General features: G+C 32.4%; 2 protein-coding genes across 2 annotated transcripts; one reads left to right on the top strand and one right to left on the bottom strand.

Moving 5' to 3' along the window:
• The first annotated feature begins 36,253 nt into the window (after nt 1–36,253).
• LOC139891883 (agamous-like MADS-box protein MADS2) lies at nt 36,254–41,626 on the top strand. The gene is made up of 8 exons (XM_071874902.1): nt 36,254–36,518; nt 38,411–38,489; nt 38,637–38,701; nt 39,276–39,375; nt 39,560–39,601; nt 40,135–40,176; nt 40,273–40,436; nt 41,251–41,626. The coding sequence occupies exons 1-8, from the start codon at nt 36,334–36,336 to the stop codon at nt 41,333–41,335; spliced, it is 762 nt and encodes a 253-aa protein (XP_071731003.1). The 5' UTR covers nt 36,254–36,333; the 3' UTR covers nt 41,336–41,626.
• A 12,800-nt stretch (nt 41,627–54,426) lies between these two features.
• On the bottom strand, nt 54,427–54,963 carry LOC139888824 (uncharacterized). The gene has a single exon (XM_071871811.1). It carries the CDS (start codon nt 54,961–54,963, stop codon nt 54,427–54,429), a length of 537 nt encoding a protein of 178 aa, XP_071727912.1.
• Between the last annotated feature and the right edge of the window lie 17,126 nt (nt 54,964–72,089).

Below are 72,089 nucleotides of genomic sequence, written 5' to 3'. Positions count from 1 at the left end.
TAAACTTTCCTCCGGAACCACCAATCATTCAAACAGAGATTGTTGAGGAACGAACCATTAAAACAGAATCATCTAGTGATACCGATTCAACAAATTCAATTATGGAGAATCTGGAACCTTTAAGTATGGAAGACCGAATGAGAGCTAAACGCACTGGCCAAGGTCACGCAATTACTCATCCAGACATTAATGCGCCAGATTATGAAATCAAAGGACAAATTCTACACATGGTGACTAATCAATGCCAATTTAGTGGTGCACCGAAGGAAGATCCAAATGAACATCTACGTACCTTTAACAGAATCTGCACACTATTTAAAATACGAGAAGTGGAGGATGAACAGATATATCTCATGTTATTTCCCTGGACTTTAAAGGGAGAAGCCAAAGATTGGTTGGAATCGTTACCTGAAGGGGCGATTGATACATGGGATGTTTTAGTTGACAAATTTCTTAAACAATTTTTTCCTGCATCTAAAGCCGTAAGACTTCAAGCAGAAATTGTTACGTTCACACAGAAACCAAATGAAACTCTATATGAGGCGTGGACAAGATATGGAAAGTTATTAAGAGGATGTCCGCAACATGGTTTAGACACCTGTCAAATAGTACAAATATTCTACCGAGGATGCGACATCACTACAAGAAAAGACATAGATATAGCAGCTGGTGGTTCTATTATGAAGAAAACCGAAACTGATGCTTACAAAATTATTGATAACACTGCTTCCCACTCACATGAGTGGCACCAAGAAAAAGATATCATTAGATCATCTAAAGCAGCTAGAGCCGATTCTAGCCATGACTTAGATTCCATTTCGGCAAAGATAGATGCTTTCGAGAGACGAATGGAAAAGATGACTAAAGATATTCATGCAATACGAATTAGTTGTGAGCAGTGTGGAGGACCACATTTGACAAAAGATTGTCTCAGTATTGAATTAACAATGGAACAAAGAGAGAATATTTCATACATAAACCAAAGGCCTGGAAATAATTATCAGAATAATTATCAACCGCCAAGACCGATTTACAATCAAAACCAGAATTATAACCGAAATATTCCATACAACAACCAACAAGGTCCTAGCAATCAACAAGTATCCAATAATACTTACAATCAGCAAAGACCTAATTTTCAAAACAAACCACCACAACAAACCGATGATAAAAAGCCGAATTTAGAAGATATGATGACGAAGCTAGTTGAAACTCAAACGCAGTTTTTCACATCTCAAAAACAAACCAATGAACAAAATGCTCAAGCATTTAGAAATCAACAAGCTTCTATTCAAAATCTGGAACAAGAAGTAAGTAACCTAGCAAGGTTAATAGGTGAAAGAAAACCGGGAAGTCTACCTAGTGATACAAATGCTAACCCCCGGAATGAAACAGCTAAAGCCATTACCACAAGAAGTGGTACAACACTTAAACCACCTGAAATACCTGTAACTTCTGATGAAACTATTCCTACTCCACAAGAACCACAACCTGATCAAGATAAGGAAAAAGAACCGGTAGTTGAGAAGGTTAATGAAGATAACACAGTTAAGGATAAACCTTATGTTAAACCATACCAACCACCACTTCCTTACCCGAGTAAAATGAAGAAGGAAAAACTTGAAGCCGAGCAATCCAAATTCTTGGATATGTTTAAACAGATAAATGTAAATCTTCCTTTCATTGATGTGATTTCAGGAATGCCTAGATATGCTAAATTCTTGAAAGATCTAATCACGAATAGAAAGAAAATGGAAGAACTCTCGGCTGTTACTATGAATGTTAATTGTTCAGCAGTGCTGTTGAATAAGATACCAGAAAAATTATCTGATCCAGGAAGTTTCACAATTCCATGTTTTCTGGGTAGTCTTAGTTCAATAGAAGGATTGGCAGACTTAGGTGCTAGTATAAATCTAATGCCGTATTCACTATACGCTAAACTAGACCTTGGAGAATTGAAACCAACCAGAATAAGCATACAACTAGCCGATAGATCAATAAAATATCCTAGAGGGATAATGGAGAACATGCTAGTTAAAGTTGGTACTTTAGTATTTCCAGTAGATTTTGTTGTTTTAGACATGGAAGAAGATTCTCAAGTTCCTCTCATATTAGGAAGACCATTCTTAAACACGGCTAAAGCAATGATAGACGTGTTCGGTAAGAAACTGACCCTAAGTATAGAGGATGAGAGTGTTACCTTTTCAGTTGATAGAGCAATGCAACAACCACAATCTGCAGATGATACATGTTATTATATTCAAACTATAGATGCACATGCAGAATTATTAGAAGAATTTCCAGAATTACAAGGAACAGGAGAATGTTCTTTAGGAGAAGGTAATGAACCAATTGATGAAGCTGAAATGTTAGCTACACTTATAGCTAATGGATATGAACGAACAACAGAAGAAATTCAAATACTAAAAGAAGAAGACAGATATCGATATAAATCATCGATAGAAGAACCTCCGAAATTAGAGTTAAAGCCACTTCCAAACCATTTGGAATACGCTTATTTACATGGTGAATCTGAATTACCTGTAATAATATCGTCTTCTCTTACTGAAAATGAGAAATCACAACTCATTTCTGTGTTGAAAGCTCATAAACCAGCCATTGCATGGAAGATTCATGATATTAAAGGAATAAGTCCTTCGTATTGCACACATAAAATCCTTATGGAAGAAGGTCATAAAACGTATGTGCAACGCCAACGAAGACTAAATCCTAATATGCAAGATGTAGTTAAGAAAGAGATTATTAAACTGCTAGATGCAGGTTTGATATATCCAATTTCTGATAGTCCATGGGTAAGCCCAGTTCAATGCGTACCTAAGAAGGGTGGCATGACTGTTATCACAAATGAGAAAAATGAGCTTATTCCTACTAGGACTGTAACAGGATGGCGTGTATGTATTGATTATAGAAAATTAAATGACGCCACCAGAAAAGATCACTTTCCCTTACCTTTCATTGATCAAATGTTGGAAAGATTAGCCGGAAATAGTTACTATTGTTTTCTAGATGGATTTTCCGGATATTTTCAAATTCCAATAGCACCCGAAGACCAAGAGAAAACCACATTCACGTGCCCTTATGGTACTTTTGCTTACAAACGCATGCCATTTGGACTTTGCAACGCCCCTGCAACCTTTCAAAGGTGTATGATGGCGATTTTTCACGACATGATAGAAGAATGCATGGAAGTATTCATGGATGACTTTTCAGTCTTCGGTGATACATTTAAATCATGTCTAGTTAATCTGGAACGAATGCTAATTAGATGCGAAAAATCAAATCTAGTACTTAATTGGGAGAAATGCCATTTCATGGTTAAAGAAGGCATCGTTCTTGGACATAAAATTTCAAAAGAAGGAATCGAAGTGGATAGAGCTAAAGTAGATGTAATTGCTAAACTTCCACATCCCACCAATGTTAGAGGAGTTAGGAGTTTTCTAGGGCATGCCGGTTTTTACCGACGTTTCATAAAAGATTTTTCTAAAATTGCCACTCCTATGAATAAACTCCTAGAAAAGGATGCGCCATTCATCTTTTCAGATGAGTGTATCAAATCTTTTAATATTCTTAAAGAGAAACTCACTAATGCACCGATCATGATAACACCAAATTGGAATCTACCATTTGAACTAATGTGCGATGCAAGTGATTTTGCAATGGGAGCCGTTTTAGGACAAAGGATTGAAAAACGATTTCAACCTATATATTATGCTAGTAAGACGTTACAAGGAGCACAAACGAACTATACAACTACTGAAAAAGAACTCCTTGCTATTGTCTTTGCTTTTGACAAATTTCGATCATATCTCGTTCTAGCAAAAACGGTGGTCTATACCGACCATTCTGCTCTTAGATACCTATTTTCAAAACAAGATGCTAAACCAAGATTAATCCGTTGGATCTTACTCTTACAAGAGTTTGATATTGAAATCCGAGATAAAAGAGGAGCAGAAAATCTCGCCGCTGATCATCTTTCTCGTCTTGAAAATCCCGAATTAGAAGTTCTAAATGAATCAGCCATACAAGACAACTTTCCTGATGAATATCTATTGAAGATAGATTATAAAGAAATCCCATGGTTTGCAGACTATGCAAACTACTTAGTTTGTGGATTCCTTGAAAAAGGATTATCGTACCAAAGACGAAAGAAATTCTTCAGTGATATAAAACACTATTTTTGGGAAGATCCACATCTGTTTAAAAGTTGTCCCGATGGAATAATACGCCGATGTGTATTTGGAGATGAAGCTAGTAAAATTTTAAACCATTGTCACACAGGACCAACAGGAGGGCATTATGGGCCTCAACTAACAGCAAGAAAAGTTTATGAAACTGGATTCTATTGGCCTACAATTTACAAAGACGCACACCTTCTTTGCAAATCCTGTGATGCATGTCAAAGGGCCGGAAAAATAAGTCAACGTGATGAAATGCCACAAAATGTCATCCAAGTATGTGAAGTATTTGACATTTGGGGTATTGACTTTATGGGTCCATTTCCAAAATCTCATAATAATCTATATATACTCGTAGCCATTGATTATGTATCTAAATGGGCTGAAGCACAAGCTCTCCCAACTAACGATGCACGAGTTGTAGTCAACTTTTTAAAACGTCTTTTTGCAAGGTTTGGAACACCGAAAGCTTTAATAAGTGATCGGGGTACTCATTTCTGTAATAATCAACTTGAGAAAGTTCTTAAAAGATATGGAGTAACTCATAAAATCTCCACCGCATATCATCCACAAACAAGTGGACAAGTTGAAAATACCAACCGAGCTTTAAAACGTATTCTAGAGAAAACCGTAGGATCAAATCCGAAGGAATGGTCCATTAAATTGGAGGATGCACTCTGGGCTTTTAGAACAGCCTACAAAACTCCAATTGGAACCACACCTTTTAGACTTGTTTATGGAAAAGCATGTCATCTTCCAGTAGAAATTGAACACAAAGCATTTTGGGCTTTGAAGACATGTAATCTTGATTTACATGAAGCCGGACGTCTACGATTAAGTCAACTAAACGAATTAGAAGAATTAAGACATGAAGCATACGAAAATTCGTTAATCTATAAAGAAAGAACGAAGAAATGGCATGATAAAAGAATCAGAAGTTCAAAAGAATTTAAAGAAGGAGACAGAGTTCTTCTTTTCAATTCACGATTCAAGCTATTTCCTAGAAAATTGAAATCAAGATGGTCTGGACCATTCATAGTCAAAAGAGTTTTCCCATACGGAACGATAGAATTAATAAATTCAAATGGGATTGAATTTAAAGTTAATGGTCACAGAGTTAAACATTACATACATGGTCCGATGGAAGTCGACAACGAAGTTAATCACAATTTCGATACCACAGCTAACTAAGTGTGGGGAGAATCAAGTCTTTAAAGGATAATATGTATTTCTGTTAGAATTAGATTGTCTGTTTTCGTGTAGTCCTCGAAAATGGAACACGTATGGTCTTTCCCTAGCAGACCCTAAAGAACTAGTCTTCTCCCCCCATTCTGAATTTTTATTTTTTTTAGGTTTTTACAAAATGAAGACTGCCTGTGAACTAAACCATGGTCTAATGCTACACGCTTTGATCACTAAAAGAAATAATGATATACTACCGAGTGAATTAGTATCAGTAATCAGAGAAAGAATGGACGGAGTTAGAAAAGGATCCAGATGCGAAGATAATAAGTTACAATTTGGTAAAGGAAAATCAAAATCCGCAGCGAAAAGAAGAGCACGACACCTAGAACGATGTCACAAATGCGGAAAATGGTCACATGGAGGTAAATGTTCAAATAATCAAACCTATTCAAATACCGAATTTGTTACTTTATGCAGAGACGGACCGTTCATATGTTTAGAAGAAAAGACAATGAATGTTCGAGGTTACGCCTATGCAGCCATGGAAAATCAATTAAACCGACTATCTTATGAATATAATAGATCATATAACTAAGAAATCTATTTCACAGGTATGTCTGTACAGTTTTTATTTTTATTTTTATTTTTAACCTTTTGATAATAAACGCTAATTTGTTCGCTAAAAAGTATTAAATTGGTATTGAATAAAATTAGGTTTGGCGACCGAAATTATTGATATCATTCAAAAATTTATTACATCACTGCGAAATTTAACGTTTATTCTTAAGGTATAAATATCTTTAATCAATCAACCCAAAATATTTCAAAAATTCGTCATGAGTCAAATTAGGTCTTGAAACCGAAATTACTTTACCGAAAAGAGGGGCGCATATTTTTGATAATATTTGATTGATTAAAGTGGGATAAAAAGACAAAAAGATTTTTAATTTTATTTTTTTTACCATGTTTTTAAAATTAATATAAATCTTAAATTAATATTGTAAACTTTGTAAAAACAATATATTTAAAATTGTAAATATTTGAAAAATTAATATAAGTTTGGTGTGAATTTATAATATGAATTTTTAAATTAAGTCTGGTATGAATTTTTAAAAAATATGAATTTTTAATTTTATGCATTTCAAATTTTAAGTTTGGTGTGAATTTTTTTTTTTATATTAATTTTGAATTTTATATTTAAGTTGTGTGAATTTAAAAACAAAAATTTACTTTATCTCATTAAGTTAAAAATATGATTTTTAAAATTCGTCGTAAGTTGAAGACTAGGTCTTTGAACCGAAATTGCTTTACCCCAGGGAGGGACGAGAACTTTTATTATCATTATTTTTAATCTTATTAATTTAAAGTATGCCAAAAAAATTAAAAAATCCAAAAATCTAAGCTTTTAAAACAATTGCTTGAAATTGACAAATTTTAAAATTTTGTCGAGGGACGGACTAGGGCATCGTCCCGAAACGACCTCGTCTTAAAAAGAAACAAAATTTTTAAATTTTATTAAATTTTATGTTTTAAAAGTATAAGGTTTTAAAAAAAAAAAAAAAAAAAAAAAAATATACCTGGAAAATACCCCCATGCGAGTCGCATGGGGATGGGCAGGAAACCATGCGACTCGCATGGCTACAAAAAACTGGACAGGATCAATTTATCCAGCGAATCTGCTTCTGTCTCTCACAATACACACACAAACACATACGAAAACCTCCCAAACTCTCTCAATTTTTCACCAATTTTCACCAAATTTCTTGCAAAAATTTCACAATAATCATGCCTAGATTCAGTAGTCTCAACCCCTTCAGGAGAAAGGTAAAGATTTCACCCCTAATCTCTTTAAATTCGAATTTTTTGTGTTCTTGAGCTAGAAATTTTATATTTTGATTTTGTTAAATTTAGGTGTAATTAGAGCTAAATTGTTGTTATATTATGCATGTATATCCTAGATAGAAGCTATTTAACATGAATTGAAGCTAAAAACTTCAAATTTTTAAGAATCTAGGGTTTGTGTTCTTGAGCAATTTGGGGCTTTTTGATATAAACAGGTTATGGCCGATTTTTGTCATGAATTGTTGCTAAATTAAGTAGTGTAACATGTTTAGGTAGTTAATTGATCCAAACTTTGAGCCTAAACATGATTTTGAGAATTAAAGTAGACTTTTTAAGTCTAAAAATTCATGAACTAGGTTAAATTGATATAAAGGCCATTTGAAACTTGTTTCATTGCTAGTAGTGATTATTTTGGCATGTTATTTGAGATAAATGCTTATGAACTTGATGTACATTTTTCGTATATGCTTATTTGACAAAGTGTAGACTTGACAAAAATATGAAAATGAGCACTAGTTTGATTTGAATGCCATGTAACAAGTGTTTAATTGTTATAATAATTATTGTTGACATGTTTAAGAGTTTAAATGTGATAAAACATTGTACACATTTTCGTATGTAAAAGTGTAGAATTGTTATTGTTAAGAAAATGTGTTATGAATTGAACATGTCATCATAATTGTTTCAAGTTATTATTTTGCTAACACTAATGCATATTTGGATGCACAAATTTTGTGTTTAATGTGTTTTGCAGAGAAATACAGATACGGACGGTGCATCATCGTCCAGACAACCAGAGCCCGAACCGGAAATGTTTCATGAACAAGAACAACATATGCAACAAGAAGAAGAAGAACATGAGGAGCAACATATTCCTTATCACGATCAAGATCAATTATTCATGAATCAGTTTCGTCAATTCGCTCCACATCAAATGATTCTGAGCTTAGACATTAATGAAGATCAGTTACACCCAAATCTAAGATTTGATCGATGTTGGATAGAGTATCCAGATTATCAAAAGAACATGCACATTCTCTACTTTAAGGTTGTTGAAATGCCAAGGGCAATTGACTGGGTACCTTTGGAAACAGTTGACCTTGCCGAACCGATTCGGGAATTATTGGTGCAAAGGTATGGTAATTCTCAGTTTAACGATTGGATGCGCCTATTTTCAATTCGTAGAACCATATATAGGGAATGGTGTATAGAATTACTTAGTACTATTAAGTTAAACAGTGATGTTAGGAGGATAGATGATAGAAACTTTATTAGATTTCTGTTAGGTGGACGCATGTACAGAATGTCCATGATAGATTTAGCCAGGGCCTTACATATTTACACCCCTGCTGAACTTTTGAGCCCCGACTGTAATAGCCTGATTGCCCAAGGAGAAAGGATAGATAGGGAATTTGATATTAACGCCGTCTGGAGGCGTATGTCCCACTTTAATGAATTTCACGCCAGTGGAAATCATACATACTTAGATATAGACAGAGCTGAACTCCGGGTGATTCATAGATTCTTAGCAAACACAATTACACAAAGGGGTAAGAATAAGGAGAAATTGACCGTAAACGATTTGTTCTACCTCAAGTGTATTAGAGACCCGAGGAGTTTCGTTAACATTCCCTATTGTGTTGGTTATTATCTCGCTAATGTAGTTTCGGGGATGAAATCGGGGAGTATTATAGGTGGTGGTATTTTCATTACTCTCATTGGAGAGTATTTAGGTGTGGATAAGCACCAAGGGGGTCCAATGAACGAAATAGAGGACGAAGGTGAAACTATAAGTTCAAACCTTTATCACGGTGCAAGGGTATTATTGATGAGACGTGGTCGGGTATATCGATACGAGGGACCTCAGCGACAGGTAGAAAGAGGTTCGGATGACGAGATGGAGGAGGCGAACAACATTATAGGAGTTGTTCGGGAGACTGCTCTTGATTTAGGCGTTCGTATGGAGGATGAATACATGACGAACTATGATAGGCATATGCAGTACGAGGCATGGCAACGTCGGAATGACTACGAGCATTCCCGGCAATGAGGGCATGGCCGATGGGATTATCATCAGCGCCAAATTATAAGCCAGTTGCAGCCTGGCGAGATGTATTATCCGACCCGACCGGCATACTATCCCGCACATCAGCCAGAAATGAGACCACCCTATGATTCATATGATTATGACGCAGCATACCAGTTCACCTATAATCAGCCATGGAACCCGGACGCGAACATGAATTGGGATCCATATCCTAATTTTCCTCCTAACCCACCTCCTGATCAGTAGAGATAAGTTGGTAATTTTTATTTTTATTTTAAACACTTAACATTTTATTACGTTTATGTAATGTTTGATATTCTTATTATTATTGTGTACTAATATTTTTCTTATAGTTTGAAAGTGGGATGCCAAAGTTCCATTTCAAATTGCATGTATGATTATATTTGTATTGTATGTATTCTCTTTTATGCACAAAACAGGGTAAAACAACGCGTTTTCAAAGACTGGCATTAAGTTCAGCAAAAGCAAGTAATTTTGACGACAATGATGCAAAATGTATGTGAAATAACAACAAGACGGAATGAACAAATGACGTGCACCATTTATCATTCAGCAAACAAACGCCAATATATTTGGAAACTTTGGTAAAAATTTAATCATTTTCACACAAATCACCCTCAATAATTTAAATTGTTACTGATTTCTTGCAAATGAGGGCATTGCAAGATCTTAAGTGTGGGAAGGGGTTAAATTCTTTCGGATTTTAAAATTTTTATATTAAACACTTGGTTACCATTAAAAATACTAGTAAATCAGTAGTTGTATTAGAATCTAGTGCTCTCTGATAAAAAAGAACAGCCCTAGTCTTATATACTAACTACCCAATTCTAGTAAAATTTTTCAAAATTTTCAATTAAATGAACTCAAAATCATGTTTATACATATTTATGAACGATAAAACTAGGTTTTAACACCGAAATTATTGTTACCTCGGAAAGGACATAAATTGAGAAACAAACTAAAATGTTAAAATTCATTTAAAATGGAATAGAGGACGATAAAAAGGAAAATAAAAGCCAAGTGTGGGAAAATTTACCAAGTTATTTTAAACATATTTCACATATATCTGTAACAAATAACTGAAAATACTTTTGCTTTGGACTAAACTAAACTGTTTTACCTGATAAAAGAAAAGAAGAGATGGATCTACACGATGAATCAATTCCATCATTTAAAAGGAAGTAAAGTCTTCCGAAAAAGACACGCGCTTCTTGATTTAGGTCATGAAGTTGTCGTCCAGACCAGCTGTAGGTTGACGAAAAATCTAGAAAAGTCATCACTAAAATCAGCTGGAAATCCACGGACCTCAGCATCAAACAGGGTCGCCAAGTGGTCAGATTTATCCTTACCATGAGAAGGATTTATCTCGTACAATGGGGGGGCACCGTGCAAATTAGCTTGATAAGACTAATGAATCAGATCCCCAGAAAGGATAATCTCCTTAAAGATTAAAAATCAGCTTTTAAGCCTGATATTACTCAATCCTTGAGATTGACCTTAAAGATTGAGAATTCAAACTCATGGAATTCGATGATATCTAAACTCGAGCTTGAACGAGAAAATATTTTGATCAAATTACAAACCGATTTGTTTTCTGAAAACCCATTTTCAATGTGTTCATTACCATTGAACGTAAAATCCTAGGAATTCACCTAGAATTCATTAGGTCACCTGAACCAAATCGGGTGTCAACCGTAAGAACGGTGGTTGCATAGCATGGTCGGAGACAGGACCTTGTGCCAGACCGAAAATTAAAAAGACCATAATCAAATGCATGTCATTAGACATTGCCTTAACAGTTTCTTGTTCATCGCTTTCCTTTACAACTGGACGGTAGTTTACCGAAAGGTAATATACGGAACAAGTAAACTGGATGTGTGCTTCCGATACCGGGATAGCAGTGGATTACACGAACCTAAAAGTTTTAAGCCAAAATATTGATCCACAAATATATTTTGCAACACCGATGATGGATCAAATCAGAAAACTTGTCTAGGGTAAAATCTAGCTTGAATTTTCAAAAGATCAAATGTTTTCATAAAGATCCAATTTCCTTAAAGGATCTAAATTTTTATAGTCATGTGGGACTGTAAACCGCCTTTCAAATGTGCACTTTGCTTTGGAAACCGAAAGTAAATCGGCTATTTGATTGCAAGTGTCGTTGACCTAAACCCAAGGCAACTGTGGATGACACACCCACCTTTAACCATATCGTTACTATCATTGTTTATACCGCCATATCAAAATCACTGATGTATAAAGTGTGAAGAATAAAGAAGTGATTTGTATGTTTGTATTTCAAGACTATATTGCTTGAGGACAAGCAACGCTCAAGTGTGGGGATATTGATAAGGCTAAAAAGGAACATATATTTCATACCATTATCCCCCAGGAAAGACAAGATTTTAGTTGCAATTGTTCCATTTTCAAGTGATATTCGTTTATATTAAATAAGTGCGAAGACAAAAGGCGAAAACGACGAATTAAAGACACAAAGGTCCAAAAAGCTCAAATATACAAGATACAAATAAAAAGGTTCAAATTATTGATGAAGAACGTCTAAAAATGACAAGAGTACAAGTTGCGGAACGCAAAGTACACGATATAAAATAATACGCGAAGACGTCCGAAAATCCGGAACCGGGACCTGAGCCAAGAAGAAACGCCCGACGCAACGGACCAAAAATATCTAGTCTACTATGCACAAGAATATAATATAATATATATATAATTATATATAATTATATATTATATTATATATTATTATTATATTACGTCGGCAAGAAGAAAACAAAGCAATTTGGCTGGATCCAGGGTGGCCATGCGACTCGCATGGCCAGAAGCACAAAATCCATGCGAGTCGCATGGAGTGAAAATGTTGGTCAGGTCCTATATAAAGCCAGTTTTCTGCCGAGTTTTAAAAGACATAATTTTAATCTCTCTCAATATATACGATATATATATATATATAATTTATATTTTAATTTTAATTTTAATTATAATTATAATAATAAGGGTATGTTAGCGAATGTTGTAAGGGTGTAAGTCGAAATTCTGTCCGTGTAACGCTACGCTATTTTTAATCATTGTAAGTTATGTTCAACCTTTTTACATTAATGTCTCGTAGCTAAGTTATTATTATGCTTATTTAAAACGAAGTAATCATGATGTTGGGCTAATTACTAAAATTGGGTAATTGGGCTTTGTACCATAATTGGGGTTTGGACAAAAGAACGACACTTGTGGAAATTAGACTATGGGCTATTAATGGGCTTTATATTTGTTTAACTAAATGAAAGTTTGTTAATGTTAATATAAAGATTTACAATTGGGCGTCCCTATAAATTACCATATACACTCGATCGGACACGATGGGCGGGGTATTTATATGTACGAATAATCGTTCATCTAACCGGACACGGGAATGGATTAATAGCCACTAGAATAATTAAAACAGGGGTGAAATTACATTCAAGGGTAATTGGTGTAATTGTTAACAAAGTAGTAAAACCTTGGCTTACACGCAGTCGATAACCTGGTGTATTCATTAAACAAAGTATTAAAACCTTGTTACAATTCGAATCCCCAATTAGTTGGAATATTTAACTTCGGGTATAATAATAATTTGACAAGGACACTTGCAATTTATATTTATGACTGATGGACTGTTATGGACAAAAACCAGACGGACATATTGAATAATCCAGGACAAAGGACAATTAACCCATGGGCATAAAACTAAAATCAACACGTCAAACATCATGATTACGGAAGTTTAAATAAGCATAATTCTTTTATTTCATATTTAATTTCCTTTATTTTATATTTAATTGCACTTCTAATTATCGCACTTTTATTATTTGTTATTTAATCGCACTTTTAATTATCGTACTTTTTAATTATCGCAATTTTATTTTATCGCATTTTTATTATTCGCAATTTCATTATCGTTATTTACTTTACGCTTTAATTTAAGTCTTGTATTTATTTTATATTTTACATTAGGTTTTAACTGCGACTAAAGTCTTAAAATCGACAAACCGGTCATTAAACGGTAAAAACCCCCCTTTATAATAATAATATTACCTATATATATATTTGTATTTTTATAAAAGTAAACTAATATAGCGTTGAGCTTTGTTTAAAGATTTCCCTGTGGAACGAACCGGACTTACTAAAAACTACACTACTGTACGATTAGGTACACTGCCTATAAGTGTTGTAGCAAGGTTTAAGTATATCCATTCTATAAATAAATAAATATCTTGTGTAAAATTGTATCGTATTTAATAGTTTTTCCTAGTAAAATATAAGCTATTTTATATACACCTCGCTTCACATCATCGACATAATAAATAAATATATAAAATATTTAATTTAAATAATTAATTATATATAATATTAAATTCACATGCATAGTTGATTTGTAATATTAGTTCCGATAAGTCGTACGTCATCACTCAACTTATGTCCCGGTTCCGGTTTTTCGAACGTATTTTCGTACGTTTAGAAAACTTGCATTTTACGTTTCGTGACACGTACCTTTGTCAAAATATAGACTTAAACTATCCATAAACTATGTCACTCAAAGTGTATCTTATACGTTTGAGTGTTTTGGTCATTTAATTCTATAAATCATCGTTTCACTATTTGTTAAAATACATTTTTAAAATAGTGTTTTACTGTAGCAATTCACTGTAGCAAAGTCAATTTTACTATAGCAAATAGTGATTTTCAAAAACACTGTAGCATTTTGGGTACTGTAGAAATTTGAAAATACTTTAGCAAATTAGTGTTTTACTGGTTCATCTTAAACGTTTTAGTTAACTTATCTAAATATCAATTGAATCAATAATCGAATGTTATTATCATTTACTAAATAACTTGAGATCATATATATTCAAATAGATATATAAACCAATAAGTTTAATGTACGGTATCATTTTCATAACACTTTGTTACGTTTTCAAGTTATAGCATATGTATCTATTTACATATAATTGTTCGCGAATCGTTGAGAACAACCGAAGGGTATTTGAATAGTTCAAAATTTTGAGATTCAACTTCATAGGCTTTGCTTATTGTGTTGAAATCATTAATCATTTAAGATTAAGTTTAAATTTAGTCAGAATTTTTCGGGTCATCACAGTACCTACCCGTTAAAGAAATTTCGTCCCGAAATTTGAGTGAGGTCGTCATGACTAACAATAGAAATGTTTTCATGCCGTATATGTGTTGGTAAATAGAATTTTATCACCATTGAATAATACAGATAAAACAATCCGATTACTCGAAGCGTATGAGAGAAGTTATCGTAATAGAGTGAAATGGAGAATAGAGATGCGTCTTATCTCTTGACGTAGTAATGATTGATTTCCGGAATTTAAGGAATAGAAAATCTTCATAATCTAAATAAGATTTGATTCGTCAGAATTTGCGGAAATTAGGATTTTCTTTGATTAAATGTGTAATCTGCCTTGATTGTTATGTCTGATATTTCGCTATAAATTGACCTCTTCCGTTTCATTTATTTTCACCACTCCTACTTTCTTTCCCAATTAATACATTAAAAAGATTGTGAAAATGCTCAATCCAGTTCTGGTTCTTGACCTAATATTGACGTTTGCCACAATCATCCTTCTTTTCCAGCTCCCACCATAAGAATCTGTTTATTTCTATTATGCTCTAGGGATTGTTGTATTTATCATTCTCCCGTGTCTTTATATTGCTATACGCATTGATATACACGGTTTGTAAATTTCGGGGTTGTTATCGGGCTTATATTCTCCATTATATTTCAATGTCCCTACTTCTGTTTTCTATAATCATTGTCATTCACAGATAATACTCCCTCCTATTTGCTGCGATTTATACTCCAATTTCTATTTCGGAGCTTTGTCCCTTCGTTTCTTCTTCTTGCGATTAGGCATCTCTTGTAATGGTCCCGAATTCGTAGGTATACATTTCGGAATGAACATAGTTAATGTTCTAAGAAGGTAATCGTAATGGCACGATCTTTATTTGTCAAATTACCAGAATATCCTGGAAAAGACCGAATCATCAAGAAATATTTTCTTGATATTTTAGAGATTAAGTAGGATACAAGAGTCGTGTAACATGGCACATGATGATGTTATAATCTGTGAATCATCACGTTCCATTAGAAACTCAGCATGACTTACTTTAATATAATCACGTTGATCAAGTGTCATTATATTATACTAACTCATGCTTCAGCTCCCAACACTACTTCAAAAACATTCTTATTTTAAACTCGAAGGTTTCAGAATTTAGAAACTAAAATAGTTTCTTTTATGATGTAACACAGATATCGCAAGGAGAAAATTGATTTCCGATAAGAACGATTATGGAATTATCTCCAGAAATATGGAGGATATTTATAATGAAAGATACGATGATATCTTAGAATTTCTAATATCAGAGGATGATGAAGAATATTTGTTCGTAACGGATTTTGAGTCAGGAGCAAGGTATTCGTTAATGACTTCAGCAGATACTGAATCATTTGTATTCTTCGAAGGCAGGTTTAGTCTTTGTGATTTGTCCACAGCCTCCTTCATGGTCTGCTCAATCCATTTTCCAGTTTCAAACCTTCTCTTTTTCTCAGCTTTACCACCATACTATTCTTTATCATCAAACTTTTGACTGTTAAGGTCGTTTACAGTTTTTGCTGCTTCATCAGCATTGTTCCAATTTCAGAGAACTAGTTTCATAGTTTGGGGTGTTTTTCGGAAACTTCAGATTCGAAGTATGTAAGTCCAGGAGGTAGACGTTATATGTACACATATAACTGTTGGCGTAGAACTGCTGCGAAAATCGAGACGTAATGATTGATGATTCCCGGTGTGTGGTATAACAATTATTGTTACAATGCGATAATGAGTACATAATCAGATTTCAAGGTATATATAGTGATTTCGGAGAGATTCAAATTACAGAGTGACGGAGTCGCTGGTACATTTACTGCTAATATGGTGGGATATAAAAGGTTCCCCGGTAACAACAATAGAAAGGGCAATCGTATATGTCAAGGTTTAATTAAGGTTTATCCAAATGAAAAGTCAAAGTTGACTTGTTGCAGTTGTGACAAAACTGGATACTTGAAAAGGAATTGTAAGGTTATTTTCAATAATAAGAATGCCGAAGGATTTATCACAGATACGTGTTAAAATTTTACTTAGGTTTCGAGAGCTTTCCAGATGTATGATTATAAGTATAAATCTTTCTTCGTGTAGTTGGTTCGTCTTCTCGTTCAATCTTGACTTAGATTTTGATCTGTCGAAATCAGAATATGTAATCGAGTTCGTATGGAAACGGTTGTTCTTGGGTGAATGGATACGTATATCTGTAGGTTTGAGCAGTATAGTTAATGATTGCTGAATCAGATTTGAAGAATGTATAGTGTAACATATTAATGTGAAATTTATATATTTCTAGGGTATTACCTACCCGTTAAAATATTCTCACCATTAACCGTTTGTACAGAATAGTTTTTAATTACAATCTTTATGAAAATATATGTATGTACATTTCGAGTTATTAAACTCATTTGATTTTCGATTGGAATTAGAAACGAATAATCTCTTCTATATTAAAGATTACATAATCGTCGCAGGATATTTCTCCAATGAAGTTATGAATTAATACTTCATCGTTTATGGCTATTAGTATTCTTCGGTGCCTACGGTATGTATGAGGTTGATACTCGTGGGACAGATTGTGAGGTTAAGGTTTACGGTGCGGATGTTGTTGTTGGTGGTACTGGTACTCTTGTTGGTTGTGCTGCTGGTTCTGGTGGTGCTACCGGTGCTGCATGTGATGCCTGCAAATTGTGCATCATATTCTCCAAAGCCACAACTCGAGCGCGAAGCTCGTTAACTTCTTCTATTATTCCGGGATGATCGGTGGTTCGGGACGATCGGATAAATAAGATCTAGAATGTGAGATAGTATATAATCATGATGAGATACTCTAGAAATGAGAGAGAAAATGGTATTACGAATAGGTTCGCCGGTAAGTGCTTCAGGTTCTTCGCCAAGAGGGCAGTGTGGTGGATGGAAGGGATCGCCTTCTTCTTGTCTCCAATGATTAAGTAGACTACGAACCCATCCCCAATTCATCCAGAATTGGTGATGACTGATTGGTTGATTCATTCCGGTTACACTGCTTTCGGAACTCAGGTGAAAATTCATATCGGAATCCGAAGAACTCGAATTACTTGCAGAATTCATCTTACACGGTTAGATAAAGAATTTTCGATGTGAAATGATTTTCGGATATCGAATGATATTCTAATTACATAGAATACCTTTATCTAGTACAAAGGTTCCGCAAATTACGGAGAAACTTTCGGAAACTGTCAAGTAAAGGTAACAGTAATAGATACGTTAAGATATTCATTTTGTCTATACATTAGTCATGCAATCCATGCAATAAGGTGTGTCTAGACTACAAATGATAAGCAGGTAATTTCCCACACAAGGAATGATAAGCAGGTAATTTCTAACAAGAAATTATAAGCAACAACTTTTATCATGCAGACATGGTCAAAGTCCAGACTCACTAATGTATCCTAACAATAACCGGTTAGACACACTAATGCAAATTCTGGTTCGCTAAGACCAACGCTCTGATACCAACTGTAGTGACCCGTCCAAATCCATCTGGACGAATACTTCATTCATTGATTTTATAGCGAGGTTTTGACCTCTATGTGATACGTTTTGTAACATTGCATTCATTTGAAAAGGTATTTCATAAATGAATATATAAATTCCAGGTTTTTAATATCTGATAATTCCTACGTATAGACAATCACCATTTAAATGGTTTACAATAATACATATGTTGATAATACAGTCAAAATAAGGTACATGGTAATGGTTTGGTGAATGCAAGTTTCTTGTATATAGCATGTATGACTCCCAGCACATAACTTGTATCACGTATAAGCAAACAGCGGAAGACTTCTAGAAACCTGAGAATAAACATGCTAACAAGTGTCAACACAAAGGTTGGTGAGTTCATAGTTTTAATATTACACATAATCCGTATATCAATGTGGATTACAAAAGTTCAGTTGTTTTATCCAAAACGTTTATCAGGTTTGTGAGTTAATGTTTCACATCATCTGTATATAAAAGTAAACCATAATGTTCCAGTTGTTTCATCCGAAACGTTTATTAATAGGTTTTACATAAAAGGTGGACCACAAGATTTCAGTTGTTTCATCCAGAAATGTTTATCAATCAGTTCTACAAAGTTGAGCACCCTGGTAACCAAGCCTTAACGTTTATAATAAGTACCCCTCGTTTAACATGCAATCAACATGTACAATACACGCAATCCAACGTGTACTAACTTCAAATAGCATACGTCTGTTTTATAGTTCAGGCTAGAGTTTCTTTCTATACCTGGAACAGACGGGGATGTCAAGCCCTATGGATCCATATACTACTACTCACGCCCACCAGTTCTTATAACTGGCAGTTAACAGTTACCAAAGCTAAGGGATTTTCGGTTCAAACTCAGTGTAGAATTAAGTATGTACTTGTATCCATTGTGTTTAAAATAAAGTGCATGTATTCTCAGCCCAAAAATGTATAGAGAAAAAGGGATCGTATGAAACTCACTGTTTAATATTGATATACAATATTGTAGGAAAGCACGTAGACGCATCGGAGATGATAAACACGAGGTTTGCTTCACAAAAATATCCCCGAACATTACCCATAACCTCCTTGGTAATAACCCATATTTTCCTTAGCTCTAGCTCGCTTGGAAACTCGTTTTGAAAATTACTTGGACAGCACTTCGTCTTAATATTTTATGTACATTATTATTTTTGTATTGCAAAAATAATAACACTAATAATAAAAATAATAAGATTAATAATAATCTTATTAATAATAATAATAATAATAATAATAATAATAATATTAATAATAATAATAATAATAATAATAATAATAATAATAATAATAAATATTATACGGAGTAATATATATTTAAGTATGTGTGTGTGATTTTTCATTCGAGCAAAACACCTGAATTTATAGTACCTGGCCTGGAATTCCCCTCCATGCGATCGCATGATTTTGTAGAAGGATTCCCATGCAATCGCATGGGCTCCTTTTCCAGCTCACAAAACTTTTGTATTTTTGTTTGTTGACATAATAAATAAATATATAAAATATTTAATTTAAATAATTAATTATATATTATATTAAATTCACATGCATAGTTGATTTGTAATTTTAGTTTCGATAAGTCGTACGTCATCACTCGACTTATGTCCCTGTTCCGGTTTTTCGAACGTATTTTCGTACGTTTAGAAAACTTGCATTTTACGTTTCGTGACACGTACCTTTGTCAAAATATAGACTTAAACTATCCATAAACTATGTCACTCAAAGTGTATCTTATACGTTTGAGTGTTTTGGTCATTTACTTCTATAAATCATCGTTTCACTATTTGTTAAAATACATTTTTAAAATAGTGTTTTACTGTAGCAATTCACTGTAGCAAAGTCAATTTTACTATAGCAAATAGTGATTTTCGAAAACACTGTAGCATTTTGGGTACTGTAGAAATTTGAAAATACTTTAGCAAATTAGTGTTTTACTGGTTCATCTTAAACGTTTTAGTTAACTTATCTAAATATCAATTGAATCAATAATCGAATGTTATTATCATTTACTAAATAACTTGAGATCATATATATTCAAATAGATATATAAACCAATAAGTTTAATGTACGGTATCATTTTCATAACACTTTGTTACGTTTTCAAGTTATAGCATATGTATCTATTTACATATAATTGTTCGCGAATCGTTGAGAACAACCGAAGGGTATTTGAATAGTTCAAAATTTTGAGATTCAACTTCATAGGCTTTGCTTATTGTGTTGAAATCATTAATCATTTAAGATTAAGTTTAAATTTAGTCAGAATTTTTCGGGTCATCACATCTTCAGCAGTCTGTTCTTTAATTCTTTCTTCAATCTGGTTCACTAGTTTGTGAGCCATTCTACATGCCTGTTGTATGGAGGCGGGCTCGTGTGAACTTATATCTTCTTGTATTCTTTCCAGTAATCCTTTCACAAACGCGTCGATCTTCTCTTCCTCATCTTCGAATGCTCCTGGACACAATAGGCACAATTCTGTGAATCGTCTTTCGTACGTGGTAATATCAAATCCTTGGGTTCGTAACCCTCTAAGTTCTGTCTTGAGCTTATTGACCTCGGTTCTGGGACGGTATTTCTCGTTCATCAAGTGCTTGAATGCTGACCACGGTAGTGCGTCCACATCGTCTTGTCCCACTTGCTCTAGATAGGTATTCCACCATGTTAACGCAGAACCTGTGAAGGTATGCGTAGCGTACTTCACTTTGTCCTCTTTAGTACACTTACTTATGGAAAACACCGATTCGACCTTCTCGGTCCACCGTTTCAATCCGATCGGTCCTTCGGTTCCATCAAATTCCAAAGGTTTGTAGGTAGTGAATTCTTTGTAGGTGCATCCTACACGATTTCCTGTACTGCTAGATCCAAGGTTATTGTTGGTATGTAGCGCAGCCTGTACTGCGGCTATGTTTGAAGCTAGAAAAGTACGGAATTCCTCTTCATTCATATTCACAGTGTGTCGAGTAGTCGGTGCCATTTCCTTCAAAATAGTCAAATGGAACAAGTTAATCATACAGAATATTAAGAGTAGTTAATAGTATTTCGTAGCATAATATGAACTCATTTATAAAAGCTTTTTCTTCATATTAGCGTTTTATAAGTTTAAATTCGGGTAGTACCTACCCGTTAAGTTCATACTTAGTAGCTAATATACAATTCAACTACTACAATTCTATATGAAAAACTGATTATAATAATATTTCGCGTTCAAACTTTTACACAATATTTTACAAACTTACAATACCGCTTATTTTACATATAGCATAAAATATAGCACACAATAAATTTGATACAAGATGGTTGTGAAGATAATTCTAGCTAGTACACAAGTCGTTCAGCAAAGGCAATAAAGACACGTAATTCATACGTCCAGAAACAAGTCATGCATTCTGGCTTTACTAGGATTACTTCCCATCCTTGGTCTTGTGGAACATAACCGTTATGGCTGTTGATAAGACAGTGTGTTGTAACGCCGTCAAAGGGACGAGGGTTACGTAATGTCCAACAGTCCCGGAACAATCTAAAAACCTCATTTCTTAGCCCAATTACCGACTCCGTCACTTGTGGGAACGTTTTGTTTAATAGTGGTAGGCCGATGTTCTTGTTCTCACTTTGGTGAGAAGCGAACATTACTAATCCGTAAGCATAACATGCTTCTTTATGTTGCATGTTAGCCGCTTTTTCTAAATCACGAAGTCCAATATTCGGATATATTGAGTCAAAATAATTTCTTAACCCATTGCGTAAAATAGCATTTGGGTTCTCCGCAATATATGCGTCAAAGTAAACACATCGTAACTTATGGATTTCCCAATGTGATATCCCCCATCTTTCGAACGAAAGCCTTTTATAAACCAAGGCATTCTTGGAACGTTCTTCGAATGTCACAAACTGATCTCGCCTTAAATAATTATGCCGAAGAATTCTGACCGACTCTAGACAATATTTCATCAATCATGTCTCCGGGTAGGTCTCCTAAAATATTGGGTTGTCTATCCATTTTGTGTTTTTATACTGTAAAATAGACAAGAGTTAGATTCATAAAAAAAAATACTTATTAATACAAGCAATTTTTACATATATCATAAAGCATAAGCACACTATATTACATATATTACACCACACGAATACAACTATCTTATTCCGACTCGCTTGTTTCTTCTTCTTCGGTTTTGGTTCGTTTTGCCAAGTTTCTAGGGATATATGATGTTCCCCTAATACAAGCCGTCGTTTTCCACATTGGTTTAGAAAAACCTGGTGGTTTAAAGGTTCCCGGGTCATTGTTACAACTTAAGGACTTCGGGGGTTGACGATACATATAAAGTTCATCGGGGTTGGAATTAGATTTCTCTATTTTTATGCCCTTTCCCTTATTATTTTCTTTTGCCTTTTTAAATTCAGTTGGGGTAATTTCTATAACATCATCGGAATTCTCGTCAGAATCCGATTCATCGGAGAATTGGTAATCCTCCCAATATTTTACTTCCTTAGCGGAAACACCATTGACCATAATTAACCTTGGTCGGTTGGTTAAGGATTTTCTTTTACTCAACCGTTTTATTATTTCCCCCACCGGTTCCGATTCTTCTTCCGGTTCCGATTCTTCTTCTGGTTCCGACTCTTCTTCCGGTTCCTCTTCGGGAACTTGTGAATCAGTCCACGAATCATTCCAATTTACATTTGACTCTTCATTATTATTAGGTGAGTCAATGAGACTTGTTCTAGAGGTAGACATCTATCACATAATATTAAACGCGTTAAGAGATTAATATATCACATAATATTCACATGTTAAAAATATATAGTTTCCAACAAAATTTGTTAAGCAATCATTTTTCAAGTAAACACGGTCGAAGTCCAGACTCACTAATGCATCCTAACAAACTAGATAAGACACACTAATGCAAAATTCTGGTTCTCTAAGACCAACGCTCGGATACCAACTGAAATGTCCCGTTCTTATTGATTAAAAACGTTCCATATTAATTGATTTCGTTGCGAGGTTTTGACCTCTATATGAGACGTTTTTCAAAGACTGCATTCATTTTCAAAACAAACCATAACCTTTATTTCATAGATAAAGGTTTTAAAAAGCTTTACTTACGTAGATTATCAAATAATAATAATCTAAAATATCCTGTTTACACATGACCATTACATAATGGTTTACAATACAAATATGTTACAACAAAATAAGTTTCTTGAATGCAGTTTTTACACAATATCATACAAGCATGGACTCCAAATCTCGTCCTTATTTAAGTATGCGACAGCGGAAGCTCTTAATAATCACCTGAGAATAAACATGCTTAAAACATCAACAAAAATGTTGGTGAGTTATAGGTTTAACCTATATATATCAAATCATAATAATAGACCACAAGATTTCATATTTCAATACACATCCCATACATAGAGATAAAAATCATTCATATGGTGAATACCTGGTAACCGACATTAACAAGATGCATATATAAGAATATCCCCATCATTCCGAGACACCCTTCGGATATGATATAAATTTCGAAGTACAAAAGCATCCGGTACTTTGGATGGGGTTTGTTAGGCCCAATAGATCTATCTTTAGGATTCACGTCAATTAGGGTGTCTGTTCCCTAATTCTTAGATTACCAGACTTAATAAAAAGGGGCATATTCGATTTCGATAATTCAACCATAGAATGTAGTTTCACGTACTTGTGTCTATTTTGTAAATCATTTATAAAACCTGCATGTATTCTCATCCCAAAAATATTAGATTTTAAAAGTTGGACTATAACTCACTTTCACAGATTTTTACTTCGTCGGGAAGTAAGACTTGGCCACTGGTTGATTCACGAACCTATAACAATATATAGATATATATTAAAGTATGTTCAAAATATATTTACAACACTTTTAATATATTTTGATGTTTTAAGTTTATTAAGTCAGCTGTCCTCGTTAGTAACGTACAACTAGTTGTCCATAGTTAGATGTACAGAAATAAATCGATAAATATTATCTTGAATCAATCCACGACCCAGTGTATACGTATCTCATTATTGATCACAACTCAAACTATATATATTTTGGAATCAACCTCAACCCTGTATAGCTAACTCCAACATTCACATATAGAGTGTCTATGGTTGTTCCGAAATATATATAGATGTGTCGACATGATAGGTCGAAACATTGTATACGTGTCTATGGTATCTCAAGATTACATAATATACAATACAAGTTGATTAAATTATGGTTGGAATAGATTTGTTACCAATTTTCACGTAGCTAAAATGAGAAAAATTATCCAATCTTGTTTTACCCATAACTTCTTCATTTTAAATCCGTTTTGAGTGAATCAAATTGCTATGGTTTCATATTGAACTCTGTTTTATGAATCTAAACAGAAAAAGTATAGGTTTATAGAGGGAAAAATAAGTTACAAGTCGTTTTTGTAAAGGTAGTCATTTCAGTCGAAAGAACGACGTCTAGATGACCATTTTAGAAAACATACTTCCACTTTGAGTTTAACCATAATTTTTAGATATAGTTTCATGTTCATAATAAAAAATCATTTTCTCAGAATAACAACTTTTAAATCAAAGTTTATCATAGTTTTTAATTAACTAACCCAAAACAGCCCGCGGTGTTACTACGACGGCGTAAATCCGGTTTTACGGTGTTTTTCTGTCTCCAGGTTTTAAATCATTAAGTTAGCATATCATATAGATATAGAAAATGTGTTTAGTTGATTTTAAAAGTCAAGTTTCAAGGATTAACTTTTGTTTGCGAACAAGTTTAGAATTAACTAAACTATGTTATAGTGATTACAAGTTTAAACCTTCGAATAAGATAGCTTTATATGTATGAATCGAATGATGTTATGAACATCATTACTACCTTAAGTTCCTTGGATAAACCTACTGGAAAAGGGAAAAATGGATCTAGTTTCAACGGATCCTTGGATGGCTCGAAGTTCTTGAAGCAGAATCATGACACGAAAACAAGTTCAAGTAAGATCATCACTTGAAATAAGATTGTTATAGTTATAAAAATTGAACCAAAGTTTGAATATGATTATTACCTTGTATTAGAATGATAACCTACTGTAAGAAACAAAGATTTATTGAGGTTGGATGATCACCTTACAAGATTGGAAGTGAGCTAGCAAACTTGAAAGTATTCTTGATTTTATGTAACTAGAACTTGTAGAATATATGAAGAACACTTAGAACTTGAAGATAGAACTTGAGAGAAATCAATTAGATGAAGAAAATTGAAGAATGAAAGTGTTTGTAGGTGTTTTTGGTCGTTGGTGTATGGATTAGATATAAAGGATATGTAATTTTGTTTTCATGTAAATAAGTCATGAATGATTACTCATATTTTTGTAATTTTATGAGATATTTCATGCTAGTTGCCAAATGATGGTTCCCACATGTGTTAGGTGACTCACATGGGCTGCTAAGAGCTAATCATTGGAGTGTATATACCAATAGTACATACATCTAAAAGCTGTGTATTGTACGAGTACAAATACGGGTGCATACGAGTAGAATTGTTGATGAAATTGAACGAGGATGTAATTGTAAGCATTTTTGTTAAGTAGAAGTATTTTGATAAGTGTATTGAAGTCTTTCAAAAGTGTATAAATACATATTAAAACACTACATGTATATACATTTTGACTGAGTCGTTAAGTCATCGTTAGTCGTTACATGTAAGTGTTGTTTTTAAACCTTTAGGTTAACGATCTTGTTAAATGATGTTAACCCAATATTTATAATATCAAATGAGATTTTAAATTATTATATTATCATGATATTATCATGTATGAATATCTCTTAATATGATATATATATACATTAAATGTCTTTACAACGATAATCGTTACATATATGTCTCGTTTAAAACTCATTAAGTTAGTAGTCTTGTTTTTACATATGTAGTTCATTGTTAATATACTTAATGATATGTTTACTTATCATAGTATCATGTTAACTATATATATATCCATATATATGTCATCATATAGTTTTTACAAGTTTTAACGATCGTGAATCACCGGTCAACTTGGGTGGTCAGTTGTCTATATGAAACATATTTCAATTAATCAAGTCTTAACAAGTTTGATTTCTTAACATGTTGGAAACATTTAATCATGTAAATATCAATCTCAATTAATATATATAAACATGGAAAAGTTCGGGTCACTACAGATGTTCCCCTTAACGATTAGTTAGCATTTAAGCCTGACCGCACGTACTCCTTGGAGAGTGAAACAACTGAAAGAGCATTGTCACCTCATGACATATCAATTATTTATGGACTCGGTGTAACATCTTCCTTCATTACATCGATTTCGACCGACATCAATGCGATGTTACTACAGTTGAAAGACTTGGTATAACTAAGAGCAGTAAAGTCGCACAAATGTCCCATGATACTTTAATCATAGAGGCGGGTAGCTTTTTAACGCCGACTGAAACTTCGGTGACCAATCATCCTCAACATCCACCGAGGTTAAACTTGGACCTACCAATTTCGTTGAGGTCCCCAAAATCCAGAAAATGTTTTGATTTCAGAAAACTTGCCCAGTGATACCACTGGTATGTCATTTTCAAACCTGTCTAGTTTCACAACTAACTTGAATTTTAAAAATCAAAATCTTTTCATGAAGGTCCGTATTTACCCGGGGATCAAATACTTATGAGTATATCGTCGATTATCTTCATACCACCTTCGCCACTTATAAATATCCCAAAACCTATCACGACAACTCAAACAACTACACCAACATTGATAGGTTCCTCACTTTCATCCTCTTCCAATGTACCACATCTCTCCTTCAAAGAGTTTGAAAATGTTCTTCATCAACGTGCATTGATTCGAAACTTAACACAAATTTTGGACGTTCTGTGCTAGAAAAGCTAGAGAACGTTATCCTATACCATCATGTAGCCCAGTGTTGTGTCCTCACCAATATGCACCTGGTGATTCTGATCCATAGAATAGTCATGACATGGCTAGAGAGCTACATGGGGGTAATTATTCGAATTATTTGTCAAGGGAAACTATTGGTACAACACATGATAAGGAAGATGCTGTTACATCTAACACATCTGGAGGAGCTGGTCACGGAGTCAAATCAGTTTGATGCAGATTTCCATTTTCACACATTGTCACTTTGTCATTGTAATTGTATCAACTTAATTCATGATGTATTCGTTTCTCAAACACATCATGAGGGGGAGAAAAAAAAATGTTGATACTAATTCCAGAAGTGATTTCACGAGCTCAAACTAAGTCTCCATCAAATACCAAAGGCCAACAACAAATCAGGATCTTCATCAAGAATATTCAAAATCTTCATCAAGAACATTCAAAGCCTGCCAATCATACAAGCTTCCGCACCAACATTTTGAAGATCTTATTAAATCGATAACATTCAAGAGAATAATCATTGTCCAATCAAGAAGGAGCAAGAGAACGCAATGATTAAGGGGAAGCAAAAGAACTTAATGATTAAGGGGGGCTAAAGAAGATCACACATCTCAAGCGTTATCATTAAAAAGCTCTCTCTTTTCTTCAACGGATCAACTCTACTCAAACAGCTCATCAACATGTCAAAAATCATCCAAAGAGAACAACAAAGTCAACAACTTCCAAAAGAAGAAGTATTCAACAAATTCATTAACACCTCTACTTTACATCATCAACATCAAAGCTTCACAATTTATGACAGTGTCAGAAGAAGAATTCTCATCAATTTTTCAAGATTTTCAATCAAGACTGTTTCATATTACAAAATCAACTAATTTCAAGAAGACACAAGACGTCTCAACATTACAAAAGTTTCAACAATAAGTATTCCCTTCAAAAGGATCAAAGTCGAGAGATTACCATGTACAAATCACATCTAAGGGGGAGATTGTTAAGTCCTAAAAATCTAGATGCAATTTGTACATTACACTTGTATTAAGCTCACTTAGAACCTAGGTATAAATACCCTCATTAGCTTAACCATTAAGCTAACCCTTCTCATTTGTACCTAATTATCCACACTATCAAAAACACACACAAGCCTATTCTCTCTCAACTTGTATCCTTACTTTACATGAATATGAATGTGATTTGTGTATGAATCTTATGTTTATCATCATCGTTCTAGCTGCATTCATCATGATATTCATATTGAAACTTACTGCATATACATACAGTGATACATATACATATACGTATACATATATCTACTGTTGCATTCATAAAGATATACGAGCATGAATTTGATCTGAAATTACGCAATTCAGAGTTACATACGATTGAGATAGTTGCTCATTTGTGTGGAGTTAATTAATAGGTTTAGTTTAATTTAAATAGATGTAGAAAATTAACATCAAGAGGTGAATGAGGAGGTTAGTTTTTGGATTGATGAGGGTTAAAACCTAATGAGGCTGAATAAGATCCTTTTAAATGCTCAAGGAAATCATGTACATAATGGGCTTTTTAAACAAGACTAACGGAAGTTTCATCCGTTATACTAACAAAGGAGCATTTTGATCTTTTCACGTGATTACAAATTAAGTCAAGTAATAATCTAGACTTAAAACTAACTATTTGCACCATGAATCAGGATCAGATTCTTAGTGATACAGTTGGTGTCATCGACATCTTACACCTAAGTTTTTTTAATATGTATTTGTATATGAGTTTAGAATAATTGGTTATGGTTTAATTCGCCTAAGTTTTTTTAATGAAGGAATTTAAATTTTTATGTTTTTTTTTGAAGAATAAAACCTATGGAGCTACTTGCATTATAGAAATTTCATTAAAACTCCTTGACTTTCATTTCAATATCAATTTGAGTCCTAATCTATTTAACATACCAATCTAATCTTGAAGTTAACAAACAAAAAACCGATTCAATATGCTAATGTCCTTATTAGAATGTTGAGCAACCTCTTTAAGTTTACGTTGCTATTTAAAAAGAGAAATGATTTTTTGAACTAATAGAAAATTGACAAGTGTAATTTCTTTTTCATTATTATATAATGTTTTTCCTTTTGCCTAATATACCCTTTCCAAATAATTTTTTCAATTAATTAGAAAAAAACTCATGTATATGGCACGATTAATACTCCGTACAACAACAATTATTATCAAGTCATTTTTTCATTAAATTAAGGTTTCTAAGCAATAGAAATTATTGATTACTCAAGATATTCATAGTTAGCATGTACATAGTGTTACGTACAAAATCAAGTTTAAAAGCACAACCACACTAACAAAATCAAAAATAACGATGGGTTAGAAAAAAAGTAAATTATTACACATGTACTTAAAGTACTATCCTTCGGCTTCAACTAAATAGAAATTTTTTATTAGCGGAATCCTAGCACTGTCATTTAACGCAAGTCTTCTCTAAGAGTTCGAATCAATTTTCTTATGAGATCGTTGAAATCGTAATTTTTTGGGCCATAAATCATGATTATGCTCCAAAGAAACACATGAGATTCTGCATTTAACATTATAATAACCTGTAGCCAATGGGAAAATTTCTTGTACGAACACAACCTACTTGTGGACATGAATATAAAAAAAGTTCTTGAATGATACCTGTAAGTTTTAAATCATCTATTTATTATCAATATTAAAGAAGCAACATACAGTTAATGAAAAAAGAGGTCGTATACCAAAATTATATTATTTGGGTTTTTCAAGAAACATGAATAATACTGTAAATAAAAACATAATTAATTAAATAATAAATAATAAATATAAATATAAATAATCCTATTTAATTGAAAAGAGTATTAATCGTGGTCCTAGCAGTTTGTTTCCTAATTATTTGGAAAGGGTATATTAGGCAAAAAGAGAAAATTATATAATAATAAAAAAGAAATTACACTTGTCAATATCTTATTTGGTAGGATTTTTGGTAGGCTAATATGGTAGTTCAAAAATTATTTCTGATTCAAAAATAGATGAACACCTAATAAAATGAAATATTATATTACTTTTACCATTGATGAATGATTAATATCTTATTATACAAATACTAAAAAAAATAAAAATTTACTTGCTCTCAAAATCTATAAAAGTCAGACCCTAAGAGATGTAAAACCTCATCTAATCTAATTTATGTTATAAAAATATTTAGAAAGTAATTAATACGAGTATATATAAATATATAAATAGATAATTAAATTTCATTGATTAAATATGATATTAGAAATTTGTTAAATATAAGTTGCTTTAAGTATTATTGATGTTTATTGATCTACCTAGAAAACTTTAATAATATTGTCATGACATTTTTTTACTCTATTTCATGATAATTTTGAAAAAATTACGCACCAGACACAACAAAGAATCCACCACTATCGTGGATGGTCCTTTAAATTATGAAAAGAACTTAATCTTAAGAGAATCAAAAACGAATTTAATCAGCGTAAGCCGTCTAATAATAGAAAGAACTTTAGTATTTCACTCTGATATTGAATCTCACTAGCAATCCAAAATACATGAAGGGAAGAATAAAAGTTGTGTAGCCAATTTAAGAAGTAGCCCTAATGAGTTCGATAGATTCGGCCAATAATTTATAAAAGATATCTATATCTATAGCCATCTTGTTATAATTCAGTAGGCTTATAACTACCTTTAGTGGTTTGGTTCATGTTATAATTCTGTAGGCTTATAACTATCTTTAGTGGGTTTGTTCTTGACTATAGACTACTAATAAACTTAAAATAAGAGAGAGTAAAATAATGGTGATATATGAAATATATTCTATGTGTGCATCTTATGCAAATCACATCCTTTGTTATTTATAATACAATAATTTACTGTGCAGTTAGGTAGAATAATAATACATCCGTGATTGATCAGCCATATTTAACTTTGTCATAAAGTGGTTATCGGCCACCTATGACTTATAACACTCCCCCTTGGACGACAATTTTTATTAAAGAGCAACTAGTACTGCCTCGTTAAAAACCTTGCTAGAGAAAACCCATTGGGAAAAAATTTTAGCTAAGGGAAAAAGAGTGCAGCATAGAGTTGACTCCCCCTCAAGTAGACATTGTTGATCTTTTACATCTTTTGAACATGCTTCATGCCAATATTGTGAACATGCGTTCTGAAATTAGCAGTTGAAAGTGCTTTGGCGAAAATATCAGTAGAGTTTTTGCTAGATTTAACATATCTCATTTCAATCTGGTTGTTTTTGATGAGATTTTGAGTATATGAGAAGAATCTAGGAGCTATGTGTTTTGTTCAGTCACTTTTGATATACTCTTCTTTCATCTGTGCTATGCAAGCTGCAATATCTTCATAGATAGTTGTTGGACTTTTATCACGTTCTAGTCCACAAGAATCAATAAAGAGTTGTGTCATTGATCTCAACCAAAAACATTCCCGAGTAGCTTCATGTAATGCAATCACTTCGGCATGATTTGAGGATGTTGCAACAAGTTTTTGTTTTTGAGAACACTATGATATTACGGTACCTCCATTTAAGAATACATATTCATTTTGAGATTTAGCTTTATGTGGATCAGATAAATAACCTGCATCTGCATAACCAACCAAATCTTGTTTTGATTCGTTAGAATAAAATAATCCTAAATCAGTAGTTCCTCGAAGGTATCGAAATATGTGTTTGATCTCATTCCAGTGTCTTTTGGTAGGAGCTGAACTGAACCTTACTGACAAATTAACTGCAAAAGAAATGTTAGGTCTTGTATAATTTGTAAGATACATAAGAGCTCCAATTGCACTAAGATATGGTACTTCTGGTCCCAGGATATCTTCATGATCTTCACAGGGACGAAATAGATCAGTGTCAACATTAAGTGATCTAACAACCATAGGAGTACTTAATGGTTTTTCCTTGTCTATATTGAAACATTTTAAAATCTTTTCCGTATAAGTTGTTTGATGTACAAGTAAACAATTAGGCATATGCTCAATCTGCAAACCAAGGCAATACTTGGTTTTTTCGAGATCTTTCATTTCAAATTCTTACTTTAGAAGTTGAATGCCTTCATGGATCTCTTTATTTGTACCTATGATGTTAAGATCATCGACATAAACGGCTATGATCACATATCCGGATGTGGTTTTCTTAATGAACATGTCGTGACCCGTCCTAATTCATCTGGACGAATACATTACATTTGGTTACATCGCGAGGTACTTGACCTCTATATGATACATTATACAAACATTGCATTCGTTTTTAAAAGACATACTTTTATTACATCGAAAGTTGACGGCATGCATACCATTTCATAATATAACCAACTATAATTAACTTAATAATAATCTTGATGAACTCAACGACTCGAATGCAACGTCTTTTGAAATATGTCATGAATGACTCCAAGTAATTTCTCTAAATGATCAAATGCACAACGGAAGATTTCTTTCATACCTGAGAATAAACATGCTTTAAAGTGTCAACCAAAAGGTTGGTGAATTCATTAGTTTATCATAATCAATCATTTTCATAATTTTAATAGACCACAACATTTTCATTTCCATTTCTCATAATATATACGTCCCACACATAAAGACAAAAATCATTCATATGGTGAACACCTGGTAACCGACGTTAACAAGATGCATATAGAATATCCCCATCATTTCGGGACTCCCTTCGAACATGATAAATTCAAAGTACTAAAGCATCCGGTACTTTGGATGGGGCTTGTTGGGCCCAATAGATCTATCTTTAGGATTCGCGTCAATTAGGGTGTCTGTTCCCTAATTCTTAGATTACCAGACTAAAAAGGGGCATATTCGGTTTAATAATCCAGCCATAGAATGTAGTTTTAAGTACTTGTGTCTATTTCGTAAAATATTTATAAAACAGTGCATGTATTCTCAGTCCCAAAAAATATATATTGCAAAAGCATTTAAAAAGAGAGCAAATGAAACTCACAATCCAATATTTTGTAGTAAAAATATTTATACGATGAAACTGAACAATGCAGGGTTGGCCTTAGATTCACGAACTTATATCATTTGTATATTTATTAATATACATAGTTGTAATCGAACAAATATATATATATATAAATTTATTAGTTATATCCTTTTTATATTAATAATATATATATATGTTTCTTATATTTATTTTGTTATATAAAAATATTAATCTTCGTTATGTTATATGTATTAAATATATATATATATATATATATATATATATATATATATATATATATATATATATATATATATATATATATATATATATATATATATATATATATATATATATATCATTTGTATATTAACAATAATAGTAGTAGTCAAAATAACATTAATAGTGGTAAAAATGATAATAATTATAATACTTAATATTACTAATAAGATAATAATGGTAATAATTCTATTAATGATATTAATAATTATAATTGTAAAAATATTAATTTTACTGTTAATGATAGTTATGATACTGAATTTAGTAATTACATAATAATAATACTCGTGATAACACAATTAATAATACTTATGTTAATATTAACAATTCTATTATTTATAAAAAAATATACTAATACTAATATTTACGAAAATAATAATAATTTGTATTATTTTCATAATGATAATAATAATAAACCTTTTCATCATAATGATAATAATATTAAAGTTTTAAAATTAATAATAATATCATATGTAATACTCATAGTAATAATAATAATAGATATAATACTTATATTTATGATAATAATAATAATAACAATTATGATACTTATAATAATGATTATAATACTAATAATAACAATAACAATAACAATAACAATAACAATAACAATAACAATAACAATAACAATAACAATAACAATAACAATAACAATAACAATAACAATAACAATAACAATAACAATAACAATAACAATAATAATAATAATAATAATAATAATAATAATAATAATAATAATTATTATTATTATTATTATTATAGAATACAACCTTTGAAGAAAAAAGCATTTAAAAAGAAATGCCACTGCCCGGACTCAAACCCGCGACCTCTTGCTTACAAACAAACTCCGTAACCATCGATCTGTTTTGATTTTTCTATTTTAATTTACACCTTAACCTATATAACTATAACTATGTATCTGTTTTCTCCTTCTTCATCTTCCATTATCAAACATCATCATCATTATTACACAATCAACATCGATCCCTAATCATAATTCATTATCCTGAATCACGACCATAATCATAAATCATGATCATATCAATCATCACCTTAATCATTAACTTCCATTATCATCTTCTTTACCCTACCCGTTCATCATAATAAATTCGCTCACAGACTCCTCATCATCATTATCACTCTTCTCAATTAACTACTATAGCGAATTTAAGATGGTGATGGTTATTCAGCTGGAACGGAAATAAAACAAAAAGAATTGCAGCAGGAAGTCGACGTGCACAATAGTTAGCCCAAGTGGATTTTTGGGCTGATTAGTAACAGATTTAAGTTAAATGGCCCAACAACAGAAGAAGGTGTTCGGCCCAAAATAAAACCGTAAACCAGGTAGCCCAAAATTTTATCTGTCGTTGATAGTTCATTTTTTTTATATTGGAAGCCGAATAGAAAAATAAGCAGCCATCTCCACTTTGCTATCACTTTCATCTTTTATTAATCCCTATTTTCAAACGACAAGAAAACAGCTGGTGGGGTCTTCTGTTCACTCAATATCGTTCATCATTATTGTTATTGATCATCAATTATCATTCTTGTTTTCTTCCTCATGTAATTATTATCATAATTAACATTAACGGTTATTATCATCTTTGACCCAGAAGCCTCTCGTCGTTCAGTTTATTATTCATCATCATTCTCTTTTCTTCTATCATATTCATCGACTTAAGAGTAGAAAAAGAATGAAGTAGAGGTGTGCTTTGCGACTGTTTTTCGAACCACGATAGAAAAAGGATTTTGGCTTGCACTATATTTTGTTGATGGTGTTGTAGGTGATAAAAGGTGTTGATAGTGTTTTATTTGATAAGAGGTTTTGAAGAAGATTTTCTTTAAGATGGACAAAAATATGAAGGGTGTTGAGCTAGAGAATAATTCACTGCGTGACGTAAACGATCAGGGTACAGAGATTTGTGTAGATCATGGGATAGCAACAAATAGAAGGGTTGTATTGTTGTTGTTGAAGTATAGTCGATTCATTTTATTATAATAAGTGTTTTACAGTAATACTTTTTTATTAGTTTAAATTTTCAAAGGTGTTTGTTAAAGCCTAGAAGCATCTTACTACAACTGATCTCAAGTCATCAAGGAGTGGCTTTTGGTGCCACTTTACCTGCGGTTGTTCTGAACTTGCTATGAAGGTCGATTATGGTTAGCATTGTCTCTTTGAATTTAAGTTATTCAACTAACCCGTGAATTCACGGTTCATTTAACTAGTATAATCAAAAATTGGGACTAACTAAGTTCAAAATAAACTTTACTTCCTCTCATGTATCTCGATGTAAAGTTCTAGAACCAACCACGAAATTTTATTAACGAAAATACTTGATTTGACTACTCATCTAAATATCTTTTAAGAAGATTTTACAATGGGTGATGATTCGTACACCACTAAGTTTTAGCCATACACCACTAGTTATGCTTTAAAGCACTGTACTGTACAACTGCCTAATGCACGTTTAATGGTGTATAGCTAAAAATGATGGTGTACGAATCAGCTCCCTTTTACAATACTAAAATATCTCGAAAATATTGTACGGACAAAGCTAAAGTAAAGAAAATACAATAAAAAGTTGATGCCTATGCCAACCATTCCTGAATCGACACGTGCAATACCTATTTTAGGTTGGTGACATACGTTGATGACTTTTATCAAAAAAACTAAAAACTAATAAACTCATCAAATTAACATCCACGCGCTCACCTTAAACAACAAATGACACATTTAGTGAACACGCGTTCTACTGCGAGTGGGTATTACTCGTCCAGAGATGATGATGCTTGCTTGTGTTTCTCAAATAGGTTAAAAATCATTAAGCTTTGAAGATGGAACCAACACCAACCCTAAATTTCATATCTGGGTATGAAATATGAAAGAAAATTAATCTTGGAAACCCTTGAAAAAAGAGTTTATCCACTTTGTAATTTAAACCCCATCTTTGTTTATATATGTTTTTTTTTTTTTTTTCAAGATTTATTTTCTTGAAGGACCCTCATACGATAACACGATAATTATCAACACTTCACTTTCATTTTTTTTAATTTTTTTTTTTTTTTTGCAACAATCAATTTTGACTGAATTGGGTTTTGAAAAATAAAAAAATATTGTGCTATTTTAATTAAATAAAGAATTATGGGTAGGGGAAGAGTGGAATTGAAAAGAATTGAAAATAAAATAAATAGGCAGGTGACTTTTGCTAAAAGAAGAAATGGGCTTCTGAAGAAAGCTTATGAACTCTCTGTTCTTTGTGATGCTGAACTTGCTCTTATCATCTTCTCAAATCGAGGAAAGCTATATGAGTTCTGCAGCACCTCTAAGTAAGATATTAATAGCTTTATTATGCGTGTTTTTTTGTAGATCTGTGATGGGTTATGTGTTTCTTGATGATTTTGTGCTGGGAAATAAATAAAGTTTTATGCTTTGTTATAAATTTAGAAAACCCTCAAATTAAATGAGCTAGGTTAAAGTTTTTTTTTTTTTTTTTTTTTTTTTTTTTTTTTTTTGTTAAAGATTATTCTTTAATGGTTAATTAATAATTTAGGTTTAGTGATTTCAGAGTTAACTTGATCTTGTCTTTATTATTAAGCACTTGAGAGGAGTTTGATTTTAGTATATTTTACTTCAATTTAGTTTAATACTCCCTTCATCCAAAAAAACAGTTCTGTTTGACTCTTTGTTGGATTTAAGATATAGTAATAAATTGTCTAATTTGTCCTTCATTTAATGTAGTTATAAAAGGTAGCTAATAAATTAATTGATGTATTTAAAGTTGAATTTTCAAAATTAAAAGAGACATGGTTGGAACTTTAGGAATATTTAATAGTAGTTATTTAGAAAAATAGGCAATAATTTTGAAACAAACAAAAATAGAAAAGTGGAATGAATTAACAGGGGGAGTAGGAATAATTTTTGTAAGACAGAGGGAGTAGGAATGAATTAACATAGCTAAAGGCTGTCATTTTTTTGACAACTTTTTCTTTTTCAAATTCAATCCATGTTTTTGTTTTAGGATCCTAATTATGCTCAAAAAGTTGATTTTTTTCTTTTGTTTTTTTAAAAACTTGATGTATGCCAATCTTTACTTCTTAACGATTTTATTCTAGTACTGTTTAAAGTCGTGGATTGTTTGATTTATTATTTAATATATATTCAACTTTATAGTAGTATTAAGAATTGAGTTGTGGGTAATTTATATTGTAAAAATCTTGGTAGGGATTGGAGCTACAAGTTCATTAAATACCTAGTCTGAATAACAAATATTATTTTATTGGTCTCTTGGAACCCTAACTGTCAGCACACTTTCAGAGACAGAAGTGTTTCAACTGAATTCTTTTGTACTTGTTTATTTCAAATCAATATGACATGCACATGCTTTATGAATCAGCAATTTAATCAGATAGGTAAAAGCCAAATTTCATTAGTTATTGCATAAAAACCCTCGCTAAATACTCCTCATTTTGTCTTGTTAATGATCAATAGCCTTAATAACTTTTGTTCCACTTAGTGGTTAGATTTGGTTTGGTGTGCTTATTTCCATTTGTTGATTTCAGCCAGATTATGTTTCCAGTTATATCCGTAATCGGTTTGCACTATATTGATTTTGATCCGTAGATATGTTTTTATATAATATTATATTTTTTCCGAAAAGAAAAATTAGAAAAAAATTAGAAATTGTCTTGTTCATGATCACGGTTAATTATGGGGTCTTCAATATTATTATTCTAAAAGTCACTAGTTGTGTATTGTCCAAAATGAGTCTCATTGAAACATGGGTTCTAACATTTACTTTATATGTATGGCTTCATTTTGTGTTCCATTACATGTAGTTAGTTTGAATTATTTTTTTGACCAAATTTTAATGGATATGTATTCAAATCCTGGATTATAACCATGAAATGATTATAACCATGAAATATGTCAATACAAATAATTATGAATTCGGCATGCTCACCTTTCAATATTTTGATAGAGAAAGGTTGATAATCCGTAACCCAGACCGGCCCCCCTATTCAATAATGTGGGGCATATCTAACTCACTCAGTGGTTGTGACTTTTGGGTGTACGTCTGGACTTAAACCCCTGACCCTTTGACTTTTGGTGACAAGATGCCCCGCCCAATTCAATATTGTGCTCACCTTTCAATTTTGAAACCAAATTTCATGATAATTTAGACAAGTTTAATTACCTTTGTTCTGATTTCTTATATCAGCATGCTCAAGATGCTCGAAAGGTATCAAAATTGCACTTATAGTTCAATGGAAGTGAATCGATCTGCCAATGATGCCGAGGTATAACTTACATTACGTATCATTTCTACGTTTTCTTGATTATGCATGTGTCAAACCCGATTCCAAATCATCGTACCCAAGGATAAATTAGTCTTTAATTTGCTACTTCGGAACTGTTTTTGACAATTTACTGTTTTGTTTGTGTAGCAAAGTAGCTACAAGGAGTATATGAAACTGAAAGCTAAATACGAGTCTTTACAACAATACCAAAGGTACATAAGAGGTGTAGGTTATTGAAAGAAATACCAATTTTCAACATTAGTCTAATTAACAAGACTAATAACATCAAATTTAGGGATTACAATGGGTGAGAAAAAATCCGCAATCCACGATGGCAGTAAAATCATTAAATCTTACCCACGGGCACAAGTACGGGTAAAAATTTTTACTCGCCGATGGGTCGCGGGGGAGTAGTGGGTATATGCTACCCGTCGCGAGGAAAGCCCATCCAATACTATGAAACTTTTTTTAATTTACCCGCAAGTTTACACATACATGTTTAATTTTAAAAGTGATTTTATAATTAAATATATATTTATGTTATTTTACATATAGCTTGTAAATATGGTTTATAATCAATAAAATTATTTTATTTTTTTAAGTAATTTCTAACTAAGTTGTAAGTATATTTTTATTACCCGTTACGGGTATCGGCGGGTCATGGGCCAAAACTTTTTACCCGCATGTTAGTAACGGGTCCCAACAAGCAAAAACAACTCGACGGTGGTTCGCAGATATATAGGATTCGAGTAGTATCTTTGAACGTTGAATGTTTATATATAACAGACAACTATTCGGGGAAAATTTGGGGCCATTGAACCTGAAAGAACTTGAGAAACTCGAGCGCCAACTAGACTCCACTCTAAGACAAATCCGCTCCATAAGGGTAACGAATACCGAGATCTTGTTTTGTGTAATATGTATCTTAGCTTCATTTCATATATCAATGTATGTATTTTAAACTTGCTTTATATCATAACCTGGATCTTTATTCTACGCGTGTAATTGGTAGATTATTTTTTGAAACATGTCAGCTTATATGTATATGTATATATGTAATATATGTGCAGACTCAATCAATGCTCGATCGGCTCTCTGATCTTCAAGTTAAGGTATCTTACTCAAGATTGGTATTAATATAATGATGTAGAGTTGTAATCCCTTTAATCCAATAATTTGCTTAAAATTCAACGTATCAATTAGAGCGCGACATGTGGTGCGAAAATCACATGTGATTGAAAAACAATTAATTTTTTTTTATTTAAAATTTGGTTTCGAAATTTTTTTTTCGAAATTTTTTTTTCTTTAAAATCACAAGTGATCCTGCACGTCAATCACATGTGATTATGCATGTCAAATCCAACACATGTGATTATATAATTCCATCACATGTGATTGTATAGGTAAATCACATGTGACTATAAAAAAAATTGAAAAAAAAAAATTCCAAAATTTTTTATTTTTTAAAAAAAATTTTAAAACTTTTTTTTTCAATAAATGTGATTTTCACGCCACATGTCACGCTCTCATTATGTCACGCTCTCATTGGTCCCTTGAATCTCAACTTAATTTATAGATTCAATTGAATATTCCTCTGCTCAAGTAATTAATTACAGATTAACAAATCCATGAAACTTGATTATAGGAAAGGATGTGGCTTGAAGCTAATAAAGCTTTACAGACTAAGGTAAGAGCATTTATATAATTAATTCAATTCGATCCAGAAATAATATAAATAAAAAGAAAAAATTATTAAATGGAATTCTTGTTATTGTTATTACAGCTAGAAGAATTTTATGCTGAAAACCAAGCAGGACCATCATGGGCAAGAGAAGGTGAAAATGGTAATTCATTTATACAACATCATTATCAACACCGGCAGGAACATCATCCTCAACATGAAGGCTTCTTCCAGGCTCTAGATTGCAACTCCAATTTGCAAATCGGGTAACTTTTTACACCCAATAACCAATTATTCTCTATTGCGATATAATTTGAAATTTATGTCAATTATAATGAATAGTAATCGGAAGATAAGTAATCTCAAGATAGTATACTGGTTAAGTCTTGATCAACTCTTTATAGTCTATAGTTTTTAATTCAATATTTTAATTTTACCCTATTTGAAATGATAACAAAACAAGTACGGAGTATATAAATAAATATACAAGGCTTTGTAAAATTTTGGGTAGGGCCATAATTGATAGTCTATATTGTACATTGTACATTCATTCTATAAGACGTCCCAATTCCTCACATGTGGTCTAGAGATTCAAATCTAGCTTACTAACAAAATATTGTTGGGCGGCATGAAAAATAGTCGAGAACCATCGTGAAATAACCTGCTTTAACCGCGCACATCTAAGTAATAATCCCTACCCTTTTCAAATAGCCTTAACTTTTTTTTTATCCGTCTATCTACCTTTTTGGTGATAATATTTAGGACAAGTCAAATTTATTGTTTCTGGATAAAAAACACACAGTGTAAGAAAAAATATTTGTCATATGTATTTTTTATTAACTTTATAATTTTACCTCTTACCTTTACCCATCTTTTTGTCGTATATAAGTAAAATACAGACAAAATTTTTTTATATTTATGAAAGTGGAAAATTAATTTGAGACATCCCAAAATAAAATAGTGGACAATAGAATTGACCGGGACGGAGGTAGTAATGTGTATGTGTTGTTGTTTTTCTTCTATTTATGAACTGTAAGTTTATAACTGAATTTAATATCTAAAATCAAAATTTACCTACAGGTATAACACAATAGGTTCAAACCAAATAACAGCATCTACAAGTGGACAGAATGTGAATGGCATAATCCCTGGATGGATGCTTTGACTTTGTAGTTGTCCGAAAAAGGTCAACGAAACTACAAACTGGTCAACCTTGACTTTTTTATGGTTTGACAGTCTATTAAGAGAGATTGCCCCTATCTTATACTCAGATGGTCTAATAAAGTCAAGTGGCTCTATTTCTTCAGTTGCCTTTACCGCTTCCTGATATTCTGAGCGATATCAAATCCACAATAAACATCATGTTTATTATTTTTTGCTGAATTCTGGTGACATGTAACAACCTATCATTGAAAGACAAACATGAACAACTTGTTATTTGTGTGCATATTTCTTCACCTTCATTTTCCTTAAAATTTTGGATTTTGTCATTGGTTTTGATTTCTTGATTTGTTTCTCTAAAATTAAACTTACATCACAGACAACGTTAAGACCACGGATAATGGTGATTGTTGAAATGACCCGTTCATATACATTATAAACGATTCACAATAGTTGATTACATTGCGAGGTATTTGACCTCTATATGATACATTTTACAAACATTGCATTCGTTTTTAAAAGACAAAATTTCTTTACATCGAAAATTGACAGGCATGCATACCATTTCATAATATCCACTATCCAACTATAAATTGATTTAATAATAATCTTTGATGAACTCAATGACTCGAATGCAACGTTCTTCGAAATATGCTATGAAAGACTCCAAGTAATATCTTTAAAATGAGCAAATGCACAGCGAAAGATTTCTTTAACACCTGAGAATAAACATGCTTTAAAGTGTCAACCAAAAGGTTGGTGAGTTCATTAGTTTATCATAATCATTTATTTCCATCATTTTAATAGACCACAAGAATTTCATTTCCAGTTCTCATAAATATACGTCCCATGCATAGAGACAAAAATAATCATTCATATAGTGAACACCTGGTAACCGACATTAACTAGATACATATAAGAATATCCCCTATCATTCCGGGATCCTCCTTCGGACATGATATAAATTTCGAAGTACTAAAGCATCCGGTACTTTGGATGGGGTTTGTTAGGCCCAATAGATCTATCTTTAGGATTCGCGTCAATTAGGGTGTCTGTTCCCTAATTCTTAGATTACCAGACTTTAATAAAAAGGGGCATATTCGATTTTGATAATTCAACCATAGAATGTAGTTTCAATTACTTGTGTCTATTTCGTTAAACATTTATAAAAGCGCATGTATTCTCAGTCCCAAAAATATAAAGGGTAAAAAGAAAAATGAAACTCACCATACTGTATTTCGTAGTAAAAATACATATAACGTCATTGAACAAGTGCAAGGTTGGCCTCGGATTCACGAACCTAAATTAATTATATATAATTATGTGTTGGTCAATATTTGTCTAACAAATTAGGCCAAGTCATAGTGTACCACAATCCTAATGCTCGAGACTAATATGCAAAAGTCAACAAAAGTAAATTTGACTCAAAATAATTTCCAAAAATCTATACATGATTAATATATAGTTTAAATATCGTCGTTTTATATTTTTAAATATTTTTAAAAGATTTATTAGAGTAAATAATATAATTTATTTATTAATAAATAAAATTTTATATTAAATTTATATAATATAATATACTTTTATATATATTAAGTAATAAAATTTATAGGGTTCATTTAATATCATAAAGATAATATGATAGGTATTATTAAAGTAAGTTATTACACGTAGTAAAATATGTTTGTATCACATATTTATTTGATAAAATAATATCTATAATGATAGTAAGTAAAAGTTGTATTATTTTGTAATAATAATAATTATTATAAAAATATCAATATTTATAATTACTAAGATGACATTATGATAAAACGATAATTCTAATTATGATAACTTTAATATTTACGATAATTTTTAATATTATCTTTAAAATAATAATTCTATTTAAAATAATAATAATAATGATATTTTATAGTAACAATGACATTTCTATTAAAATGATAATTTTTGTTAAAATGATAGTTTTAATACTAACGATATTTTTAATAATAATAGTAATGATAAAAATAATAAGAACGATAATTTTATCTAAATCAATATCTTATAATATTTTAATTTCATCATGATACTCTTACTCATTATTTCCTAATCATTTCGTTTAATAGCTTTTAATCGTCTTTTATATCGTGTTCATAATAATGATAATAATAGTAATCAAAATAATTAGGTGTTACAAATATTTGTTTTAATTACACTAATATTAATAATGATAGTTACTATAACATTTTTAACGATAATACTAATAATTATCTTAATGATAATATAGTAATAATAATAATAACAATGACAATATCCATTTTTAAATAATGATATATATATTAATAATGATAATAATAATAATAATACTAATAATAATAATAATAATAATAATAATAATAATAATAATAATAATAATAATAATAATAATAATAATAATAATAATAATAATAATAATAATAATAATAATAATAATAATAATAATAATTGGATAATAATAATAATAATACTAATTATAACTTTAACAATAATAACGATAGTAATAAAAAAATAACAATTTTTAATGATAAATCCATTTTATTGATAAAGATAATAATAATGATAATAATAAGATTAAACTAGAACGACGATAAAAACGACGATAATAATAATCATTTTTAATAAAAATATAGAAAATTCAATTGATTATAACTTCTAATCCGTTCATCAAAACCATTCGATATCTAAAGGAAAAGTCCTTAATTTTTCGCTAGCTTTCCAAGGACATGCATATCTTATACCTTATCTCAACCGCAAGTGTAACTAATTCAATATTCAACCTAACCTGTCTAAGGGCAATATCAAAAGTACAAGCATGTATAATCCTAAATACTCGAGCACTAGTCAGGGATACACTATTAGTATGTAAAAGTTAAATTATGAGTACTCACGTATCAATATTGAGATTCAATATTGCAGGAAAGGTACGTAGACGCAACGGAAATGATAAACACTATATTGACCTCTCGAGCATACCCATGAACCATACTCAATCACCTCCATAGCTATAACCCATAATTTCCTTAATCCTATCCTACTCGAAAAACAATTTCGAAATCACTCGGACAGCACTCCGTCGTAATATTTTATGTATACTAATAATATCTTGAAATAATATGGAGTAAATATATAGATATGTAAATCGATTGAGAGAGTTTAGAGAAAAATATTTTCAAGTTTCTATGAAATAATGAAACCTATTGAATTCTATTTATAATAGATTTTTGAATTATTAAAGTGAATTATTAAAGTATGAATTATTAAAGTGAATTATTAAAGTATGAATTATTAAAGTGAATTATTAAAGTATGAATTATTAAAGTGAATTATTAAAGTATGAATTATTAAAGTGAATTATTAAAGTTGAAGTAAAGTAAAAATAAAGTAAAGGTAAAGTTTAAGTATAGTAAAAGTATAAAACTATGTACGTATAATATGCGTATAAATATATATAATATTAATTTAAATCGTTATATATATTTAATAAAATGAAATATAAATATCGTTATCTTTATCATACTAGTTAAGTAATGAGTTGTCAAAAGTGGTTCTAGATATTTATAAAAGTTATATACGTTTTAATAATAAAGTTCTTTTTAAACTGAAAACGTTTTTGTACGTTTGAAACTAAATAGATCAATCGAGTCTTTATGAGATTCAATCTTCCACTATCCTTTGTCTAGTTCTCAATGATTGACAATTTATTCTTATTTATAAATCACTTTACCATTTTCCGAATATTGTTAAAACGGAAACATTTCTCAAATCAACGTGGGCCTTTCAACAGAGACTTGTAATCATAATTCAATATATCTGATAATTCAATCATTTGATCTTATCTTCTAATTCCATTGATAAATATTTTGAAACAGATACAATCATATAAAGTATTTAATCTAATATTTTGTTTACGTTTCAAGTTATAATATATATACACGTATACATATATAATCATATTCGTTTAATGGTTCGTGAATCGTTGGAACATGGTCGAGGTTGAATGAATGTATGAATATAGTTTAAAATTCTTGCAATTTAACTTAACAAATATTGCTTATCGTGTCGGAAACATATAAAAATTAAAGTTTAAATTTGGTTGGAAATTTCCGGGTTGTCACAGTACCTACCCGTTAAAGAAATTTCGTCCCGAAATTTGAGTGGAAAGGTCGTGAATGATAATAAGTATGTTTTCATGATGCATACGGGCTGAAAATTAGAGTTTTATCATCAGCGAATAATTTGGATAAACAATCCATTTATATGAAGAGTACGAATGAAGCTAACATAGAAGAGTGAAATGAGTAAGTGTAGATTCATCTTATCATTTAACGTAGATATGATTGATTCCCAGATTTCAAGGGATTTGAAGAAAATCTTCTTAATAAGATTTGACACTCCGGTAATCAAGGGAATTAGGATCCGCTTTAAATGCGATCGTCCATTTTAATTGTTCTGTAGGAGATTTTCTTATAAATTCACCTCCTTCGTTTCCTTACAACTCACACCTTCTGTTGATGCATTTTATGCAAGTTCCTAGACATCTACCCGCGTCCATTGCAGGTACAACAGTTTACAGGCCACCATGATTGCTCGTTATTATCCTATCCGCGTTTGTATGTGGTTACAGGAACTGCAGGAACGAGATTTAGATGTTTAACTATGTTAGACTTAGTCAGACGTACGAGTGAAGCCTCACTAGTACAGCTGACAGGCTCATACGCACGGTTGATGCTGAGCTAAGTCACAATTACAACCTAAATGAGAAGACACGAGTGAGTGATCACCCGTACGACTGATGAAGCCAACTCGTACGTGTGATGAATGAATCGTATAGGTGAGTCAACAGCAGGGGTATATAAAGTCTTATGTTCTTCATTTTAGGTTAAGCCTCTCATTTATTACACACACTCAGATCTAGTGAGCTCCTCCGATTCTCTCTCAGTCCAAATCACCCAGGTGGTGAATAATAGCTCTAGGTGTTGATCTAATCACACTTGATTTAGTTGTGGTTTGACTAAATTAATCAAAAAAAACTTAACCTATTCACTAGAGGGTTTGATTCACTTATTCCGCCATTGTGTGAGTTAAATCTGTTGATTTCTAATTTCCTAGTCATGTTTCATCACCTTCTATTCTTTCTCCCTCAACTCATATTTTAAAGTATTCATCAATATGCTCCATCCAGTTCTGATTCTCGATATACTTCTAACTTTCATATCAGTCATTCTTCTTTTTCATCTACCGCCGGAAGAATCTATTTACTTCTACTATACTCTTGGTTTTATAGTGTTTTTAGTTCTCCCGTGTCTTTATGTTGCTATATGCATTGATATATACGGTTTGTGATTTCTGGGTTGTTGTTGGGTTTTATATCTTCCCTTATATTTCAAAGTCCTTGCTTCTTCTATAATCATTGTCATCCACAGTTAATGCTCTCTTCTATTTGCTATGATTTATACTCCCATTTCTAGTTCGGAGCTTTGTCCTTCCGTTTCTTCTTCTTGCGATTAAGCACCGCTTGTAATGGTCCAGAATTCGTAGATATAAATTTTGGAATGAACATTGTTAATGTTCTAGGAAGGAAATTGTAATGACACGATCTTGACTTGTCAAATTACCAGAATACCTCAGAAAAGGCCGAATCATCAAGAAATATTTTCTTGATATTTAGAGATCAAAGAGAATACAAGAGTCGTGTAACATAGCACATGATGACGTTATGATCTGTGAATTATCATGTTTTATTTAGAAACTCAGCATGAATTACTGTAATATAATCACGTTGATCAAGTGTCATTATATTATACTAACTCATGCTTCAGTTTCCAACACTACTTCAAAAACATTCATATTTTAAACTCAAAGGTTTACAGAGTATAGAAACTAAACAGTTTCCTTTTTGATGTAATACAGATAGCGCAAAGAGATAAATGATTCCAGATAAGAATAGTTATGGAAATATCTTCAGAAATATGGAGGATATTTATAATGAAAGATACGATGATATCTTAGAATTTCTAATATCAGAGGATGATGAAGAATATTGTCTGTAAGGGTTTAGTGTCAGGAGCAAGGTATTCGTTAATGACTTCAGCAGACACTGAATCATTTGGATTCTTTGAAGGCAGGTTCAGTCTTTGTGATTTATCCACAGCCTCCTTCATACTTTGCTCAATCCGTTTTCCAGTTCCAAAACTTCTCTATTTCTGAGCTTTGTTAATACACTAATCTTTATCATCAAACTTTTTACTGCTAAGGTCGTTTACAGTTTTTGTTGCTTCATCAGCATTTCGAGAACTAGTTCGCGGTTCAGAGTGTTTTTCAGAAAATTCACATTCGAAGTATGTAAGCCTTGGAAATAGACGTTATGTATAACTGTTGGCGTCAACATGCAGTGAGATTTCAAAATACTGATTGCTAATTTCCAATGATTCGTATGACAATTCTCGTTACAAGAGGCAGATGAGTAAATGATGAGGTTTCGATAAATATAAAGATTCTTCGGAATGCCCAAGATCAGTGAAGTTGTTGGTAAGTTTATTGCTAATGTGGTGGAATATGAAAGGTTCTCCGGTAACAAAAGGGTAATCACATATATCAAAATTATGATAAGGCTACCCCGAATGAAAAAATCGAAGTTGTCTTGCTGGAGCTGTGATATAATTTGCTACTTTGCAAAGGAATTGCAAGGTTATTTTTTACTAATAAATGCCAAAAGATCTGACACAGATATGTGTTGAATTATGACTTTGGTTTCGAGAACTTTTTAAGTACATAACTGTGGGTAATATGTGGTTGGATCATCATCTCGATTGCTCATTATTTGAAGTGTCTTCAGAGATTTTCGAAGGGTTTGAACACAGATTGTAATTGTTTGTATACGTTTGATGTTCTAACACACTTTTGAAGTCAAAGTATAGCTTTGAAAGATGTAGGAATCTAAAAGTGATGGTACCGGTTATATCTCGAATTGAATTCTGAGATTTTAAAATCAGAATATGTAATTGGGTTTGAATGAGTATGGTTGTTTTGATTTCTATGAAAGAATGTATATTATTGTGAAAGTAGGAAGTATAATTGATAATTTGCTTGATCTGATTCGAAGAATGTAACATATTAATTGTGAATTTATATATATCTCTCGGGTATTACGTACCCGTTAAAAAATTTTCACAATTAATATTTTGTACATAAGAATTTTATTACAGTCTTTATGAAAATATATATGTATATATTCTCCTCAGATGTAACATAGATTTTAATGAGTTAATACTAAATTAAACTCATTCGATTTACGGTTGGAACTAGAATTGAATAATTCCTTGAAGGCTTTAGAGGTTACATAAGTATTTCTTCAATAATATTAAAATTATGAATCAATACTTCATTATTTGTTGACATGTGATGTTGGTTTTCGTTAAATTCTTGTGAACTTCTCAAAGTACAAATGATGTTATCTAAAAAGTTTCGGTTACATCAATGATGAAGTGTAAAATCAAATATATACTTGATTTATTAGGAATTGGAATTTGTTGAATTGAGACAGAGATTGTAGTTAACGATGGTTGAGTCGCGGGCGAGGGACGTACATTATTGCATATTTGTAATATGAATTAACCGAGTAGTTAAGATTCACACACAATAGCTTAGCACGGAAAGATTTATTTTTTATTTCAAAATATATATATATAAAATATATATATAATTTCTTCAGAGGGAATGAGTTAATTCTTCATAACTTGTTGATACAATATACACGTTATTGATTCGTAATGATGTCCACAGTGATTCTTGAACTGACGGAGTTTGTGATATTATAGGTGTTGTTGATTCTGATGTTGACTGTACTGACGATGCTGGTGACGTTGACGGTACTGTTGATGCTGTTGGTAAAACAAGTTTAACTTGTTAATCACACACCATTTTTGTCAGGGTTTCTACTCTTCCTTCTATCATTTTGGTTCGCTTAACTGATTTATGGTTAGTGCTAGATTAGATAATCTCTAAGACTTTAGAGATTATATAATCGCCGCGGAATGTTTCTCCAATGAAGTTATGAATTAATGCTTCGTCAGTTATTGTTGTTGGTACTCCTTGGTATCTATTGTGCGTATGACGTTGATGCTAGTGGGACAGATTGTGAAGTTGAGGTTTACAACGCGGTTGTGGTTGGAGGTGGTAATGGTACTGTTGGCATTGATGATGGTGGTACTGGTTATGCTGCTGGTGCTGCTGCTGGTGTTTGTAATCTCTGCACCATATTCTCCAAAGCCACTACCCGAGCGCGAAGTTCGTTGACTTCTTCTATTATTCCAGGATGATTGTCGGTCGGAACGAGAGGATAAATAAAATCTAGAATTTGATGTAGTATATAATCGTGACGAGATACCCTGGAAATGAGAGAGAAAATGGTGTCTCGAACAGGTTCGCCGGTAAGTGCTTCAGGTTCTTCGCCAAGAGGGCAATGTGGTGGATGGAAAAGATCGCCTTCTTCTTGTTTCCAATGATTGAGGAGGCTACGAACCCATCCCCAATTCATCCAGAATAGGTGATGACTGATTGGTTGATCCATTCCGGTCACACTGCTTTCGGAGCTTGAGTGAGATTCCATTTCGGAATCCGAGTGACTTGAACTGATGACAAATTCCATTTCGTACGATTGGATAAAGGATTTTCGATATAAAATGATTTTTCGGCTATCGGGTGGTATTCTATTTACATAGGATATCTATATATAGAGATCAAAAGATTTCATAGATTACGGAGGAATTTGCGGGGTATGTCAGGCAAAGTTTAAAGTAACAGATACGATAAGATATGATTTAGCAGATACGCTAAGATATGAATTTTGTCTATACACTACTCATGCAATTAATGTAGCAAGACGTGTCTAGACTAATAATAATAAGCAGGTAATTTCCTATGGATGATAAGCAGATGATTTCCGACTAGAAATGATAAGCAAAACTTTTGACCTGCAGACACGGTCGAAGTCCAGACTCACTAATGCATCCTAACGACTTATCAGTTAGACACACTAATGCAGACCTGGTTCGCTAAGACCACCGCTCTGATACCAACTGAAATGACCCGTTCATATACATTATAAACGATTCACAATAGTTGATTACATTGCGAGGTATTTGACCTCTATATGATACATTTTACAAACATTGCATTCGTTTTTAAAAGACAAAATTTCTTTACATCGAAAATTGACAGGCATGCATACCATTTCATAATATCCACTATCCAACTATAAATTGATTTAATAATAATCTTTGATGAACTCAATGACTCGAATGCAACGTTCTTCGAAATATGCTATGAAAGACTCCAAGTAATATCTTTAAAATGAGCAAATTCACAGCGGAAGATTTCTTTAACACCTGAGAATAAACATGCTTTAAAGTGTCAACCAAAAGGTTGGTGAGTTCATTAGTTTATCATAATCATTTATTTCCATCATTTTAATAGACCACAAGAATTTCATTTCCAGTTCTCATAAATATACGTCCCATGCATAGAGACAAAAATAATCATTCATATGGTGAACACCTGGTAACCGACATTAACTAGATACATATAAGAATATCCCCTATCATTCCGAGATCCTCCTTCGGACATGATATAAATTTCGAAGTACTAAAGCATCCGGTACTTTGGATGGGGTTTGTTAGGCCCAATAGATCTATCTTTAGGATTCGCGTCAATTAGGGTGTCTGTTCCCTAATTCTTAGATTACCAGACTTTAATAAAAAGGGGCATATTCGATTTCGATAATTCAACCATAGAATGTAGTTTCAATTACTTGTGTCTATTTCGTCAAACATTTATAAAAGCGCATGTATTCTCAGTCCCAAAAATATAAAGGGTAAAAAGGCAAATGAAACTCACCATACTGTATTTCGTAGTAAAAATACATATAACGTCATTGAACAAGTGCAAGGTTGGCCTCGGATTCACGAACCTAAATTAATTATATATAATTATGTGTTGGTCAATATTTGTCTAACAAATTAGGCCAAGTCATAGTGTACCACAATCCTAATGCTCGAGACTAATATGCAAAAGTCAACAAAAGTAAATTTGACTCAAAATAATTTCCAAAAATCTATACATGATTAATATATAGTTTAAATATCGTCGTTTTATATTTTTAAATATTTTTAAAAGATTTATTAGAGTAAATAATATAATTTATTTATTAATAAATAAAATTTTATATTAAATTTATATAATATAATATACTTTTATATATATTAAGTAATAAAATTTATAGGGTTCATTTAATATCATAAAGATAATATGATAGGTATTATTAAAGTAAGTTATTACACGTAGTAAAATATGTTTGTATCACATATTTATTTGATAAAATAATATCTATAATGATAGTAAGTAAAAGTTGTATTATTTTGTAATAATAATAATTATTATAAAAATATCAATATTTATAATTACTAAGATGACATTATGATAAAACGATAATTCTAATTATGATAACTTTAATATTTACGATAATTTTTAATATTATCTTTAAAATAATAATTCTATTTAAAATAATAATAATAATAATGATATTTTATAGTAACAATGACATTTCTATTAAAATGATAATTTTTGTTAAAATGATAGTTTTAATACTAACGATATTTTTAATAATAATAGTAATGATAAAAATAATAAGAACGATAATTTTATCTAAATCAATATCTTATAATATTTTAATTTCATCATGATACTCTTACTCATTATTTCCTAATCGTTTCGTTTAATAGCTTTTAATCGTCTTTTATATCGTGTTCATAATAATGATAATAATAGTAATCAAAATAATTAGGTGTTACAAATATTTGTTTTAATTACACTAATATTAATAATGATAGTTACTATAACATTTTTAACGATAATACTAATAATTATCTTAATGATAATATAGTAATAATAATAATAACAATGACAATATCCATTTTTAAATAATGATATATATATTAATAATGATAATAATAATAATAATACTAATAATAATAATAATAATAATAATAATAATAATAATAATTGGATAATAATAATAATAATACTAATTATAACTTTAACAATAATAACGATAGTAATAAAAAAATAACAATTTTTAATGATAAATCCATTTTATTGATAAAGATAATAATAATGATAATAATAAGATAAAACTAGAACGACGATAAAAACGACGATAATAATAATCATTTTTAATAAAAATATAGAAAATTCAATTGATTATAACTTCTAATCCGTTCATCAAAACCATTCGATATCTAAAGGAAAAGTCCTTAATTTTTCGCTAGCTTTCCAAGGACATGCATATCTTATACCTTATCTCAACCGCAAGTGTAACTAATTCAATATTCAACATAACCTGTCTAAGGGCAATATCAAAAGTACAAGCGTGTATAATCCTAAATAATCGAGCACTAGTCAGGGATACACTATTAGTATGTAAAAGTTAAATTATGAGTACTCACGTATCAATATTGAGATTCAATATTGCAGGAAAGGTATGTAGACGCAACGGAAATGATAAACACTATATTGACCTCTCGAGCATACCCATGAACCATACTCAATCACCTCCATAGCTATAACCCATAATTTCCTTAATCCTATCCTACTCGAAAAATAATTTCGAAATCACTCGGACAGCACTCCGTCGTAATATTTTATGTATACTAATAATATCTTGAAATAATACGGAGTAAATATATATATGTAAATCGATTGAGAGAGTTTAGAGAAAAATATTTTCAAGTTTCTATGAAATAATGAAACCTATTGAATTCTATTTATAATAGATTTTTGAATTATTAAAGTGAATTATTAAAGTATGAATTATTAAAGTAAATTATTAAAGTATGAATTATTAAAGTGAATTATTAAAGTATGAATTATTAAAGTGAATTATTAAAGTATGAATTATTAAAGTGAATTATTAAAGTGAATTATTAAAGTTAAAGTAAAGTAAAAATAAAGTAAAGGTAAAGTTTAAGTATAGTAAAAGTATAAAACTATGTACGTATAATACGCGTATAAATATATATAATATTAATTTAAATCGTTATATATATTTAATAAAATAAAATATAAATATCGTTATCTTTATCATACTAGTTAAGTAATGAGTTGTCAAAAGTGGTTCTAGATATTTATAAAAGTTATATACGTTTTAATAATAAAGTTCTTTTTAAACTGAAAACGTTTTTGTACGTTTGAAACTAAATAGATCAATCGAGTCTTTATGAGATTCAATCTTCCACTATCCTTTGTCTAGGTCTCAATGATTGATAATTTATTCTTATTTATAAATCACTTTACCATTTTCCGAATATTGTTAAAACGGAAAGATTTCTCAAATCAACGTGGGCCTTTCAACAGAGACTTGTAATCATAATTCAATATATCTGATAATTCAATCATTTGATCTTATCTTCTAATTACATTGATAAATATTTTGAAACAGATACAATCATATAAAGTATTTAATCTAATATTTTGTTTACGTTTCAAGTTATAATATATATACACATATACATATATAATCATATTCGTTTAATGGTTCGTGAATCGTTGGAACATGGTCGAGGTTGAATGAATGTATGAACATAGTTTAAAATTCTTGCAATTTAACTTAACAAATATTGCTTATCGTGTCGGAAACATATAAAAATTAAAGTTTAAATTTGGTTGGAAATTTCCGGGTTGTCACAATTGTGACGTAGAGTGAATGAGGTGCACTTTTTGGGGCAAGTCAGTGACTGGACTATGGCAGGAAAAAAGGGGAGTTATTATGGGGGGCTCTTGTCAAAGGATGACAATGACGTGACATTTTATTTTCGAGTTTTTGTTTGGTTATATTAATTATTTTTATTTATTAAATAAGATAAAATATAACACTAAATATATAAAAAAAGTTACATTAATAAAAAAAAGTTACATTAAAAAAAACGTTACATTAAAGAAAAACGTTACATTAAAAAAAACCGTTACATGAATTAAAAAGATAAAAGACTAGTTTGTAGAACGAAAGTTTAGTGGGAGGTTCTAAATATGAGCCGTTAAATCTTCACGTAGTTGATCGTTTACATTACGATCACGAATTTCCTTTTCTCGTGATTTACGATCTTTGACTCTTCTCCTAATATTACGACAGGGCCTGTTTTCGGGTTTATCTAACCATTCTTCTTCCAAAGTACTAAAGGCAAAACCGTTATCTTCTTGTATCATATTGTGCATAGCAATGCAACTATACATTATCCTTCTCATCTTGTTAACGCTCATAACTCGTGCCAGAGTTTTTAAAATTGCAAACCTACCTTGTAAAACACCAAATGTACGCTCTACGTCCTTTCGAGCACTCGCTTGAAATCTAATAAATTTGACTTGTGGCTCATCAATAGGCGTCGAATATCCCTTCATTAAGGTTGTCCAATCAGGATATATCCCGTCCGCCAAGTAGTAACCAAAGGGATAGACATGTCCGTTTACTTCAAACTGAGACGGTGCAGCTCTATCCTTTTTGAGTGAATCAAACAACGGAGAATGATTCAACACATTTATGTCATTGTTTGAACCAGCCATCCCAAAAAACGAATGCTAGAAGCAACCGCTTCAAGCATGATCGTAGGGTGACCGTGATCACCTCTAGTATATTGACCTTTCCATGCAACGGGACACTTTTTCCAAGCCCAATGCATACAGTAAATACTACCCAACATTCCTTTAAAACCATGTTTCTCCTCGTGCGTAGAATACAATCGAGCAACGTCAGTTGCCGTTGGCTTCCGCAAATATTCTCAGCCATATAAATAAATTATACACTTGCTAATATTATTTAAGAAAACATATCATGTTTTCTCTGTCATTTTTATATATTCATAAAAAATATCAGCGGATGCTCCATTCGCCAATTGGCGTAACGCACAAGTTATTTTTTGAAACGTTGTAAAACCAAGACGTCCGAGTGCATCCGGACGTTGTTGGAAAAATACAAAGTGTTTAGGAGCATTATTAGTATAAGAATGATTGAGAATACCATCTTTGATACGGAGAAATAAATGAATTCGCATCCGAAATCGTCTCTTGAAAATGTCGTGTGGATACGTCGGAGTTTGAGAAAAACAGTCGTTCCACAAATTAATACCCGTTTGTTCACGATCTCTATTAATAAAATGTCGTAGGTTCCGTTGCACCCAAGTTCTTCTAGGTTGGTATTCTTCCTCTTCGTCGGATGAAGTGCTATCGAATAACAAATCAAGACTTGCGGCTAAAAACTCCATTTTTTGTTGATGAAAACTAAAATGTTTATATTTATATAAATTTGATTGATATGTATAAAGTATGAGAAAAGTATGAAATGAATAATAAAAATGAGGGTAAATTGTGTATGTATTTATAGGAGAAAAAATAAAAAATAAAAAATTAAACAGCCCAACGACTAGTCTTCCAACGGCTAGATATCATCCACCAATCACAGCAAGCCACCTCCCCAAATCGCCCCTCTCTCTCCTCTGTGATCGGCCGACAAACGTGGGCCACAAACGCCCATTCTCGACGTTTGTCAGGGTGTTTGTCGAGCCATGTGGATGGCATGGTGGCGGATGCCATCGCGTTATCTGTGGTCTAACGCATATGAATTTTAAATATCATTAGGCTGTTAAAAACCTTTAATTACTTCTTATGTACAAGGTCGAAATACGATTAAAATTGTTCATTACTTCAATCTAACATAAAATTATAAGCAACTTGTGTTGTACGTTTATATGATGATTATTACCATTTAAACTTGAATTTGAATTTTCATCAGATTATATGTTGAAATTATGTATTATTGTTTATAGGTAATTACGATTTGAGTTATAATGAAATATATAAAATATTAGCAAAAGGTTTATAGCTTAGCAGTATTCGAGTAGTCTTTCAGCTAAAGATCTAGGGGTTCAAGCCCCATCGGCCGTCGTGGGCATAATGGATAAATTCGTGTTGCGTGTTTGAGTTGTCGTTCTCTCTCTCTCTCTCTCTCTCTCTCTCTCTCTCTCTCTCTCTCTCCCCCCCTCTTTCTCTCTCATATATATAGAGGTTTGATCTTGATAATTTAAGTCTCAAGAAGGAGGTGGAAAAAAGACCTTTAGACGTAACGAATAATATAAGCTATTAAAAAGGATCTTAGACCCTAATGAATAATATAAGCATTGCCATCAGATTTTGGGAATGGTTCCATAAAATCTAGTCTCCAAATATCACTGTAAGTAACTTTGGGGGGGGGGGGGGGGTTTGAATAGTTACTTAATGCAATTTTTTAAAACTTTTTCAATTTAGAACTTGAGATTACTATAGTGTGATTTGATTAGTTTGTTCACAAGTAAAATAAATGCAAAGATAAGAGATAAGAGAACAAACACAGAGATTTATAGTGGTTCGAGAAGATGTTAACTAATCTTTCTTAATTAATCCACTCCTCAATTTTAACAAATTGAGATTTTGTTTCACTATGATGCTCCAAACTCGGTGGAGTGTCCGGATACAACATTAGCTCTTCGATAAGCCGCAACTTATGAACCCTTACGTCTCTTTGAAGAATTCACAATCACCAAATGCTCTTACCACAAGACCCTAATGCTTTCACTAAGTGAAACCTCACCTATCTTCTAGATCCCTTTAAGAAGATAGTTTGCAAGTAAACTCATAGCTAAGTTTACAATCACTCTTGCTTAAATCACTCTAAATAGATTACAATAATATTTGAATAATATCAGTAAATGAATGGAAATGTAAGTGCAAGAGGTGAGTTTTCAAGTGCTCTAAGGTTTGGATTTTATAGGCAAGAGAAATTCAAACCAAGCTAGCTGCGGCTCACATCACGGTCGACCCTGGGTCGACCATGCAGGTCTCTGACCTCTGAATTTGTAGCCGTTTGAGATCTTTAACTTTGTCATTTTCCCTTATCTGATGTTGTTTTCCTTTTTCTAAAATAATTAAATGAATGGTGTTTTGGACTTTTCACATTATGGCCGAGTTTTAAGCCTTTAATCTGGTTCCAAACCTTATCCTCATCCCATTTTCATCTACTTCAAAATTTACTTCTAGTGAGAGAGTGTGAGAATCCCTAGAGAGAGAAAGCTTGTTTCAAGTGCAGATGAAGCTAGTTCTCACCAATTGGAGCTTGGATCTTGTTGCATCCACTTGGTAGCTATCTTTTGGTGTTGTGGTAAGTTTCAATTTCATGTTCTAGTGCTTAATTTGAGTTATGGATAGGGTTTTAGTTATGGGTTGAGTGTAAGACCCATTTCCATGCTAATTTGGGGATTTTGGGTAAAATTTGTGTACTTAGACTAAAAGACTCATAAACTTGGTTTTGGTGTTGTTAATTTTGGTTTGTGAGTCTTAAATGGTTTTTGAATCACTAGCGCACTTGGTGTTAGTGAAATGGGTGTCATTAGGGTTTATGGGTGACACAAGATGCATGTATTGACTTTGAAATGGGTCAAATGGGTATTGTGTGACCCAACTAGCAAGATGAGATATTTATTACTCAAAAACTTGTGTAAATTAGTGTGGTTAGACTTTAACCACTAGCCATTAGTGATTTGTTGTAGTCTTGACCTGGTGTGGGTATTAATAGTTCAGATAGATCATAATTGCACCTTGAGTCGTTAATGCCCTAACGTTGTGAGTTGTTAAGTAGTTCAACTTGTTTGTGTGTTAAATTGTGTAATTAATGTAATAGGTACATTGTATTGAAGGTTGCAGGATTTAGTTTTGATTACTACCAAAGCATTAAGGTGAGTGGAATAATTATACGTGTATGTATATAGTGTATTTATTTGTGTGCTTTAGTATGAACCAAAGAACCGGTAGTGCCATATCATGTATGAATTGGTGCTATGATGTGAAACAAAGAGCTGGTAGCATTATGGCATGTGTGTTGTAGTGTTAACCAAAGAGCCGGTAGCACCTTAGCGTGAGTATGACTCAAGTTATGATGTTAACCAAAGAGCCGGCAGTATCATGACAAATGCGTGTGGTGTGAACCAAAGAGCCGTAGCACCATGGCTTGAGTATGGTTAACCATATTGTGTGTGTGTAGATTATATTAGCGTAGTTATATTACATGCTATTGGTTATGCTAGCTTGTGACATGTTGACGATTTTAGCTTGTACCTTGAGGGTGTATGCTAATTAAATTGCTAGCATGTATGCGGTATGTGTGTAAGTGTTTGCAAGTAAGTAGATTATATATGTATGTGTATAATTTTTGCATTCACTAAGCGTTTAGCTTACCCTCTTATTCTTTTTAGATTCATGTGTGGAAAAAGACAAGGGTAAACTTGTGGACTAGAGACCTCCACCTAGTGGGCTATTGGAGGACATTTTTGGATGCGACCTTGTTGGGTAGTTTAACTTCAAACACCATGCTCGTGTTTTGTTTGGTATTTAAACTCTTGGGTCGATACTACATTTTGAATTGTACTAAACTTATAATACTCGAAGCATTGTACGAAACATTTTCATGTTATTAAACTTGTATGGTGGTTGTTCATGTTCCGAAAATGTAATGCGGTGTTGTATTAATGTTGTTAATGTTTAAAAAAAATATTAGTCGGGTGAATGACGGGTTGGGTCATTACAGGTGGTATCAGAGCGTGGTTGATAACTCTTAAAGTATACAAATTTCTAATAACATTTTAAGGAGTTATCTTGCTATTTTAAAGACATTTTAATACCTAAACATACTAAAATGGGTAAAAATGGGGAAAAAAGTATTTCTAATGTTTTTGCTTAAGTTATGTATTAAACAGGATAAAAAACAGTTAAAAGTTGCAGAAAATGAGATGAAGCCGCCGGCATGAAGGCATGAAGCCGCCGGCTTAGTTGACAAGATTCAGAATGTTCCGGAATATTGTAGAAAACACGAGAATTGAGAGATTGCAGTGAAGCCGTCGGCTTACTAATGAAGCCGCCGGCTTAGGCCAATTTTATGTACTTAAAGCCCAAGAACAAGTTAAAAAAGGCAACGAAATCATAAAGATTGCAGATCAGGATGCCGCCGGCTTGACAATGAAGTTGCCGGCTTGGCCTAAGACAGTTAAACTTTTTCAGCTTGCGGATTAAGTTAAATTTGCAGAAGGAGTAACCGACCAAGTGAAGCCGCCGGCTTCATCCTGAAGCCGCCGGATTAGGCCACCGTTTTTGAAAACTATAAATAAGGGCCTCTTGTATCACTTTTAAATGTACTTTTCGGTTTTCTTTTAGATTTTTCAACAAGAACGAAATCTCTTAGGTTTAGGGTTTATATTCAAAGTTTCAAGTTGTAATCAAGTTATCAATCAAAGTTATCTTTAAATTTACCTTTTAAGGTACATGTCTTTATCAATTTATTTTTATTATCGCATTTTATTTTCTATTTTTATTTTCGGTTCGTCCACCACTATGAATTAAACGTTCATAGTGGTTGCGTGGACGAAAATCAACTTTTTCTGGAATCAGATAAAGGCGCCGGCTTGACCAGTTCAAGCCGCCGACTTGGCTGGAACTGAGCCGCCGGCTTCGTGCATAATTTTGTGCAGTTTCTAGTTTTTCCAGATCTGTATAAGTTTCTGTAATGATTATTTAAAGTGTTTTGAATCTGCTATATTTTAATATGCTTGTTTACCATGCTTAATGACTAAATAACTTGATTTTAGGATTGATTAACACTTAATCCAACAATCTATTATTCAATTCATGCTACTTGTTTAGATCTAGTCAATCAAACTTGTTAAATTAGATTACATGTAATTAAGTTAAACAACATTGGTAGTGATAAATCTGTTAAATTTGAATTACGCTTATATAATAAAGTTTAATATTGTTAGGCTTAGTCAAAGATCCTCTGTTTGGATTTGTTTGGTTAATGATTATATGAAAACTGGGTAAAGATTAGCTTTCAGCTAGTAACTTGGGTTGATCTACTTGATGTTTAATAGTATATTTATTTGTCAATCTATTTGCATATAGTTAATCAGTATCATAAGATTAAATTGATATGTATCATGTAATTGAATTGAACACTAAGAATTGAGATGTTAGACTTGAACATCACTTGTCTAGCATATGCTTTAAGTCCTACCTATTGAATGATATGCTACACTTATCTGAACCTATTTAGGGATAATAGTTGGTCTATGATTATTATATTAATTTGTGTTAATATATGTTATGAAACTTACCTAATATGATTCCTTTAGAAGTTATTCGTTCATGTAACTACTTTTATCCTATAATTGTTTCTTTATCTTTTATTATTTGAGAATTTGTTATTTTATTCATTAGAAACACATATTCAATCATCTCTTTCGTAATAGATAAAGTTCAGCAACTGAAAAATATATAAAAATCTATCTTTAGTTCTTTAATAAGAACTAAGCTATATAATAAACCAACTTAAAATCGCATCTACATTCTCTTGGGACAATAACCTAAAATCCTACATCTGATCGGGTCTTGTTGCTCGTTAGCGTGTTAAAAGTGAATTAAAAGGTTATATAAATTTAAAAGTTTGAAAGGCAAATTAAGCACTCCACACTTTGCACATAAACTTTTTAACGCCGCTGCCGGTAAGCGGTAAATACGGAAATTGGATATATTTTTGATTTTTGATATTTCTTGAAAACAAGTGATGACGGTCCTCCTTTAGGGGATGGTTGCTGGTGTTCCGATTTAAAGGCTCCTGCTTGAACCTAGAAGTTGACGGTCACTTAAGTATTGAAAGATTAAATAAGCCGATTTATGTTTGATTATTCGTTGTTATGTGATAAGAGTTGGTATTTAATATTTATAGTTATGTGTAACGATCCAACCCGTCGATTTCCGGCCCATAATTTTTTTTCCCTTTATATACATTAAATAACACTTTAGGTCCCATTACACAATTTTCAAAACGTATTTGTTATCAAAGTAAGTTCAACGAACTTAAAAACATACAATAATAATTTAAATTCATTGATACAATAATACGTTAGTTAAATCATAACCCGGTTATTACTTATGACCCAACTAGTTACTTTTACACAAAACCGAGCATGGTGATTGGGACTACGCTACCCAATCCTAAATCGAGTCCAAAAGCACGCCTTCTGAAGCAACTACGCAAGTCCACTAGTACCCATGCTTACCCGAGCCACCATCACGCGAACCTATAAAAAAATATCAACAACGAAAGGGTAAGCTAACGCTTAGTGAGTGAAAGTATACTACATACATATATATGCATAAAATGGACACGCCACACAATATTAATCAAATAGCACATACCGGAGTCCATGCATAAAGGCAAACTAATCTAAGCATACCGTACAATCGCTATACACAAGCTAAAATATCAACAAGGTAAGTACACCAACGACGATATGTACCACGCCAATAAGCTACACCCGGAGGGTTAGCTACAACACGAAAATATAACAATATATATATATATATATATATATATATATATATATATATATATATATATATATATTGTTATAGCACATACCGGAGTCCATGCATAAAGGCAAACTAATCTAAGCATACCGTACGATCGCTATACACAAGCTAAAATATCAACAAGGTAAGTACACCAACGACGATATGTACCACGCCAATAAGCTACACCCGGAGGGTTAGCTACAACACGAAAATATAACAATATATATATATATATATATATATATATATATATATATATATATATATATATATATATATATATATATATATATATATATATATATATATATATATAATAACAAAGCGTAAACTGCCCATGGTTAACCCCTTAACCCAATACCTATGAAGATTGGCTGAACTACACAAGCCTTAGTAAATCCGCATCCACACAAGACTACTACCTTCAATATCGCAACAACATCGAGGTTGGCTGAAACTACACGAGCCTTAGTGAATCCGCACCACACGAGACCACTACCTCAATAAGATGACCAAACTACACGCGTCATCATGAATCCGCATCCACACGTGATTCACTTCCCAAATCACAACCCACGATCTTGGGATTATAAAATCCACATCATCGGGGTTATCCAAACACAACTCAAATATCAACCCTTCGCCATTGGGGTTATATAATCCACATCACGAGCACATGTGATAACGTACACACAAAGTGTGCATCTCGCTAAAGGTGGTCAACTAAAATGCACAAACGTGCCAATTGGATCTATACACAAGTCCATCAAATCCACCTACATGTGAATTGAGCTCTATAGCCGAGAATCACTTCACTCGACCCGCACCCATCATATACATACATATGCACATAGTATATTAACACTCACCTTGAAGTCTTGATGGATGACAAACCAAAATCCGCAATGGCCAATGGAACGTACCTATTCCATTTATCCCATAATCATCAGTACAAACTCACTTGGACTTTCGACCCGCCCAAATGAACAACAAGTGCAAAATACGCCCTTATGCACTTTTAACTCTACACGAAGGTCGAAACCAACAAGACCAATTCCCGCATTCCCGAAATAGATAATTACACCCCTTTTAGCCTTTAAACCCATTTCATAACAACATTAGCACAAAATCTCATTTTGACCTAAAATCAAGTCAAAACACTCATTTTGCATATTTACACTTCATATCACTTCCAACAGAAGTTAATTGATGATTTAAACTCTTAAACATGCTTATCAACTCACCAATTTCATCATCCAACCCTAAACCCACCAAAATGGTCTTCCTCACCATTTACTAGTTCAAACCTTCAATTTAACAACTAGTGGGGTTTTGTTCAAGAACAAACAATCAAAAGCCCTAAATTAAAATGATGAACACAAAAATGAAATTCGGAGTTAGAGCTTACCGCTAGTATCAACTTGTAGCTAAGAACGAGGAGAACAAAGTTGCCTCTTGCACCAAAGATCGAATCACGAATCTTCCTTTCCAAAATTCCTCTTGAATGATTTGGAGAATTGAAGAACAGAGAGGAAATGGAGAAGAAAAAGGAAAAAGAAATATGAAAATGAGATGAGTGGATGAGGTTTATGGACACAAATCTGGCACACACGCTAAATGACCAAAATGCCCTCACTTTCCTTTAAATTTGCAAAATTCGGAACCAGTCACCCAGTATTGCTATGCCGCGGCCATCTATCCTCGTGCCGCGACCTTGTTCGTGGTCTGGTGGTCATCTTGTCATGCCTCCTGATCCTGAATCCTTTGGATTGTCGCGCCGCGACTTCCTCCTCCGCGCCGCGACCCATCAGCCACTTTGCCACATTTTCGCGTACTATAATCCTTCCTCTCGTACACGCTTCGAACTCTTCATTCGTGTAACGTACATGCAACACATATACATACTCGATACACACACACACACACACACACACACACACACATATATATATATATATATATATATATATATATATATATATATATATATATATATATATATATATATGTATATATATATATTCGTTATACGTCGTACGAAGAAACGGGTCTTACAACTCTCCCCCACTTATTTCGATCACGTCCTCGTGACCCTAGTCACTTAACCAATCCGAACCTACATGCTATGGTCCTCAAATAGTCGTTCCAATCCGACTTCCAACACATTGCTCATTAACCCGAAAATTAATCCATTAACTAAATACACACTTGCACGCATTACTAGACGTGCAATATGTAGTGACCTGAACTTTTCCATGTTTATATATATTAAATGAAATTGATATTTACATGATTAAATGTTTCCAACATGTTAAGCAATCAAACTTGTTAGGACTTGATTAATTGAAATAGGTTTCATGTAGACAATTGACCACCCAAATTGACCGGCGATTCACGAATGTTAAAACTTGTAAAAACTATATGATGATATATAGTTTGGATATGTATATAGCTAAGATGATATTATGAAATGTAAGTATCTCACTAGGTATATTAACAATGAGTTATATACATAAAATGAGACTATTGAATTATGAAACTCGAAACGATATATATAACGATTATCGTTATAGCAACGCCTTACTAAATACATATGTATCATATTAAGATATATTCATTGTTGGTGATTTGTGTCACCAATATGATTTAAGTGTAATGGGATTAATTTGTTAACCAAAATAACCTTGATAAATATCGAACAAGTTTGGGAAAGTGTGGAGTGCATACTTGTTTGAACTTATCGTAATTATGACGGGGGTTCGGGGGCAGCGCCCCCGATAGCGGGGTCCAAGGGGTGGAAACCCCTGGCGGGGTCCAAGGGGCAGAGCCAGTTAAAATGAGATCGTTAACTTAAATGAAATCGTTAACTTAAAGCTTTCAAAAACAACACTTACATGTAACGACTAACGATGACTTAACGACTCAGTTAAAATGAATATACATGTAGTGTATTAAGATGTATTAGTACACTTTTGAAAGACTTAAAGACACATATCAAAGTACTTCTACTTAGCAAAAATGCTTACAATTACATTTACATTCATTTTCATCAACAATTCTACTCGTAGTCATTCAGTATTCGTACCCGTATTATACACAGCTTCTAGACGTACTTACTATGGGTATATACCAATAGGAACTAGCATGGGATTCCACTCTTGATTATGTCATGCATGACTAATCAAATTTAACTTCTACCATGAACTAGTCAACTAACTAGAACTCCTTTTAACCCCACTCACCACTCACCATTCACCACTCACCAATCAATCCATTTCACTTCCAATTCTCTTTCTAATTCTCTCTAAACACACACACACTCTTAGGAACGAAATTTCTAGTAAACTAATCATCATCTTCATTAAAAATAACTTCAAGAATCAAGCTATAATCATCATAGGAAGAACACTTCAAGAACACTTCGAAAATCCATTCAAGTTTGATAGTTTACTTTCAATCTTGCAAATTCATTCCAAGTAATTATCTAAGATCAAGAAACCTTTGATAATTACAGTAGGTTATCTTTCTTATTCAAGGTAATATTCATATCCAAACTTTGATTCGATTTCTATAACTATAAACTATCTTAATTCGAGTGATAATCTTACTTGAACTTGTTTTCGTGTCATGATTCTACTTCAAGAACTTTCAAGCAATCCAAGAATCCTTTGAAGCTAGATCAATTTTTTTCACTTCCAGTAGGTTTAACTACTAAACTTGAGGTCATAATGATGTTCATAACATCATAAGATTCATATATATAAAAGTATTTTATTCGAAGATTATAACATGTAATCACTAGAACATAGTTTAGTTAACTCTAAACTTGTTCGCAAACAAAGTTAATCCTTCTAACTTAAATTTTAAAATCAACTAAATACATGTTCTACATCTATATGATATGCTAACTTAATGTTTTAAAACCTGGAAACACGAAGAACACCGTAAAACCGGACATATGCCGTCGTAGTAACACCGAGGGTTGTTTTGGATTAGATAATTAAAAACTACGATAAACTTTGATTTAAAAGTTATCCTTCTGGGAAAATGATTTTTCTTATGAACATGAAACTATATCCAAAAATCATGGTTAAACTCAAAGTGGAAGTATGCTTTTCAAAATGGTCATCAAGACGTCGTTCTTTAGACTGAAATGACTACCTCTTACAAAAATGACTTGTAACCTATATTTCCGACTATAAACTTATACTTTTTCTGTTTAGTTTCATGAATTTTAGTTCATTATGAAACCATAGCAACTTTAATCACTCAAAACGGATTTAAAACAAAGAAGTTATGGGTAAAACAAAATTGGATACTTTTGCTTGTTGTAGCTACGTGAAATTTGTAACAAATCTATTCTAACCATAACTTAACTAACTTATATTTTATTATACATGTACTCTAACATATTATGTAACCTTGATATACCATAGACACGTATACAATTTTTTGACATATCATATCGACTCATCTATATATATTATTTGGAACAACCATAAAACTCTATATGCTGTAATGCTTGAGTTAGCTATACAGAGTTGAGGTTGATTCCAAAATAATATATATACTTTGAGTTGTGATCGAGTCTGAGACTTGTAGACACTGGGTCGTGGATTGATTCGAGATAATATATATTGATTTATTTCTGTACATCTAACTATGGACAACTAGTTGTAGATTACTAACGTTGGACCGCTAATTTAATAAACTTAAATCATTAAAACGTAATAAAAATGTTGTGAATATATTTCGATCATACTTTGATATATATGTATATATTTTTTATAGGTTCGTGAATCGATCCGTGGCCAAGTCTTAAATTACGATGAAGTAAAAATATGTGAAAGTGAGTTATAGTCCCACTTTTAAAAGCTATTATTTTTCAGATGAGAATACATGCAGTTTTATAAATGTTTTACAAAATAGACACAAGTTATCAAAATTAAGTTCTATGTTGAATTATCGAACCGAATATGCCTCTTTTTAGTGTGGTAGCCTAAGAATTGGTGTTTATGATAATTGCCACCAATTGACGCGAATCCTAAAGATAGATCTATTTAGCCCAACAAGCCTCATCCGAGTTACGAATGCTTTAGTACTTCGATTTATCATGTCTGATGTGAGTCCTGGAATGATGGGGATATTCTATACGAATCCTGTTAAGGTCGGTTACCAGGTGTTCATCATATGAATGATTTTTATGCAGATTGCATGTTATTGAGAAATGGAAATGAAAATCTTGTGGTCTATTATTACGATTTGATAAATATATAGGCTAAACCTATAACTCACCAACATTTTTGTTGACGTTTAAAGCATGTTTATTCTCAGGTGATCATTAAGAGCTTCCACTGTTGCATGCTAATTTATGGACAAGAGTTGGAGTCAGCATGCTTGTATAATATTGTTTAAAAACTGCATTCGAAGACATATATTGTTGTGTAATATTATTGTAAACCATTATGTAATGGTCGTATGAAAACGCTATATTTCAGATTATCATTTCTGATAATCGTCGTAATATTTTAAAGGTTATGGTTTGTTTTAAAAATGAATGCAGTCTTTGAAAAAAGTCTCATATAGAGGTCAAAACCTCGCAACGAAATCAATTAATATGGAACGTTTAAAATCAATATGAACGGGACATTTCACATGGTATCCGAGCGTTGGTCTTAAAGAACCATAAAATTGCATTAGTGTGTCTTATCGAGTTGGTTAGGATGCATTAGTGAGTCTGGACTTCGACGGTGTTTTCTTTAAAAACGATTGCTTAACACTTTTTGTTGGAAACTATATATGGTTAACATGTAAATATTATGTGATATATTAATCTCTTAACGTGTTTGATATTGTGTGATAGATGTCTACCTCTAGTACAAATCCCATCGACTCACCTAATAATAATGAAGAGTAGAATATATATTGGGAAGACTTACAAATTCCCGAAGAGGAACCGAAAGAAGAGGAACTGGAAGAAGAGGAGGTTCCGGAGGAGGAAATATTAGAAACCACAGAAAAACAGACAAATAAAAGAAAACCCTCAACCAATGGACCAAAATTAATAATGATCAATGGTGTTTCCGCAGGAAGCAAAATATTGGGAAGATTACCAATTTTCTGATGAATCAGATCCCGATGAGGATTCCGATGATGTTATAGAAATTACCCCGACCCAATTTGAAAAGGCAAAAGAAAATAATAAGGGAAAAGGCATCAAAATAGAGAAACCTAATTCCAGCCCCGATGACCTCTATGCTAACATGAAATGTCCCGATGGGAAATACTGTCAACACCCGTATTTCTTAAGTTTTAGTTATAACCCGGGAACATCTAAGGGACCAGGTTTTTCTAGACCATTTGTGAAAATAACGGCTCATATTAGGGGAGCACCATATATCCCTAGAAAATTAGCGAAACAAACCAAGTTCGAAGAAGAAGAAACAAGTGAGTCGGAATAAAGAGTTGTAATCATGCGATGTAATATATATAATATAGTCTGCTTGTGCTTTTATGATATATGTAAAAATTGCTTGTATTGTTTGTTAAGTATCTTTTATGAATCTAACCCTCGTCTATTTTTACAGTATAAAAACACAAAATGGATGTTAAGGATAGACAAACGAAAATTTTAGAAGACCTACCCGGGGACATGATTGATGAAATCTTGCCTAAAGTCGATTAGAATTCGTCGGCAAAATTATTTACGGCAAAATTAGTTTGTAGAACATTTGAAGAACGTTCCAAATATGCCTTAGTTTATAAAAGCCTTTCTTTTGAAAGATGGGGTATATCACATTGGGGAGACCTTAAGTTACGTCGTGTTTTCTTTAAAGTGTTAAATGCGGGGAACCCAAGTGCAATTTTACACTACGGGTTAAGAACCTATTTTGACTCAACATATCCCAACATAGGACTTCGTGCTTTAGAAAGAGCTTCTAACATGCAACATAAAGAAGCATGTTATGCTTACGGGTTAGTGATGTTCGCTTCTCACCAAAGTGAGAAAAATAACATCGGATTACAACTTTTAAATAAAACCTTCCCACAAGTGACGAATTCGGTAGTTGGGGTGAGAAACAAGGTTTTTAGATTATTACGGGGCTATTGGGAATTACGTAACCCCCGTTCTTTTGAAAACATTACTACATGCTGTCATGTCAACGACCACAACGGTTACGTTCCACAAGACCAAGGATGGGAGATTGTATTAATAAAACCAGAATGCATGACTTGTTTATGGACGTATGAATTACGTGTCTTTATTGCCTTTGCTAAACGACTTGCGTATTAACTAGAATTGCCTTTATAGCTGCCGTGTAGCAAAGTTATTATGTGCTATATTTCATCCTTTATGTATAATAGTGGTATTGTATGTTTGTAAAATATTGTATAGAAGTTTGAACGCGAAATATTATTGTAATAAGTTTTTCATATAGAATCGTAGTAGTTGAATTGTATAGTAGCTACTAAGTATGAACTTAACGAGTAGGTACTACCCGAATTAAAACTATAAAATGCTAATATGAAGAAAAAGCTTTTATAAATAAGTTCATATTATGCTACGAAATACTATTGACTACTCTTAAATTCTATATGATTAACTCAATTCTTTTGGCTATTTTGAAGGAAATGGCACCGACGACTCGTCAGAACTTGAACATGAGTGAGGAAGACTTCCGTGTTTTCCTTGCTGCGAACATAGACGCAGTGCAGGCCGCAATGCAAAATAACAACAATAACTCTGGTTCTAGCAATGGAACTAATTCCACAAGAAATCGTCTAGGATGCTCCTACAAAGAATTCACTGCCTGCAAACCTTTGGAATTTGATGGAACCGAGGGTCCAATCGGGTTGAAACGGTGGACCGAGAAGGTTGAATCGGTGTTTGCCATAAGTAAATGTACTGAAGAAGACAAAGTAAAGTATGCTACGAATACCTTCATAGGTACTGCGTTAACATGGTGGAATACCTATCTCGAGCAGGTAGGACAAGATGCTGCTTACGCACTACCGTGGTCAGCATTCAAGCACTTGATGAATGCGCAGTATCATCCCAGAAACGAGGTCAATAAGCTCAAGGTAGAGCTTAGAGGATTACGAACGCAAGGTTTCGATATCACCACGTACGAACGATGATTCACAGAGTTGTGCCTATTGTGTCCCAGAACGTTCGAAGACGAAGAAGAAAAGATCGACACATTTGTAAAAGGGTTACCGGAAAGGATTCAAGAAGATGTGAGTTCACACGAGCCCACCTCCATACAAAAGGAAAGTCGAATGGATCACAAACTAGTGAATCAGATTGAAGGAAGGATTAAAGAGCAGGCGGCCGAAGAGGCTAACATGAAACAAGTCAAGAGAAAGTGGGAAGAAACCAGTGACAAGAGTCACCAATACAACAACAACAATCACAACCACAATCGCAATAACTATCCCAACAACCGTAACATCAATCGCAACAACAACAATCGAAATCCCAACAACAACTTCAATAAACATCCCAACAACAACTACAATAACCGTCCCAATAATAACAACAACAACAACAATCCTAACAACAATCTCAATAACAAAAATGGAGACAACAATCAGAAAACTCCATGCTATACGTGTGATGGATATCATCCAGATAAATACTGTAAGGTTGTATGTACTAAATATAAAAGACCGAGTCATGGTGCGACGAAGTGTGAAACTTTTGGACTAACGATTAGAGGAACAAATACCGCCCACATTGTTTGTTTCAAATGCGGGAAGAAGGGCCACTTCAGAACTACGTGCCCAAACTAGGGAAATAATAATGGACAAAGCCGTGGGAGAGTTTTTAACATTAATGCGAAAGAAGCGCAGAAAGACCCGGAGCTTGTTACGGGTACGTTTCTTATCGATGAAAAACTTGTTTATGTTTTATTTGATTCGGGTGCGGATAGAAGCTATATGAGTAGAGATTTTTGTGCTAAATTAAGTGGTCCCTTGACACCTTTGAATAATAAAGTTTTACTCGAATTAGCAAACGGTAAATTAATCTCAGCAGATAAAATATGTCGGAGTCGAGAAATTAAACTGGTTAGCGAAACATTTAAGATTGACTTGATACCAATAGAGTTAGGGAGTTTTGATGTGATAATCGGTATGGACTGGTTGAAAGAAGTGAAAGCAGAGATCGTTTGTTACAAAAATACAATTCGCATTATACGAGAAAAAGGAAAACCCTAAATGGTGTACGGAGAAAAGAGCAACGCGAATTTAAATCTTATTAGTAACCTGAAGGCGAAAAAACTAATAAGAAAAGGTTGCTATGCTGTGCTAGCACAGGTCGAGAAAGTCAATTCTGAAGAAAAGAACATCAATGATGTTCCCGTCGTAAATGAATTTCTCGATGTATTTCCGAAAGAATTACCGGGAGTACCTCCACACCGATCCGTTGAATTTCAAATAGATCTCGTACCAGGAGCTGCACCAATAGCTTGTGCTCCATACAGACTCGCACCCAGCCAAATGAAGGAACTTCAAAGTCAATTACAAGAACTTTTAGAGCGTGGTTTCATACAACCAAACACATCACCATGGGGAGCTCCTGTTTTGTTTGTCATAAAGAAGGATGGTACATTCAAGTTGTGTATCGACTACCGGGAGTTGAACTAACTTACCATCAAGAACCGTTATCCACTACCAAGAATCGATGACTTATTTGATCAGCTGCAAGGTTCTTCAGTTTACTCGAAGATTGATTTATGTTCGGGATATCACTAAATGCGGGTGAAGGAGGATGATATTCCGAAGACTGCTTTTAGGACGCGATACGGTCATTATGAGTTTATGGTTATGCCGTTTGGTTTAACTAACGCACCACCTTTGTTCATGGACCTTATGAACCGAGTGTGTGGACCATACCTTGACAAGTTTGTCATTGTTTTCATCGATGACATACTTATTTACTCAAAGAATGATCAAGAGCACGAAGAACATTTGAGAAAAGTGCTAGATTTGTTGAGGAAAGAAAAACTGTACGCTAAGTTTTCAAAGTGTGCATTTTGGTTGGGAGAAGTTCAATTCCTCGGACACATAGTGAACAAAGAAGGCATTCAGGTGGATCCAGCAAAGATTGAAACCGTTAAAAAGTGGGAAACCCCGAAAACTCCGAAGCATATACGCCAATTTTTAGGACTGGCTGGTTACTACAGAAGGTTCATCCAAGATTTTTCCAAAATAGCAAAACCCTTGACTGCATTAACGCATAAAGGAAAGAAATTTGA

This window comes from Rutidosis leptorrhynchoides, chromosome 2, assembly GCF_046630445.1.
Source record: "Rutidosis leptorrhynchoides isolate AG116_Rl617_1_P2 chromosome 2, CSIRO_AGI_Rlap_v1, whole genome shotgun sequence".
Classification (NCBI taxonomy): Eukaryota; Viridiplantae; Streptophyta; class Magnoliopsida; order Asterales; family Asteraceae; genus Rutidosis; species Rutidosis leptorrhynchoides.
The sequence above is the reverse complement of the archived record's forward strand: the minus strand, read 5'-3'. Positions and strand labels throughout refer to the sequence as shown.

What these genes read in the sequence shown, in the direction of transcription:
- LOC139891883 (XM_071874902.1), top strand. Translation starts at nt 36,334, where the DNA reads ATGGGTAGGGGAAGAGTGGAATTGAAAAGAATTGAAAATAAAATAAAT. An exon ending in GACAAATCCGCTCCATAAGG is followed by an intron (nt 39,376 to 39,559) that starts GTAACGAATACC and finishes ATATATGTGCAG; the next exon opens with ACTCAATCAATGCTCGATCG. An exon ending in ATAAAGCTTTACAGACTAAG is followed by an intron (nt 40,177 to 40,272) that starts GTAAGAGCATTT and finishes TTGTTATTACAG; the next exon opens with CTAGAAGAATTTTATGCTGA.
- LOC139888824 (XM_071871811.1), bottom strand. Translation starts at nt 54,963, where the DNA reads ATGGCTGGTTCAAACAATGACATAAATGTGTTGAATCATTCTCCGTTG.